This window comes from Gopherus flavomarginatus, chromosome 18 (genome assembly GCF_025201925.1).
Source record: "Gopherus flavomarginatus isolate rGopFla2 chromosome 18, rGopFla2.mat.asm, whole genome shotgun sequence".
In the NCBI taxonomy this organism is placed as follows: domain Eukaryota; kingdom Metazoa; phylum Chordata; order Testudines; family Testudinidae; genus Gopherus; species Gopherus flavomarginatus.
This window is the reverse complement of record NC_066634.1, coordinates 7,108,128-7,179,326: the sequence shown is the minus strand read 5'-3', so window position 1 is coordinate 7,179,326 and position 71,199 is coordinate 7,108,128. Positions and strand designations below refer to the sequence as shown.

General features: G+C 49.7%; 1 protein-coding gene across 1 annotated transcript; it reads left to right on the top strand.

The window, feature by feature from the left end:
• The first annotated feature begins 33,147 nt into the window (after positions 1-33,147).
• LOC127036940 (epididymal sperm-binding protein 1-like) lies at positions 33,148-56,380 on the top strand. Its single transcript, XM_050928226.1, has 9 exons — positions 33,148-33,214; positions 34,522-34,668; positions 35,245-35,403; positions 35,824-35,979; positions 38,063-38,227; positions 38,648-38,812; positions 40,294-40,458; positions 41,635-41,788; positions 56,253-56,380. The coding sequence occupies exons 1-8, from the start codon at positions 33,148-33,150 to the stop codon at positions 41,781-41,783; spliced, it is 1,173 nt and encodes a 390-aa protein (XP_050784183.1). The 3' UTR covers positions 41,784-41,788; positions 56,253-56,380.
• The last annotated feature ends 14,819 nt before the right edge of the window (positions 56,381-71,199 follow it).

The following is a 71,199-nucleotide window of genomic DNA, read 5'->3' as shown; positions in this document are numbered from 1 at the left end:
TTCATAGGTCATGTTCTGCAGACCTTTAATCATTCTTGTTGCTCTTCTGTGGACCCTCTCCAATTTTTCCATAAGCTAATAGTTCTAAGTCTACAACAGTAAACTATTTATTCAAATGAAAAGTTTTCTTTGGGGATTAGGGAAGTATTGTTTTCTTCAACTCCGAGATGGCAAAGAGATATGTTTTAGTTCTGCAACAAACCACGCTGAATTCCATTCATCAAAGCATTAATCTACAGAATACTTTTTCCCCACTGTCCTTCCATCCATCAAAATAAACCCTGATATTTACCCAGAAAAAAATGATTAATAGTTTTTGTACCGATTTTCACCTGTTTATGTTGTGGTGGTAATAAACACTGATAAAGTCCCAGGAAAAAATTGAATGAAATAAAAAAATGGAAAACAAAGGGCAGGAACCATACACTGTGATGAGTTCATTGTCATGGACACTTTCCTCCTGAGCACCAGCCGCCAGCCAGCCTGTTTGCTTGGTGGAAAGTAAATATACTCAGGCAATCATGACACTAGGGTATGTGAACTTTCCTAGTTAGTGCTTGTGTTCTTCCTGTGTTTGCTATGGAATGGTGCCATCTGCACCAGGAACCTGAATTCTGTCTGGGAGTCTGTAAAAGGGGCGTGATCCTGGAACGAATTAAAGTTATGTTTCTGATATCTGTGTTAAAGTTCCAGAACTGATACCTCAAGGCTTGGGATTGGGAATACCTTGCTGTATTGTCTCCTCATTGTTCTAAAATTACATATAAACTTTAAACGTGTCTTTAATTGGAGTCCTTATATAGTTTTTCTTTCTTTTTATAACAATTAGATAAGGTGCTTCTGTCACCTAATTCCTAAATTATCTGCAAAAAATCTACAGCAGTGGCAGGAAACATACAGGCCACACACGGTCCGTCAGTGCAAGCCATTGATGGGCTCCCCGACAGTTTGTTTACATTTGCAAGGCCACCCCCAGCTCCCATTGGCCAGGAATGGTGAACTGCAGCCACTGGGATCTGCGGGCAGCAGTGCAAATGTAAACAAACGGTCTGGCGGCCAGCCAGAGGCTTGCCCTGACAGGCCACAGGTTGCCCACCACTGCCCTAGTGTCTTCAGATGCCTAAGTAGTCCCTGGAATCATGGTTAAAGTTTCCTCCCCCTCCCCCTCAAAATCTGAAATGGTGCCCTGGTGAGCCAGAGGGCTGTGGGCTCTGGCAGGATGCAGCCCCCACTGTGTGACAGCAGGAATCCCACCTTGAGCTGCGTGCCGAGCGTCAGGCACCACAAGCCACAGCAGCAGCGCAGACATAAGGATGGCAATACACCATGCACCAGGCCACCCTTACGTCTGCGCTGCTGCTGACTGTGGCGTTGCCTTCAGAGCTGGGCGCCCGGCCAGCACCCACCAGTATCAGGCCACCCTGCCAGTGCTTAATTTGCACCTGGGCTTAGCTCTGGCAGCTCTTTCAATACAAATTAAACACTGGGGGAGGCAAGATGGCCCAGAGGTGATGGCAGGGCAGCGAGCCCAGGGAGCCTGTGGGGGCCAGGAGTGATGGGTGGGGGCACCAAAATACAAGTTCATCCAGGGAGACATTTTTCCTGAGGCCGGCCCTGCACAGCCCCTGCTATCTCAGCTCTGTTCCCCCCACACCTCAGCTGTTACAATGTCTCTCAGACCCGTTAAATACCCTTCCTGCTGACTCAGCCCTGGTCTCCCCCCCATCACAGCCTGCTTCCTGAACTCCACCGGTGCGCCTCAATCCCGACCCGCAGCCCCCCTCCACTGCTTTTCCCAGCCCTTGGTGGCAGGAACCGGATGTTGTGATGAAATCATTGTCACGTATGCTTTCCTCCTAAGTGCCAGCTGCCAGCCACCAGTTCCCTGGAACCTGTTTGCTTGGTGGAAAGTAAATATATTCAGTGGGTCATGAACCGTGGACGTGCTCCTAGGCAGTGCTCATGTTCCTCAGAATGACCCTGTTTGCCATGGAACGGTGCCAATCACACCAGGGACCCGAATTCTGGTGATGAGTCTGTGAAAGAAACATGATCCAGGAAGGAGTCACTCCTGGGGTTTCATGGAGTCACAGGCCCAGTGCTCTGGAACTGCTGTGCTGGAAGCCAGACAGGACTCTGGGGTAGCATGAATCCCCTCTGAGCAGTCGCCAGGGCAAGAAGCCTTGCAGGCTATGGTCTTCCTGGGTCTGATCTCAGAGCATTCAGCTCTCCTGTTCTCACCATGCACTTCCCACAGCAGGTCCACCTGGATGGGACCTTTGAGTGAGCCAAAGGGGCCCTGCACCCGGACTCCGCAGTCAGTCATGACTCCCAGCCAGGGTATAACACATATTTAGGTTTAGTAGTTGACAAGAACACAGCATAGAACAGAGCTTGCTAGCACAGAAAGCAGGAACTTTCAGCAAAGTCCTTCATGGGGGACTCTGGAGGAGTGACCTGAACTCTCCCCCTCCGAGTCTCAAACAGGAGACTGACCAGTTCCAGCGACCTGACCTCCGACACCCCTGTTGCTCCTCCTCCTGGTCTTTGTCTTGCTTCCTGGGCAAAGACATACCTGGTCACATTCCCCTCCTGGGTCTCAGGTTATGAAGGGTACCATCCATTGCCTACGTGAAGGCAGCTGGATCCACCTCACCTGCCCCCGAGGGTCTCAACGAAAGTCACACACCTTTATCCCTCCACCTAGGTGTTGGTGTAATACACTGGGAAACTGAAGCACACACAGTATTCACACACAAAAGTAAGACTCACATAGAACATAATAAGGAGTGAAAAAACCCACTTTGTCAAATCTCTCTAGAGTTGCCAACCCTCCCAATTTGGCCAGGAAACTCCAGATATTGGGCTTGATCTCCTGGAGGCTACTGAAGCCAATCTGGGAGATTTTAGGCTCCTAAGAGTTTGATGGTGCAGCAGGGCTAACTGCCCTGACTCCACGCAGCTCCCAGAAGAGACTGTCACATCCCTGCGGCCCCTAGGCAGGGGTGTGGCCAGGGGGTCTCCACGCTCTGCCCCCACCCCGAGCACAGACTCCGCAGCTCCCATTGGCCAGGAACAGGAAACTGCGGTGTGACATTACTAACATAACCTGTGACCATATAGATCATTGCTGTAACCACCGTTATATATTTGCAGCAAATATTGTACAAAGATTGTCATGTAAGGTCTCTATGGAAAGGTTATGATTTGCTGGGTATGATTATGCTGTCTGTATGTGTGTATCATTTTTGTAGTTGAAGCTTTGAATATTGGCTATGTACTTGTATCTCATTGTGTTTTGATTCTAAGTAGCCTCGGTGAAGCATTTGATCAGCTTCTTGAGAAAAGATTATTCTCAGTAAGTGCCCAGTCAAGAAACATTTAACTGACAATGGGTTTTGGGAGACACCAATCCACATCTGAGCTTTCCTGGGAACGTTCAAAGTAACATGTAAACAATGGCATCCGCCTGCAAACTGAGTCATGCATGGACATGTGACTTGTTCATGTGACTCCAAGCTCCATCTTGCTGCTGTGATTTTCCACAGTAAGAGCCAAGGGGTGTCCTTCCATGGGCAGAGGATATAAAAGGTCCTGGGAACCTCTCCTGCCTGTCTTCAATCCTGTTTCTTACTTCTGGAGGAACCTTGCTACAAACTGAAGCTCTAAACAAAGGACTGAAAGACCCATCCCAGCTGTGAATGTTTGTACTCCAGAGACTTGATTTGAATTTGCAATTTATTCCATCACTGCTACAAGCCTGAACCAAAAATTTTGCCATTACTGTATGTGATTGAGTCCATTTAACCAATTCTAGTTCTCATCTATATCTTTTTCCTTTTATGAATAAACCTTTAGATTCTAAAGGATTGGCAACAGCATGATTTGTGGGTAAGATCTAACTCGTATATTGACCTGGATCTGGGACTTGGTCCTTTGGGATCGAGAGAACCTTTTTCTTTTACTGGGGTATTGGTTTTCCTAACCATTCATCCCCGTAAAGAGTGGCACTGCTGGTGATACTGGGAAACTGGACTGTCTAAGGTAATTGCTTGTGTGACTTGTTGTTAGCCAGTGGGGTGAGATCAAAGTTTTCTCTGGCTGGCTGGTTTGGTTTGCCTTAGAGGTGAAGAAACCCCAGCCTTGGGCTGGAACTGCCTGGCTCTAAACAATTTGTCCTGAACTGATACTCTCAGAAGTGTCCTGCCAACGGCAGCATTGCTACAGTGGCGTAGTCGTGCTAGGATCCACAGAACCAGGTCAATTAAGCTTTGGATCAAAACCCCATGCTATCCAAATTTGAATTTTGGTAGTGGGAGTTTGGTTGGTTAAAGAGCAGTTGCAATGGGTGAGCAAAGAGCATACGAGGGCATTGACAAAAAAGCCCTGGAAGTTGTGTGTTCAGAAGAGAAGATAAGCTTTAAAAAGAAAGCTACAAATCAAGAACTGAGAGATTTATTAATGGCCAGTGCTCAGAAGGGAGGAGCAAAGCCCTTACCTGATACTGCAGATGCTGCACAAGCAATTAGAATGCAAAAGGCAGCAAATAAACTGCAATGTGGGCATGAACAAAAACTAGCCGACATTTGAGTGCTGGAAAAGCAAAAGAATGCTGAGTAGAACGAGAAGCTGCGGAGAGAGACAGAGACTAATAAAGAAGGAGGCTGATGAGAGAGAGGAAAGGGCTCGTAGGGCACATGGAGCTGCTGGCCGCTGAGGGGAGGGTTCACCAACTTCAGCTCCAAGTATTGGAAGAGCAGAGAAAGTCATCGCCACCTGGTACTCTGCTTCCCCGCCATAACGAAAGAAACTAGGAAAGGATCTGTCCCACTTACAAAGATACTGAAGACATAGAGGAGTTTTTATTTATCTTCAAACATCTATGCACTCTGCATGGGATCCCTGATGAGCAGTGAATGCCTGTCCTTCTGACCAAATTGACTGCAAAAACCAGGGAAGTATTTAATGAATTGAGGGACCAAGTCTTAGATTATGTACTGTTTAGAAATTCTGTGTTAAGGCAATTCAAGGCCACTCCTGACTCTTACAGGGTTAAGTTTAGGATGTCTAGCGATGGTACTTTTGTAGAATGTGCTCATAAACTGATGGGTTTTGTAAAAAAGTGGGTTGTGGGAGCAAAGGTACTTGGGAGTTTTGAAAAACTGCTGGGTTTAATAACTTTGGAACAGTTCTTAGACATTGTGCCTGACCACGTGAGAGCAGCTGTGTGTGATAGGGAGCCTGAGTCAGTCCTGCAGGCTGCAGAGATTGCAGATGCACATACCCAAAATAGGGCTCAAGATGGGTATAGACCCCAAGGGAAAATTAATCACCATTTTCCCCAGTTTAAGAGGCGAGAAGGATTTAAAAGTGGGACCAGCCCCACTTCTGTGAGAAAAGCTCCTGGGGGCCCGGAACAGAAAAACTCCTACTCCACGGGAAAACAAGTGGTGTGTCATTTGTGTGGTACCCCTGGGCACATCAGACCAGAGTTTCCAAATGTAAACAATAAATCCCCAAACCCAGTAAATGCTAATCCTGTTATTCTAAACTCACAGGCAAGTCCAGGGCCAGTGCAAGGATATTTTGCGCCCTAGGCGAAACTTCCATCTTGCGCCCCCCCCCCCAAAATCACATACATTACACACAATACACAGTCACAGAGTAACATGTTATAATTTAGAATTTATGTTTCCGCGCTTTAAGTTTAGCAAATTTAGAAACAGGTTCCTCCAAGTCAATGCTGTGAGCAATGTCATGTTCTAGTGACAAGGTAGATAGCTCAACAAGTCTTTGTTGCAACATTGATGTTCGCATGTATATTTTTATCAACTTGAGCTTCGAGAAGCTTCGCTCACCACTGGCCACAGAAACTGGGAGAGTCAAGAGGATGCGAAGAGCAATAACTGTGTTAGGGACACTATCTGTCAGCTGGGGGTCAGGGCTGTGGGGGGGATGGGGTGAGGGGGTTTCCAGCTCAGAGGGACTGGGCTCGGAGCTGGGGGTCAGGGCTGTGGGGGGGATGGGGTGAGGGGGTTTCCAGATCGGAGGGACTGGGCTCGGAGCTGGGGGTCAGGGCTGTGGGGGGATGGGGTCAGGGGGGTACCTGAGGGCACTGGGGAAGCTCAGCTCTGCAGGCTGCTGTTCTCTCCAGCCATCCAAGCACAAGGGGAGCAGCAGCAGGGACCAACCAAGGACCAAGGGGGCAGGAGCACAGGCACCTGAGGCCAAGCTGTGGGGAAGCACTTGCTTACCTTGCCCAATGCATGAGTATTGGGGTCCTCTTTCTTCCTCCACTCCACCAGACCACCGCTGAGGCTCTTTTCTTCTCCATGCCCTTTGCTGGGGCTGAGGTGGAGGCTGAGCCAGGGGGCAGCCCCTCCTTTCCTCCAGAAGCCCTGGTGTCACGCGGCCCTCGCAGGGCTCCTGCCACGTGCCCTAAGCAGAGCTGTGCAGCTCTGCCCAGCCGCCGGCGCCCCCACTGGCAACGAGAAAAATGGCATAGGCTGGAGCCTCTGCTCTGGGAGGGAGAGGGATTCTGAGCCTCTGCCTGCTGCCCAGGGATTCCCCTGGGTCAGCACGCCGCGGGCAGCCCGAACCTCTGGGCTGCTGCGGCGGCACCCTGACCCAGGGGGGGCCCTGGGCTACCGGCTGCCGCGGCGGCGCCCTGACCTGGGGGACCCCCTGGGCTCCCGGCTGCCGCAGCGGCGCGCTGTCCCTGGGGACACCCTGGGCTGCCGGCTGCTGCGGCAGCGCCCTGACCCAGGGGACACCCTGGGCTCTGTCCCAGCAGCAGCAGCTGCTCAACCATTTAAAAAAAATTGGGGGGCGCTGCTTTTTGGTGCCTCCAAATCTTGGCGCACTAGGCAACCGCCTAGTCCGCCTAAATAGTTGCACCGGCCCTGCGCAAGCCCCACAAAGCCCAGCACTGGTGCCCTCTGTGCAAATGCTGTTTCTGTTGTCTCTGGAGAACTTGACCTTAAAACTCATATTAAAGCTAAATATGGGGAAAATAATACAGAGTTTATTAGCAGTGCAGCAGTGAATGGAGTAAGGTGTATGGCATGGATGGACACTGCAGCAGATATTACTTTGGTTAAAGCAAGTCTTGTCAGAGAGGAAGATTATTTGCCAGGTGAAAATGTAACTGTTGTAGCCTTAGCTGAGTATTTTGTTAGAGTGCCTTTGGCTAAAATCCACCTTAAAGAGAAGGGATTTGAGGGCACCATGTTTGTGGGACTGAAAAACAGTCCCTAACGATCTTATGATTGGAAATGATATGAAAACTTTGTTCAGTCAAGTTAACATAAACCAGGCACAGGGGAGGATTAATCCTGAGCCTGTGTCTTTGGAGGGTTTCTCCAAAAGTTTGTCTTTGGTGAATAGCTGTTTGGCTGTGAATGAAGTTTCTGAATGTCTATCTAATGTCTCAAAGGTAAATCTGGAATTAGATCAAGCAAAGGGAGAAGAGAACAAGAAAAGTTTGTATGAACCTAGGCAGCCATGTGAGCTGATGGCTTTATCTAGTCAGCAGTTTGAGACGGCAAGGATAGTGGAAGACGAGTGTTCCTATACCTTACCTGGGCTCAAGTTGCAGTGGGGGAGGTTTAGGTTGGATATTAGGAAAAAGTTTTTTCACTACGAGGATGGTGAAGCACTGGAATGGGTTACCTAGGGAGGTGGTGGAATCTCCTTCCTGGCTGGGATGATTTAGTTGGGAATTGGTCCTGTTTTGAGCAGGAAGTTGGACTAGATGACCTCCTGAGGTCCCTACCAACCCTGATATTCTATGAACTGAGATCCCAAGGTGTGTGTCTGTTAAAGGGGAAGATTTCTTCAGCTCTACTTTGGAGCAGACAGAATGTGCCTTTCAGCCTGTGATGGTTGAGAGTAGTGTAGTTGTCTCAGAGTTGGTTCTAGATTCAACTAAAGCCCCAGGAAGGGAATGGTCGTAAATTTGTGTCTTCTAGGGAGAATGGCACTGCAATTAGGTTGCATCCAGTTAGTGTCATGGAGAAATCCCAGAGACCGGACAATTCTGGTGCTTGTATTTTGCCTGTTGCTAATGTGTGGGTGGAAAAGGGTGTAGGAACTCTGTCTGATCAGGGTGATACCCTAGCCAGAGCACAAGGAGAACATAAAGGTGATTTGATTATGTTACCTACTAACAGTTTGGAAACTTGTAGCAAGAAGGAAAAGATTCTTAAGCTTGTGTGTGGCAAAGGAAAGGAGAATGCTCAGGGCTGGCGCTACCATTTAGGCAGCCTAGGCAATCCCTAGGGCACCAGAAGAATTGGTGGGCGCTGTTTTGCCGGAGGGGGTGGCAGGTGGCTCCGGTGGAGCTGCCGCAGTCGTGCCTGCGGACAATCAGCTGCTCACGCGGCTCCGGTGGACAGCCCACAAGTATCACTGCAGCAGCTCCACTGGAGCCACGGAGCACCGGACCCTCCACAGGCACCACTGCGGCGGCTCCAGCGGAGCCGTGGGACCAGCGCATGGGGCGGCAAAATTGCCATCCACCTAGGGCACTCAAACCCCTAGCGCCGGTCCTGAGAATGTTTCTAACCTTTTGACTGAAATCTAGCAGTTTGCCTGAAAGGGAATTGTGTAGAAATCCACCTGATGAGCCCAAAGTCATCCTGAATGTAAGTGAGGCCCATAAAAAGTCTGTTGTTACTCAGGGAAGCGTTCCTTTAGAGCAAGCCCTAGGTGAAGAGGGCAAGGGCAGAATTTGTGTAAGGGGTGAATTGTTGCTTAGAGAAGCTCCCAGAGAAAGGAATCCTCATGGTAATCTGTGCAAGCAGTTTGCTGTAGCTGAAGAGTGTGGAAGGGATTTAATCAAGGAAGTTTCAGTTCCTAACAGCCAGAAATTTTCTGTTGTGAATGGATCCACTGACTTTCCTTTTGAGAGATCCAGTGTGGATAGAAGGTCTCAGATGGAGTAAAAGCGGTTAAGAAAATTGAACAGCCCTATAACCAAGTGGCTGGACTTGACCAGTTTGTTGGGAAGACAATGTTGAGAGAGGAATGGTTCTGTAAGTGAACAGTCTGTGGGTATGGCTACACTCAAAACTTCAAAGCGCTGCCAAAGAAGGGCTGCCGCGGCGGCGCTTTGAAGTGTGAGTGTAGTCGCAGGCCAGCGCTGGGAGAGAGCTCTCCCAGCGCTGCACGTACTCCACATCCTCATGGGGTTTAGCTGCGGCACTGTTTACACTGGTGCTTTACAGCGCTGTATCCTGCAGCACTCAGGGGGTGTTTTTTTCACACCCCTGAGCGAGAAAGTTGCAGTGCTGTAAAGTGCCAGTGTAGCCAAGGCCTGTGTCTCTGGATCAGAGGGAAGACTGGGTAGCTGAGTCTGTAGAGCAGAACAACTGTGCAGTTAATCTCTGGAGAATGCAGGGGATGGCAGGTAAACCTCATCTCTAGACACTTTGGATATGACTTGTAGTCTCTCAGTGGACTTAACATCTGATTCCATGTGGAAGCAGAGGTTGGTAAGGGAAAGACAACAGAACTTTGAGACTAGCTTGCTAGTAAAAATGGATGGTATCTCTTTAAGACAAAGCCCAGCCTTGGAATTGGTAGCAGTTAAAACTAAAAACTGGTAAAAAGGCTCCTGTCTGCGGAAGAAATTCTTGTTAACAGCTGTTAGCAAAGAGAGCACACCCAATCAGCAAGTGAATTCTCTTAAGCCAGAGAAGTCAGGGTTTGATCCTTCAGGACAAGGAGGAAAGAGAGAAGTTAATTTTGCAAAGGGAAGCCACAGGGTAACCCTAAAAGGCCCAACCCCTATGGTTTTGAACCAAAGGTGTGGCATGACAAACATGATGGTAGATGGATACTTGCAATGGATTTGTTGTAATTGCTAATGGTAATTTTTGCAACTAATGTGTTACTATTACCAAGAACTGTAAAAATGTACAATGTGCCTAATCGTCTGGGAAAAACCCTTGAACATGTTAAAAGAAATACATGAAAACACACTTTATGTTAAAGGGTCTTGTTATACTGATGTTTCACAGTTAATGCCTGTAAACAGTATTGAAACTTTTCACAGGGGAAAAGACATTCCAGACCTAATGTGCTGTATGGAAAGGGAAACTGAGGCACACAACCAGATTACTTTCACAGCTAAATGCCAATATTCCTATGCTATGGACAACATTATTATCTACATTGTCTTGATATTAATTGGATTCCAAACATTTGCCGGAGCTTGTATGGAAAAAATAGCAATGTTCTTTACCTCTTGGCAAAATCACGAGACATACAGGAACCATGCTGCAAGAGCAGATCCAGTCCACCATTGTTCTAACCAAGTCTTACCTTGAGATGTTATTGAACACGACTTTGATAAACCATTTCTGTTATATGGCTTCTAACCCAATACTAACTGGAGCTCTTAGGGTGCAGTCAGTGATCTCTGTGTCATCCCTTCCTGCATCAATTTTGTGTTGTGGGTTTGAGGTTACTGACATAACCTGTGACCATTGTGACGGACTCAGACCAGAGGGATATAACAAAGGAGTCCTATTGGGTACTGGGAAGTGGGTAGGTGGAAGCCTGCCTGTGATGCAGTAGGGACTGTCTCTGTGGGGAATGGGAGAGCAGGGGAGGACTTTAGGGGATGGACGATGCCAGGGCCTGTAACCTGAGCTAGGTAAGGGAGGGGAAAGGTCAACACCTTTGCCCGGAAAGGGGACAAAGGAAGGGAGTGGCAGGAAGGAAGCAGTTTTAAGTTTGGGCTTGGGGCTGTGTGGGTGGAATTCAGGGTATCCTAGCTAGGATACAAGCACCCTGGAAGCCCAGAAGGACTCGGTGGAGGGGTCCTGACTGTGCCTGCAAGCTCTGCTGTAACCTGTGTTCCTGTTGTCCAGTAAACCTTCTGTTTTACTGGCTGGCTGAGAGTCACTGTGGGTCCCAGGAAGAGGGGTGCAGGGCCGGACTTCCCCACACTCCGTAACAACTGGTGGTAGCGGTGGGATATACTGCACCCCGTGGACGGTGCTTCCTGCAGTAAGTGACTGGGGAGCAGTAAAACGAAGGGGTGGTTAACCCCTGGGAGTGTGTGCCCAGTGAGAAGCTCTTTGCAGTAACAGGGTCCCCCGGGGGATTGCAGCAAGCGGTCCCAGGGGCGAAGGAGTCTGCAGCTCGACCCTGGCAGAGAGGTGGTGACCTCAAGAAGGGCTGGTGCACTAGGGGTCCCCCTGGAAACCGTGGGGAGCGGCGAGCACCCCGGCCTGTGAGTGGCCAGCAGGAAGATGTATGCCAAGCGGCGCAAGTGTGACCTGGTGGAGCTGTGCAAGCAGAGGGGGCTGCACCCAGGGACACTCAGCAAGGACCAGCTGATTGCCCAGCTGGAGGAGGGAGACTGCATGAATGAACGGAGCCCTGTCTCTGAGGGAAGCAGCAGGGCAGATGCAGCGCAGGTACCAGTGTCTGTCCCCGCTGGGAGTGGTCAGCCGGCAGATGAGGGCTTCCCGAGACCCCCCCTTCCCCCCCTTCCTAGGCCTAGGGGAAGGGCAGGGAGGAGCCCAGTGTATACCGAGGGCACCGTGACACCCCCGGCCAGCAGGGAATCCTCCCGGCGAAGCTCACCCCCCAGCAAGGGATCCTCCCGGCAAAGCTTGGCATCCGTGGAGCGGATGCGGCTGGAATATGAAAGGGAGAAGCTCAAGTTAAAGAGGCAAAAGCTGGAGAAGAAGGCAAAATAGCGTAAACATGAGGAGAGCCAGCGTAAACATGAGCTGGAGGAAAAGAAGAAACAGAGTAAACATGAGGAGAGCCAGCGCCAGCGTGAGTGGGAGGAGAAGGAGAAACAGCGTAAACATGAGCTGGACCTGGCCCAGCTGAGGAGAAGTGAGGCCCCGACTGCAGTGAGTGAGGGGGGACCCAAGCCTACAAAGAGCTTTGATAAGCACTTGCTGCCCCGGCGTAAGGAGGGGGAGGACATAGATACCTTCCTGACGGCCTTTGAGAATGCCTGCGAGCTGCACAGGGTTGACCCTGCAGACAGGATCGCAGTTCTCACCCCCTTACTGGACTCCACAGCCGTGGAGGTGTACAGCCGACTGAAAGGGGCGGAGGCAGGGGACTACGAACTGTTCAAACAGGCCCTGCTCCGCGAGTTTGGGCTGACTCCTGAGATGTACCGGAAAAAGTTCCGGAGCCAGCGAAAAACCCGTGAGGTCACATGCCTACAACTGGTCAACTAGGCGCAGGGGTATGCCCGCAAGTGGACAGCTGGGGCCCAAACTAAAGAGGACTTGCTTGACCTATTCATACTGGAGCACCTGTACGAGCAGTGCCCGTCCGACTTGAGGCTGTGGTTGATGGACCAGAAGCCGGAGAACCCACAGCACGCAGGCCAGCTGGCCGACCAATTTGTGGACAGTCGGGCAGGGGATGGCAGGAAGGAGTCTCGAAGAAGCAAGCCTGCCTCAACGCAGAGAGAGAGTCATCATGGGACCTCCCAAAGGGGGCCTATGGAAACCCCCCAAAAGGTGAACATCCAGCGTCAGGTCCCTCCGACCCACTCAAGGGGACTCACAAGACATGGGCTGCTATCGCTGTGGCCAACGAGGTCACATACGGGCCCAGTGCCCCAAGCTCAGGGACAGACCAAGCAGACCCAACCCGCAGAGGGTTGATTGGGTACAAACCCAATCGGAGGAGGGGCTACATTCCCAGGAAAGGGGGGCTGGCAACATACCACCTGTGGATGCTCCAGGCTCCGGGTTTTTGGTTTACCGGGTGGGCGCGGGGCTGCCCCTCTGGAAGGAGTGCATTGTTTCCCTGGAGGTAGATAGAAGGAAGGTCACTGGGTACTGGGACACGGGCGCAGAGGTGACGCTGGCCCGGCCCGAGGTGGCGGCCTCAGATCGGATGGTGCCCGACACCTACCTGACCCTGATGGGCGTGGGCGGGACCCAATTCAAGGTGCCCGTGGCAAGGGTACACCTGAAATGAGGGGCCAAGGAGGGCCCCAAGGATGTGGGGGTACACTGATATTTGCCCACTGACGTGTTAATGGGAGGGGACCTCGAGGACTGGCCTAGTAACACCGAGAGTGCCCTGGTCGTGACTCGTAGTCAGAGTTGGCAAGGGGCACTGCACCCCGACAATGGGGAAGGTACTCGACCCGAGGTGCAGGACCCTAACCCAGGGAGCGGGGAACGCCCAGGGGCACGGTTCAGAGAGGCTGCGGCCTCAGACCCAGCCAGCAAGAGAGAGCCGGTCCCCATCCCTGTCCCAGCTGCTGAGTTCCAGGCCGAGTTGCAGAAAGATCCCTCCTTGCTGAAGCACAGGGACCGGGCTGACCTTAGTGCGGTACAGACCATGAGGAGAGGTTGCAAGGAGAGGTTCCTGTGGGAGAAGGGGTTCCTGTACCGAGAATGGGCTCCCCCAGGGGAAGTAGAGTCATGGGGGATCAGGAGGCAGCTGGTGGTTCCCCAAAAGTTTCGTCACAAGCTGCTGTACCTGGCCCATGACATCCCTCTCGCAGGGCACCAGGAAATCCGACGCACTAGGCAGAGGCTGCTACAGAACTTTTACTGGCCTGGGGTCTTTACCCATGTCCGACAGTACTGCCAATCCTGTGACCCCTGCCAGAGGGTGGGGAAGGCCTGGGACAAGGGGAAAGCGGCTTTGAGGCCTTTACCCATCATAGAAGAACCTTTCCAGAAGGTGGCCATGGACATACTGGGACCCCTCAGCAAGATGACCCGGTCAGGGAAGAAATACATCCTGGTGGTGGTGGATTTTGCCACTCGCTACCCCGAGGCGGTGGCCTTGTCCTCTATCAAAGCAGACACAGTGGCAGATGCGCTGCTGACAATTTTCAGCCGGGTGGGGTTCCCCAAGGAGGTCTTAATGGACCAGGGGTCCAACTTCATGTCGGCCCTGCTCCGGTCCTTATGGCAGAAATGTGGGGTCCAGCACAACTGGGCCTCAGCGTATCACCCCCAGTCCAACGAGCTGGTAGAAAGGTTCAACAGGACGCTGAAAATGATGCTAAAAACATTTATGAACCAGCACCCACAGGATTGGGACAAGTACTTACCTCACCTGCTGTTTGCGTACAGGGAGATACCCCAGGAATCTACCGGGTTTTCACCTTTCAAACTGTTGTATGGAAGGCGGGTAAGGGGGCCCCTAGACCTGATGAGGGACGAATGGGAGGGGAAGGCCACTCCCGAGGGAGAGTCAGTGGTGCAGTATGTCCTGACCTTCCGGGAAAGACTGGCCGAGCTCATGGGCCTGGCCAGGGAAAATCTGGCCCAAGCTCAGAGGAGGCAGAAGGTCTGGTATGACCGCACGGCACGGGCCCATGTCTTCGCCACCGGGGATCAGGTGATGGTTCTCATCCCCGTGAGGAGAAACAACCTCCAGGCCGCCTGGGAAGGGCCCTTCAAGGTTATCAAGCAACTAAATGAGGTAAACTATGTGGTGGAGCTGTCAAACCGGGCACATCACCGTCGGGTGTACCATGTGAACATGATGAAACCATACTATGACAGGGGGAATGTGGTGTTGGCCGTGTGTGGACATTGGGAGGGGCAGGAAGATGACCCCTTAGTAGATCTATTCCCTGGGACAAAAGCTGGTTCCCCCCTGGAGGCGATTCCCCTCTCTGATCAGCTGACCCCGGGCCAGCACACTGAGATCAGGGGGGTGCTGCATCTGTACCGACAGCTGTTTTCCAACCAGCCTGGACGCACTAATTTAACTGTCCACCGGGTGGAGATCGGGTCACATCCCCCTATAAGATGCTCCCCTTTTCGGGTCACTGGTAAAACTGCCCAGGATCTTAAAAGAGAGGTCAGGGACATGCTGGCTTTGGGGGTGATCCAGCCGCCTTCCAGCCCTTGGGCCTCGCCAGTGGTGCTGGTCCCCAATCCGGTTCTGTGTGGACTATTGAAAGCTCAATGCCATCACCGTATCTGATGCCTACCCTATGCCCAGGCCTGACGAGCTCCTAGACAAGCTGGAAGGTGCTCGGTACCTCACCACTATGGATCTTACCAAAGGCTACTGGCAAGTGCCGCTGGACGCAGATGCCAGGCTAAAATCGGCCTTTATCACCCCTCTGGGGCTCTATAAGTTTCTGACCCTAACCTTCGGCCTCAAGGAAGCACCCCCCAGCACCTTCCAGCGCCTGGTGGATCAGCTACTGAGGGAAATGGAGAGTTTTGCCGTGGCGTATATTGACGACATCTGCGTCTTCAGCCAGACCTGGAAGGACCACATGTCCCAGGTTAAACAAGTCCTGGACCGACTCCGAAAGGCTGGGTTAACAGTAAAGGCTGAAAAGTGCAAGGTGGGGATGGCTGAAGTATCTTACCTGGGCCATCGGGTGGGGAGCGGCTGCCTGAAGCCGGAACCAGCCAAGGTGGAGGTAATCAGAGACTGGCCTGCTCCCCAAACCAAAAAGCAGGTACAGGCCTTTATTGGGATGGCGGGGTACTATCAAAGGTTCGTGCCCCACTTTAGTGCCATAGCCGGTCCCATCACTGAACTGTGCAAAAAGGGGAAGCCAGACAAGGTGATCTGGACTGAGCAGTGCCAGGAGGCTTTCCGGGCGCTGAAGGAGGCTCTGGTTAGCGGCCCAGTTCTGGCAAACCCAGATTTTGACAAACCCTTTATGGTGTTCACCGATGCCTCACACACGGGACTGGGGGCGGTGTTAATGCAGGAGGATGAAAAGGGGGAAAGACACCCCATCGTGTACCTGAGTAAGAAGCTGCTACCTCGGAAACAAAGCTACGCAGCCATCGAGAAGGAATGCCTGGCCATGGTGTGGGCCCTTAAGAAGCTAGAGCCATATCTCTTTGGGTGACACTTCACCGTGTACACCGACCGCTCTCCCTTGACCTGGCTGCACCAGATGAAAGGAGCCAACGCCAAGCTCCTGAGGTGGAGCCTGCTCCTGCAGGACTATGACATGGACGTGGTCCATGTGAAGGGAAGTGCCAACCTGACAGCGAATGCGTTGTCCTGGAGAGGGGGCCCTGAACTTCCCCAGGTCACTGGGCAGAGTGACCCCGCTCAGTTCAGTCTCGAAGGGAGGAGAGATGTGATGCAGTAGGGACTGTCTGTGTGGGGAGTGGGAGAGCAGGGGAGGACTTTAGGGGATGGACGATGCCAGGGCCTGTAACCTGAGCTAGGTAAGGGAGGGGAAAGGTCAACACCTTTGCCCGGGAAGGGCACAAAGGAAGGGAGTGGCAAGAGGGAAGAAGTTTGAGTTTGGGCTTGGGGCTGTGTGGGCGGAATTCAGGGTATCCTAGCTAGTATCCAAGCACCCTGGAAGCCCAGAAGGACTCGGTGGAGGGGTCCTGACTGTGCCTGCAAGCTCTGCTGTAACCTGTGTTCCTGTTGTCCAATAAACCTTCTGTTTTACTGGCTGGCTGAGAGTCACTGTGGGTCCCAGGAAGAGGGGTGCAGGGCCGAACTCCCTCACACTCCGTAACACTGCCCACAGCTAAAGGCCCCTCCCCCAGCCTGGGGAGGAGCTACTGAGCCCAGACCTCATTTAAAGTCGTGGGACGATGAAGGGAAACAATGGGACAGGTGTAGGGGTCAAAAGGCCATAACTAGGGAACTGGAAGGGAACACGGAGCAGAGAATGCCAGACAGCACTCACTGCTCCTCAAAAGCATCCAAGGAGTCAGCGGACGCCGACCAAAGGAACTCTGCCCAGATGTGTGAAGGGATGAAAGAACGAAAACAGGCCCCACAGTCGCAAGCCCCCCAAGCCAACCTCCTCTCCCTGGTGTTAGAAATGGCCATTTTGGCCATGGCTAGGAGGAGGTTGACAAGGTGGTCCCATGACTTTGTGGGGCCATGGTTGGGGTGAGCATATAGAAAAAGGAGCTGGGAAAAGTGCAGCCAGAACCTCAACAAGAGGTTCTGGAGGAGCCAGAAGAGGGGCTGCAACCTGGCACACTGCAGATAGACATGCGCCAGAGTCTCCCTCACACCGCAAAAAGGGCAGGCGTCGGGAAGAGGGGTGAACCGTGCCAGGTACACACTTGTGCTCACAGCTCCATGAAGGAGCTGCCAAGTAACGCCCCCGACAGGCCGTGGAACCAGAATGGAATACAAGCTGACCCACCGGGGCCTCCACCCTCTGCAGTTGGTAAAAGGCCCTGCCACTTAGTATCAGGGCGGGATGTTAGGGTGGGGAAATGAAAAGTGTGGAGCACGAGAATGTAAAGATGGTCCTGTGGTGCAGATCGGAAATGAACCGGCTGCAAAACCGGCTTGGGGTACAAAATGGTGAGGGCTATGGAGGCTCATGGGGTAGGGGCCCGATGAAGAGATCTGGAGGGCCCTGGGTAAGGGGTGGGCTGGGAATTCCCTCTCGCAGGACCCGCTCAAGGAAAAAATGAGAAATTGGCAATAAGGCTGCCTCCACCTCCCGAATACGCGCCGGGGGGTGCCAAGAGCAGAGAGCCCCATATGCCTACTGAGTGCATAGGGATCCACTCAGTCCCCTCGGTCATAGTCCAGGAGGTCTCTGAGCCTGGTAGCTTCCACCAGGACCAACCTCTGGTACACCGAGGGGGACTCCGCCACCTGCACACGAAGATGGGGATTGTGTAGCAGGAGCTCCACGACAAGATCTGCCCCCCAAGTAGCCGCCATGGACCTGGTCACAGAGACCAACTTCCAGGTCCAGAGGAGGTCCTGGTAGAAGACCGGCAGCTCAGAGAGGTCTCAGATGGAGATAAAAGAGCTGCCAGTCATATCAGAGCCCTCGAAGGCAGCAGAGAAAGGCATGCGCCAATGTGCTCCACGCCAAGCTACCTGCACCATAAAGGAGTCTCTGCAGGGTCTGGAGGCAAAAGACATGGACCTGCGTGCACAAGCACATCAGGCCCTGTCCCCTCTCCTCCAGAGGAAGATGCAAAGCCCCCACAGAGATCCCCGTACAGTCCTGGCCAAAAGAACTTCAGAATCAACTTCTGGAACCGGGCCAGGATCCCCAGAGCCAGGCTCAGGGTGTTGAGCTGGTGCCCAAGCATGGACGGACTAGCTGATTAAGCACCAGTGCCCACCTCCACAGCTGCTCAACCACCCTGCCTTCCAAGTCCTGCCAGTTCTCTGGTGCAGAAAGATGCGTGGCAGAAAGATAAATGCCAAGATAGAGCAGTGGACCCACACCCCACCGAGTCCGAGCTTGCCTCCCACCCAGCCCTGACCATCAGGCCAGAGCTTTTGACCCAGTTGACCTGGATGGAGGAGGCTGCCACGTACATAGCTTGGCAGGCCTCCACTAACACCAGGTCCCCCTGGTCCTGGACCACGAGGAGTACGGCATTGGCATACGCTGACAGGACCAGCTGCATCCCTGGCTCGTGCAGCACCAAGCCCGTCAGCCTCTTCCAGAGGTTAGGAAGGAAGGGCTCAATGGCCAGAGTGTACAGCTGACCAGACAGTGGGCAGCCTTGACACTCCCTCCCCAAAGCTGACTGGTTCGGTCAGGGTCCAGTTGAGTCTGACCAAGCACTCCGCGGAGGCATACAGCACCTAGAGAAAACCCACAAAACAGGGCCCAAAGCTGAATGCCCACAGAGTGCCCAGGAGATACCCGTGGTCTATTTGGTCGAACGCCTTCTCCTGATCCAGGGAAAGGAGGGCAAATGACAGACCATCCCTACATCCAAGCTTAAGGAGATTCCAGACCAAAAAAAGATTGTGAAAGATGGTATGGCCTGGGACAGTGTAGGTCTGGTCAGGATGGACCACGTCCACCAGCACGGACCCCAGTCGCAGCAAGATGGCCTTCACTATGACCTTATAGTCCATGCTGAGGAACAAGACAGGACGCCAATTCTGAAGGTCACGGGGGTCCCTCTGCTTTGGGAGCAAGGCGAGAACGACTCGCCTGCATGTCAGAGGGAGGACCCCACTCCCTAAGGACTTGGCCCAGAAGATGGCAAGGTCTGGGCCGAGGACATCCCAGAACATGCGGTAGAACTCCATGGTCAGCCCATCCATGCCCAGAGACTTATTAGTGGGCATGAGATGGAGGGCATCTGAGAGATCGGCCAGAGTGAGAGGCAACTCTAGCTGGTCCCGGTCGCCCACGCTGACCGCTGGGAGTCTGTCCCAGAGCACTCTACAAGCATCAGGATCAGTCTTATCTGAGGAGAAAAGGCTGGCGTAGAAGGCCCTGGCCCTCCCGTGCATCTCCTCTGGATCCGTGAGGGGGTGCCGTCCTCTGCCAGAAGGCAGGTGACATGCTTCTTAGTCCCCTCTTTTTCCTCCAGGGCATAGAAGAAGCAGGAGCTGCGGTCCATCTCCCGAAGGAGGGGGATGCGGGATTGAACAAAGGCACCCTGGGCCTGATGGTCCTTGAGGGCCCGGAGCTCTTCCCGCTTCTCCCAGCAAGCTCCACAGAGGGATGGATCCTCAGGGCTGGCAGCCAGACGCCTCTCCAGCTCCAAGACCTCCTGCTCCAACTGCTCTATTGCTGCATCCCTCCACCGGCTGGCGCCCCGGGTGTAGTCACAGCAGAAGAGCCGGGCACACACCTTCCCCACATCCCACCACCACTGTGCCAAGGAAAAGGCATGCTGCTGCCCTCGCCAGGCCAGCCAGAACTCCCGGAAGGACGCCACGAAGCCCACATCCTCCAGCAAGCTGTGATTAAAATGCCAATAGGCTGGCCCCGGCCTGTCCACACTGAGAGAGGCCGTCATGGTCACCAGATGGTCATCCAAGAATGGGGCCAGCCGTACCTGGAGGAGTGAGCCTGTCAAAAGTGACAGTGGGACAAGTAAATGTGGTCCAACTGGGAGTGGTGCGACTGATGGGCCTCAACCCGGACAAAGGTGAATGTCGAGATGTCATCTGCGTGGTGGTCGTGCCGGACGTCCACCAGGGAGCGAAGGTTGATGATCTTCTGGTGGACGTCCACGGCGGCTGGACACCACTCGGCCTCTGAGCGGTCCCATTCATCAAGAGTGGTATTAAAGTCTCTACCTAGGACCAGGCACTCACGAGGATCCAAGGAGCTGTGGAAGGCGGATGCCTGCTGAAAAAATCGCAGCAACTCCAGGCCTGATGTCGGGGCATAGACATTAACAGGATTGATCACCATCCCCTCCATGCGGACCCAGAGGTGCAGCAGGTGAGCTGGCACAGCCTCGGCAACCCCCAGCACCTTGGGCCATAGGGCAGGGAAGAACAGGGTAGCCACTCCAGCCATACAAGCTGTGAGGTGGCTGAAATAAACCCTGTTCTACCACACCAGCCACCAAAGCCAGTTGGCGGTTGGATCTGTACGGGTCTCCTGCAGGAAGACCACGCAGTACCCCTCCCCCTGAAGGGAGGAGAGCACCTGGCATCTGCGGAGACCCACCCTACAGCCCCAGGTGTTTAGTGCGGTAAAGATGGTGGGTGCCATAGGGAGGGCTGGGGGGGATCCTCGCTGGCAGGGACGCTCGCGGCCACCCTTGAGCCGTGCAGCAATCCATGACCGACCCCATAAGGAAGCAGTGGGTCTGCTGGTAGGCTGAAGCGCCCAGCCTCCCAGACCCTCTACCCTCCCCCAAAATGGTCCTCACTCACGGCCCGGGAGATTTCATGTCCCCTCAGAGCTGGAGAGTGAGCTGCACCTTGTTCCAAGACCCACAGGCATCCTGGAGAAACTCTTGCCGCTCATCTCACAACCTATCGGGGGGTGGGGTTGCTGGCCCCTGGCCTTGCTCCGGCGGGTCCCCTGTCAAAGCCCCATAGCCTACTGAGACAGGCAGGCATGAGGCCGACTCCCGGCGTGGTGCCCAATGTGCCGGCGCCACGCAGCCCACCTCAGACCCCGGCTCGGGGGGGGGCGGCAGAGAGAAAATAGAAGCCCCTAGGGAGTTGGGACAGAGGAGCACGAAGGCCACTCCCTAGGGGTCATCTTCCGGGAAGGGGGAAGAGACGGCCCCAGGGGCGGCAATAGCAGCATGGGAGGTGGAGTTGGGGAAGTGGGGTCGGCATCCGGGGCAGGGCAGGGGTCAGGAGTAGGTTCGGGGAGAGGTGCGGAAGTGGGATCATGGGCCCCGGCAGTCGAGCCACTTGGGGGTGGCACCTCTTGGCCAGGCTCAGGGGTCTGTGGAGTGGGAAGGGGGCCCTTGGCGATGCCAGGTTCGGGCTCCATGGTGGGTGTTTCAGCCACGGCATCATCAGATGGACAAGCAGCAGTGGGGCCCCCACCCGGGAAGGAGGTCGGCCGCCCCGCATCAGCAAGGGATACCCCTGATAACTCACATCCCAGCCGCGTAGCACTCGGCGGCTGTTAGCGGGGTGCCATCCGTGGACAGATCGGTGGAAGAGTCCAGGGATTCCTTGGAGGCAGGAACAGAAGCGGGGGGTAGGGGAAGGGAGCATGGAGAAAGGAGGGCTGGGATGAGGTCGCCCAGATTGAGGCTGTCATAAGCAGATTGTTAAGGGTTAATGTGTCTTGTACCTTTAAAGGGTTACAAGCAGGGAACTGGACACCTGACCAGAAGACCAATCAGAAGACAAGATACTTTTAAATTTGGGTGGAGGGAAACTTTTGTGTGTGTTCTTTGTGTGTTGTGTGTTCTTCTCTCGGAGGGTCTGAGAGAGACCAGACATTACTACAGGCTCTCTAAATTTCTTTTCATATAGTAAGTAAAAACAGGCGGTTTAGGCTTTTTGATTGTTTTTACTCTATTTGAAATTGTGGATCTGGCTGGTTAACTTTTATATGTGTAGGTGCTGGGAATATTTTGATTTGTATTGGTACTGGGGGGAAAGTCTCTTTCTGGTGTCTGTAAGCTATAGGACCCTGTAATATCTACATCTTGAAGTTACAGAGATAATTCTTTACTTTTTCCTTTCTTTTATTAAAAGATTTCTTTTTTTTTTTAGAGAACCTGATTGATTTTTTCTTCTTTGTTTCCCTTGTGTTATTCCAGGGGATTGGGATACTCACCAGGACGGGTGGGGGGGAGACGGGAGGGGGAGAGATAGAATCTCTCTTTGTTTTCCTTGAATCTGTTTGCCTCTTTGTGGAAGGGAAGGGAGATGCTTCTCTGTATGGTGATTTAGAGGTTAGATCAATATCTCTCAGGATAGCCCAGGGAGGGAAATTCTAAGAGGAGGAAAGGTGGGGGGAATGGTTTATTTCTCCTTGTTTTAAGAACCCAAGGGATCTGGGTTCTTGGGGTCCCCAGGGAAGGTTGGGGAGGTCAGAGTGCCCCAAAACATTATATTTTTGCGTGGTGGCAGTGCTATCAGACCTAAGCTGGTAATTAAGCTTAGAGGATTCAGGTGCTAGTATCTCATTTTCTGAACTCTAAGGTTCAGATCTGAGAAGGAATGCTATGATAGAGGCCCACTGGCAGAGGGTCATCCTCCCCCTGGGTTACTGGGGTCAGACCCAGGGTCTCGATTTCCTCGAAAATGGAGGGAAGATCACCACCCACCACCCTGGGAACCTCTTCACCAGTGCCCAAAGCGACGCTCACCTTGGGGCTAGCAGGGGCCTCAGGTGGCAAGGGGGCAGGAGGGGCTCTGTTGGAGGCCCCCTGGGGAAGGGACTCCGGAGGAGGGGCAGTGCTACCCTCCATTGCTGTCACGTCATCCCCTAGCTGGCTCCAGCGGATGGAATTCCCCTGGGGGCAAGGCAGAAGGCTCAGTGTCAGTGGCCTCCTTCCTGCTCTTTCAAGGGGCCTCCGCATCAGATGGGAGGAGTGGAGCTCGAGCCTTCCACTTGCCCCGCTTCGCCTGAACTTGGACTCAGCCCTCCATGGTATCATCGGGTGGCTGGTGAACAGGGGTCAGGCCGGGGGGCAGAGGCAGTGGCACGGGAACTCGGGGAGGTAGTGGTGGGGTGGCATGAGGGAGGGAAGACTCCCCCTGGGGCGGGCCCTTTCCCATGCCGGGAAGTAATCCTGGCACACCCTCCTCCATAGGCCCCGCCAAAGTGCATGCAGTGAAGGGGGGGGTTTCTCGTTTGTCTGCGCACGCTGGGGAGGTGCCCCTATGGCCCAAGTGGGAGCAGTTGTGGGCTGGGGAGGAGGAGAGGCGGTGCCAGGTAGCCAGAGGGACTGGTGATGGCGGGGCCAGTGCCCTGCTGAGGCTCGGGGGTCCTGGACGCTCCTCTGTGTTGGGCCAAGGGGCAGTCCCTCTGGACTTGCCCCATCACCCGGCAGAGATAGCACCCGGCCTCCCCCATAGAGTAATGCACCCAGTAGCGGGCCCCCTGGTAGGGGACCAGAAAGGACCTCTTGAGCGCCTCACCGTCACGTGTCAGCGACGACAGCTGAAGCTGCACTTGCTGGCGGAACGAGAGGACATGACGGAGGGTGGGGTCTTTGCAGCCCAGTGAGAGAGGACTGACTATGGAGAAAAGTTTCCCCAGGGTAGAGAGGCAAGGTAACAGAGCAGCATTAGGGAGGAACAGAGGGACAGAGGTCAAGATCAACCAGATGCCCAGGTCCTCCAGCGGCTCCAGGGGGACGAACATGCCCCCCACCGCCAGGCTCTTCGCCACCGCCTCCTGGGCGGCGGCCTCCAATGTGAGGAAGAAGACCTTTCCGTACATTTTGGAGGCCGCCACGATGGGGGGGAGGCCGTGGGCCCCACCACCCTTGACAACACCCGCACGTAGGTCTTCACGTGGGGCGTGGCGGGCACCAGGAGGCAACGGACGCCAAGGCGCCCCGGCTGCCAGAGATGGTAGCAGAGGCGGTGGCCGGAAGACAGGAGGAAGCAGAGGTGAAAGTAAGCCGGTACGGGTTGGTACGGAGGACAGGTAAGAAAAAGTGCAGTAGCTACCGGCAAGAAAATGGAGCATTCTCTCCCTTTCTGACTCCTCCTCCTGGCTCCAGCAAAATTGAGGGTCCGGGAGCCAGCTCCATGAATGTTCAGGGCCGGGTCTCCCCCCTGGCCCCACTTGCTGCCCCCTTGAGTGCACCCTGGCCCCCCTTTGCTGCCCCCATGCACCTCCCTGGGTCCCGGAGCAGAGCGTTTGTCTCTCCCCATAGCTCCATGCTGCCTGCCTGCATTAACTGCTGCCACAGGGTCCTAGTGCCCCCCTCCACAACTGCCAGGGCAGTCTGTCCTTCCCCCTTGGACCCTTTCATTTTCCAGTGGGACCCTCCACCTGTACAGCCACCCCCTGCCACAGTCACTGCTCTTGCCCCACGCTGGGCAAGGGGCAGCCCCAGTGAGGCTCCAGTGAGGGGCAGCAGTGGGGAGGAGGCGCACATGTGATGGGAGGACCCCCACTCCTGGCATGGCACCTACCACAGGGGAGGCGAGGGAGATTCCTGGACCTGAGAGGGGCCCTAGGAGTATGTGCAGTGATGGCGAGGGGGTGAGTGTGATGGCAGGGGGGAGAAGGGGGTCCCTACCCCAGACCTCGCTACTGCCAGCAGGAAGAGGGCTGGGGAGAGTCCTTCTCTCTGGCTCCAGTCCCAGAGCAGCCTGCCTGCACCCCAAACTCATCCCCAGCCGTGACCCACTCCAGAGCCCACACGTCCAGCCAGAGCCCTCATCCTCCCCACACTCCAACCCCCTGTCCTAGCCCTGAGCCTCTCCAACACCCCAAAACCCTCATCTCCAGTCCCAGCCAGAGCCCTTATCCTCCTGCACCCTAACCCTCTGCCTCAACCCTGAGTCCCTTCCCACACCCCAAACCCCTCATCCCCAGCCACATCCCAAATCCACCCACAGCCTCAACCCTGCTCCCCTTCCCTCCACCCCCTCTTATCCCCAAACTCCCTCCCAGAACCTGCACCCCCTCCCTCCACACTCCCTCCCATCCTCAAACTACCTCCCAGAGCCTGCACCCTGAACCCCTCCTGCACCCCAGTCCCCTGCCCCAGCCCAGGGCCCTTTAAATTGCTGCCAAAGCCCCACTGCTAGATCCATGAGGTAGTGGCTGCGGGGCTCGGGTGGTGATTTAAAGGGCTAGGGCTCCTGCTACCTGTACTACCCCAGGCCCTTTAATAGCCACCAGAGCCCTGCCACCGCTACCCCAGGGCTCCAGCAGCAGGGCTCCAGAGACGATTTAAAGGGCTCTGGAGGGTAGTGGCAGCAGGAGCTCTGGGCCCTGCTGCTGGAGCCCTGGGGCTCCATCTGCAATTTAAAGGACCCGGGGCTTTGCTGCAGTAGCAGCAGCAAGAGCCCTGAGCCCTTTAAATTGCCCCATTTAAATTGCCCCCAAACCCCAAGGCTCCCAGCCACCTCTGCAGCTGGAAGCTCAGGGGGTGATTTAAAGGGTTTGGGGCTCCCAGGAGCTGCTACCACAGCCCTAGCCCTGGGCCCTTTAAATCCTGATTTAAAGGGCCTGGGGATTTAAAGGCTCCGCCTCTTCCGGTGGAGGCCACACCCCTCCTCCGGATTCTGGAGTACCAGCAAGTCCTTTAAGTTACTTTCACCCCTGTGAGAAAGTGGCAGGTGCAGGAGTCGCTGCCACCTGGGCGTACACCCTGGGGGCAGAGAGAGGGGCACTCACAGAGCTGGTGGAGGGAGCAGCAGGGAGGGATGCCATGGCCAGTGGCAGGGCCACGGCAGAGGGGGCCACCCCTACCATGGAGGAATTTGCTGTTTTGGCGGAGCCCTTGCCCTTCTTTTTCCCTTGGCCTTTTCCTTCAGCTGCCCCCCCCCCGCCCCCAAATCGGAGGGGGCGAGGGACGTGGCAGTAGTGGAGACCACCCCTTTGCCACCACTGCCGGTGTCCCAATGGGGAGGAGGTAGCAAGTGGTTTGGCATCAGCGGTTGAGGTGAGAGCCACAGGGGGCCGGGGGGGAGTGGCAGTGGGGGCTGCCCAAGGGATCACACCAATCTTGTCCCCCACCATAGTGAGCAGGGAGGGAGGACAAACACTGAGGGAGAGGAGGGGAAATGGGAAACAGGTCAAGCACTCCTCCCCGCTAAGCTGTGGGCAGGGGAGGAGGGTGCTGGAGAGGGAGGACTGGATGGGCAGGGGGGCTATCAAAGACTTGGGGGGGAGGTCCAGTTACCAACACAAGATGGAATTCCAGCACCTTCAGATGCACTAGGGGCGGGTGGCTAGAATAGCATGAGAGGTGCGCAGTGAGACGGGGTCAACTAAAAAGGTAGGGGCACAAGTGCATGGGAGGGGGGCATGGGCACATGGAGCGAGGGGCTTATCAGGGCAGGGGGAATTCGGGGGGGGAGGAGACAATGAGGCTGGAAGTAGGACAGGGAAACCAAGGGGCTAAGTGCAGAAGCTGGGGTGGGGCAAGCAAACAAGCAAAACTGCTGAGGGAAAAGGGCGGGTCAGGCAAACTAAAGCCTGAAGCTGCTGAGGGGCTGGGGCAAAGGGCTGGAAGGGACAGGTAGTAAGGGGCAAAGCTGGGAGACTGCTGCAGGGAAGGGGTGGGGTGTCAGTCTAAGGCAGGGGGCATGTGTGCCCACGTACAGTTGTGTAAGCAGAGTCAGGATGAGTTCTACCCTGACATCTGGTGGTGAATTATGGCGAGTGTGGAAAACAATTTCAGGGGCTGATTGTGTTTGCATAGGCACACCCACCCCGCCTAGCATAGCCCACAGCAGCCTAAAATGGTTACTTTCACAGCTGTGGGATCCCCAATTTCTTTGTTATTGGGGCAGGAGGAATAAAGTGTTGTCACACTGACTATGTGAATAAGGACCTATGAAAGAGCTTTATGACAGAGAATCTCACCATCAGTGAAGCAGCAATCACTAGACAAGGGATATGAGTGCCAAAACTCAGTGAAGAGGGAGGGAATAGGTGTTTGTATCTGGTAGTGTGGGTTCTTTGTGTAAGCTAGAGACACTAATTGCATCTCTCTCTCTCTCCTGCTCCCCCTTCCCCACTGTTGAATATCAGAGCTGATTTTTGATTCTGTTAAGAATCTAGTTATAGGTTATAGTGCTGAACTCACTTTGGGCTAATGGTGCACCAGCATTGGGGCTCCTTTACTAAGAGCTGAAATCACTAAGGAGCTAAAACAGCAAAGAATCCTGTGGCACGTTATAGACTAACAGACATTTTGGAGCATGAGCTTTCGTGGGTGAATACCCACTTCATCAGCTAAAATTACTGAGCTGAGTGCTGTGCTAACTAGTGGGGGAGCCTGAAGCTGTATTGCAGAGCAGCTGGCAGAGTGGAGTGGTTTGTGGGGATAGTTAGAGTGCTCACAGAGTGAGTGGAGCGGAGCAGTTTGTGGGGATGGCTGATGGAGCAGAGCAGCTGGCAAAGCGGAGTGGAGCAGTTTGTGGAGGAGCAGAGTGGATTAGCTGGTAGAGCGGAGCAGTTCGTGGTGAAGGCAGAAGCAGAACCCCACGGAGAGGAAGGGCTGTCGGCCCCGGACCACATAAGGCCCCTTTCTACCCAAGTTGGAGGGGAAAACCCTGCAGATAGACTCTTGAACTCTGGGTCTGCACTGACCTGGGACAGAGACTGTTTTGGGACTGTGGGTGATTTTTGGGTTGCTGGACTCTAGGGACATTTGGAGTATTGGACTTTGGAGTCTTGGGGTGATTTTGGGGTTGCTGGACTCAAGAGCCCAGGGAAAAGGACTCGGCCAATTTCCTGGGGTGGGTCTTTGCTCCTGATTTGATCTATGAACTCTAGTTGAGGTGTTTTCCCAATTTAATGCTATGTTGTTTATTTCAGGTAATTAAACATTTTCTGCTACACTGAGACTCTGTGCTTGCGAGAGGGGAAATATTGCCTCTTTGAGGCTCTCAGGGGTGTGTGTAAGATTTTTCCAGGTCACTGGGTGGGGGCTCGAGCTGGTTTGCATTACGTTGTAGGGAAGGGACCCCTATGTATTGAACCCGGCCCTTGCTGTTATCAATTTGGCCTGGCAGAAGGGTTACACTTGCAGAGAGTCTTTGGGCTGGCTGCTGCTTCAGGCCCAAATGGTGGCAAAAGTGCATTGTAGACAAGGCAAGCAGCTGAGTCCCAGAGACTGGAGCTGAGGCAGATGGTAAGCAACCAGTGGGGGAGGGTGGAGAGGGCAGCAGTGGAGAGGGGGGAAGGAGGGACACAGATGAACCAGGGGCAGGGTCCATGCCACACCTCCAGTGTCCCCACAAACACAGTCAAGATCTCTGCCACAAGAGCACAGTTGGAAAATGACTCAGTCGTGGAAGGCCCCCTCCATGATTGTCTGCAGAGTCCCTGCGCGCTCCCCCAGCAGCAAACGATCCTCTTCTTCTCTACCTCAAGGCTCCAGCAGCTCCCAGGCAGCAAGCACAGCAGCAGTGGCTCCAGCATCTCCAGCAGGCAGTCTGGTGGCCAGGCAGGCAGGATCAACTTCTCCCTGTCCCAGTATGGGCTTCATCACGTTGACATGGAGAGGTTTCTGACAGGGATTGACTTCTGTGGAGTGAAAGTGCAGAATCACTCTTTGGTTTCCCTTATAGATTATTCAGTTCAGACGCTGTTTCTTGCACATTGGTTTTAGCAAGCGACAACGGCTGGGAAAAGGAATTGTCATGGCGCAAATTGTAGGATAAATTGCCTGCTCATGAAGTCAGTGATTGTCACATGCAATGTTATCTGAAATGGCGAGATCTAGAGGGAAGACTTGCCCAAGGATCTGATATAAACTCACAGCTAGACAAGGAAATAGAAGCTAAAGCAAAATACTGGAGGGATTTGCTTAACCAAATTCAGTCAATTACTTTGTTCCTAGGTGAGACAGTGTGACGTTCCCCTCTGGTGTTGTCTGGACCAGTGATGTGCTAGGTCACTCCAGTCCTTGACTCTGGGAGCCAGCCTTCCCCTGCTCTGCTGTGAGAACCTCCACTCCTGGGGTGTTCATGCACAGCCTCTGGCATATAAGCTGCTCCTTGGATTGTACAACCGAATGACACTAGCCAATATCTCCAGTCCCAGACACAACCCTAGGAACCTCCATCTTGCGGTGTCCAGTTATGCCCGCTGGATGCTGCAAGCTTATATAAGTTCATCAATTCAACAAAGAAATTGCTATGTACCAGCATTGTTGTCCCAAGGAAGGTCTCTGACATGCTTCAAGCCAAATGCACTACTTCAGATAGAATAAATAAATTTATTAACTATAAAGATAGATTTTAAGTGATTATAAGTCAATGCATAACAAGTCAGAGTGGTTACCAACAGAAATAAAATATAAGCACAGTCTGAACTCTCAACCCTATTAGACTGGGCAGCAACTAGATTAAGCAGTTTTTCTCACCCCACTTCATATTGCAGTCCTTAATATACAGGTTTGTTCTTTAAACCTGGGCCAGACTCCTGTGCTGGAGTTTTATCTTCTTCTCAGTGTCTTGGTTGCTTGCAGCATAGGTGGGGGCAGGAGAAGGGCCCAGTACATATCCTCTCTGTCTGTTTTATACCCTCAGTCCATGTGCTTGGAGAACACTAGTCCAGGAATGTCTGGGGGGCATTGCTGAGTCTCTCCTAGCAAAGTTGAGCAATTCCCCTGGTGTGGCCTCATGCAGGTGAGTCATTGCACTGTAGCTCCCTTGCTGGACAATGGCTGTTTGACACCCTGCCTGGGAGTTGGCTACTTTCCTTGCTGTTGCCTCGGGGGAGCTAATATCTGGCTGATTCCCCAACTTACAGCATGTTTAAGTGACAACCATACAACACAATTCTCATAACTTCATATGCATCAATGATACACACATATGGATAGAGAAATGACTTTCAGCAGATCATAATCTTTCCCCTGATACCTTGCAAGGCGTGTCTTATATGTAAGATCACGATTACATGAAAATGAGGAATATGGGGGTTACAGTACCCTCCCCCAAGGTATAGAATGTCACAGGGAGGACTTGCTTTCAGGGGAACTTCAAATACAATTGGAGACTGCCATCATGGTAATTTTCTTGGAATTGTTGAATTGCTTGCCAAATACGATCCAGTTCTTCAGGATCACGTAAGTAAAGTGAGGCAATCTCAAGATAATGGAAAATGATTTCAAGGTCATTATCTTTCTGCAAACAGTCAGAATGAGTTTATCCAGGCAGGCAGCACAAAAGTAGTTCAAGTAATATTATCAGAAAGATGACATTCTAAATATTTTGCTGTGCTTGTTGATGCTACCCCTGATTCTTCTCATGGAGCACACTACAATCATCCTGATACATTTTACACGACTATACAGGTTTTGCTATCAAAGAATGATTTCTGGAGTTTGTTGACTGCAACAAAAAAACTGGACAAGATATTGCTATCCTGATTATAACTGTACTGGAAAAAACAAAATATCACATTGCTAGACTGCAAGGGTCAGGGGTATGACAGTGGTTTGAATATGGCTGGCAAATATAATGGTGCTCAAGCCGTTATTACTTAAATTAATCCTCTTGCTAAATTTTCTAATTGTGGAGCTCATAGCTTAAATTTGTGTGGCTCAAATGCAGCAGAGTGCTGTGATGAGTGTAATCACATTTTTTGGGATTGTACAAAAACTAAAAAAATTTTGCTTACAGCCCTAAATAGTGGGAGATATTGCAAACAAAGATTGGATGTTCATCGCATAATCTGTCTCAGACTAGATGGTCAGCTCATGTGGAAAGTGTTAAACCAATTGCAAAACATTTGCCACTAATAAAACATTCGCTTATCGAGTGCAAGGAACTAAATCTGTCTTCTGAGTGCAAAACATAGCTAAAGGTAATTCAGTGCTACATACAGTCATTTAAATGTACTTTGACGGCAACAATATGACTCAAAATATTGGTTGCCATAGATCAATGCAATAAGATTCTTCAATCAAGAGAGGCAAACTCTTGAGGTGGAAGTACAAAACATTGACAACTTGACTGAGGAGCTTAAAGAGTTACGTGGTAAGTGGAAAACTCTTTTATCGGAAGCCAAGCGTGCGGCCAAAGCCATGTTAACAGACCTGCCAACCAAAACTAAAATCCCTGAGAAATGCACAAAAAAGAGAAAACTGTTTCACGATGAAACACCAGAAGTCCAACTGGGAGAAGAGAATGAAGAGAGAGATTTTAAAGTGAATGTTTTTTACAAGCTTGTTGACTGTGTAATCAGGGGGTTGACACAGTGGTTTGTCATAGCCAGAGATATCAATAATATTTCAGCTTTCTGTTGTCATATTTGGAATTCACTGATACTTCAGATTGAAAACTTGTGTTCTGCTTTTTGCAGAGACTATGACAACGATGTATGCACGGACATCATTGATGAAGTGAAACACACACAGGCAATTTATAAGGCAAACTGTGGAAGTGCACCTCTCAAACCACTAGAGCTGTTAAATAAAATTCATGAGCTTAAGTTGGAAAGTCTTTTTCCTAATGTCACCAGAGTTCTGCAGATATTCTGCACCATAGCTGTCACTGTTTCTGAAGCTGAAAGATCTTTTAGCAAAATGAAACAAATCAAAGATGTACAAAGATCAATAATCAGACAAGAAAGACTTAATGGTCTTGCTCTTCTTGCTATTGAGCAAGATCTTCTCAGGTCATTGCATTTTGAAGATATAATCAATGCAAAAAAATCCCAAAGAGTTGCATTTTACCCCCTCCTTCCACATTCAGATATTATGATTTTTTAAAATCTTTTTAAATACTTTGTTTATTATTGTATATTTTAACTTTGTTGTTCATATTCAATTAAATCTTGCATATCAGTTTTTTTCTTGTCTTTAGATTAAACACCTAATTGTGACTTATGTGTAATTAGCCGACTTGATACTTTAGATGTTTTCTTACTTTGTGCTTATTTAAATGTTTTATATATTATTTAATTTCATAGAATCATAAGAAATAAGGATTGGAAGAGACCTCAGGAGGTATCTAATCCAACACCCTGCTCAAAGCAGGACCAACCCCAACTAAATCATCCCAGCCAGGGCTTTATCAAGCCAGGCCTTAAAAACCAGGAAGGAAGGAGATTCCACCATCTCCCTAGGAAACCCATTCCTAGTGAAATAGTTTTTCCTAATATCCAATCAAGACCTCCCCCACTGCAACTTGAGACTTTTGCTTCTTATTCTGTCATCTGCCACCACTGAACAGCTGAGCTCCATTCTCTTTGGAACCCCCCTGAAGTCTGCTATCAAATCCCCCCTCTCTCTTCTCTTCTGCAGACTAAATAACTCAAGTCCCCTCAGCCTCTCCTTATAAGACATGTGCCCCAGCCCTCTGCTGGACTCTCTCCAATTTCATTCCATAATGTATTCATTTAATTTAAATATATAATTAAAAATAACAAATTCCACATCTTATATTTATGCTCACAATTTGTTTAATACTGGTGCTCTAACCGGGAAAAAAAAAAGTTAACTACATCAAGCAATGCCACAACTTATGTATAGTGGGTTCTAATGTGCTATCAATAGGATAAAAAGTCGTGTCATAAACCTCAGCCATCCCTTTCCAGGGGGTCCATGGACTGTTCTGCCCTGGGGCCCAGAATTGCTGTCAGAATGGCACAGCAGAACCCCGCTGAGCCGAGGACAGGCCAGAGCTGCTGGAGCCACCTGCTGACCAAGGCACTGAGGAGTTGCTGGGACTGCCACTGGCCACCTACCCTGAGGAAATGGAGGACCCCTATGGATCCAGATACACCCCAAGGGGAGGGAAGGAAGTGGCTCAGGGGCAGCTGACCCCAGTCTGGCCAGGTTGCTGGGGTGGCAATCTCCCCTCTCGTGGCAATCTTGTGGTCGGATCTTCTGTCCAAAACCTCCCAGAAGCTGGTGTCAGTTCATGTTTCTGTGGTTGGCTGATGTCATTATTCCCCCTTACATTCTTCCAGTTCCCCAAAACTTATTGGTTACCTAAATTTATCTATGCCAAAGGCCTCAAGCCTCATGCTAGCTGCTGAAGCCAATGTCTTATAGGAGCCAAGCCTGTCTATATACTGCTGAATATAATCAAGCCGAGGTAAGCTGGACCCCTGGACTACAACAGTCATGACCAAGGAGTGAGGTGTGTAGGATGTTCCTAAGCCAGCAGGGTGGGGCAGGTTATGGCACCCAGGGAGCTCAGGTTTCAGGAAACAGAGGGTTCATGATATGCCATGGGCGTGGCTGGGTGGTGAGGTGGCAAGCCATCTGTCGAGCAGGAAATATTCTGGGGTGCAGCCAAGGGGAGGAGCCCCAAAGGGAGGCTGTATATATGGGGCTGGGGATTCAGGGCTGGGGCAGTGTGGACAGGACAATGGCTTCACCCACAGCCACGTGCGTACTGGCCTGGGCCCTGGCACTGCTCTGCGAGGGGACCCAGGGTAAGGGAGGCAGGGGCTGTCTCAGGTTGGTGTGTGTTGGTGTGTAGTGTGGTAGAGCGTGTGGCTGTGCAGCAGTGTGCTGTGTTGTGTAGTCAAGTACATGTTGTGGAGCAGTGTGTTGTAATGGAGTGCATGTTCTGAAGTGGTGTGTTGTGTAGTGGTGTAGAGTGCATGTTGTGGAGCAGTGTGTTGTTGTGTTGTGGATCAGTGTGTTGTGTAGTGTATTAGAGTGTGTGTTGTGTTGTAGTGCAGTAGAATGCATGTTGGGAAGTGGTGTGTTGTGTTGTGGATCAGTGTGTTCTTGTGCAATGGAGTGCATGTTGTGTTGTGTAGTAGAATGCATGTTGTGGAGCAGTAGTGTGGAGGAGTCTGTGTTGTGGAGCAGTGCATGGTGGGTGTAGTAGATTGTGTGGCTCTGTAGCAGAGTGTTGATGTGCAGTGTTGAACAGTGCACTGAGGAGCAGTCTGTTGTTGCGTAGCTGTGTGGTGTGAAGTGTAACAGACTACATTGTGAAGCAGCATGTTGTGCAATAGAGCCATATGGTGCTGTTCAAAACAACTGTTTTGTTGTGGAGTGTAGTATCTGTGTGTTGTGTTGTGGAGCAGGCTGTTGTGTTATGTAGTAGAGTGCATGTTGTGGAGCAATGTGTTGTGTAGTGTAATAGATTCTGTGTTGTGGAGCAGTGTGTTGTAGTGGAGTAGATGATGTGGCTCTGCAGCAGTGTGTTGGTGTGCAGTGCAGAAGAGTGTGTGCCGAGGAACAGTCTCTCGTTGTGTAGCTGTGTGGTGTAAAGTATAACAGACCATGTTGTGGAGCTGTATCATGCTGTTCAGGAGACTATTTTGTTGTGGAGTGTAATACACTGTGTGTTGTGTGTAGTTGACTAGTATCATGGCATGGGGGTTGTGGTGTAGTGGGTGCTGCGTGGCAGTGTGCATGTGTAGTGCAATATGTGCTAAGGGACATACTGTCATTGTGTAGAGTAGCACAGTGTGTTTTGTGAAGTGGTGTGAGACATACCAGCCTGGCAGGAGGTCGGAGATGGACAGCAGGAGTCCTGGCTCCCAGACCCGCCTCCCCTCACCACTGCCAGACCCTCTCCCCTCCATGAGCCAGAGAGAGAACCCAGGAGTCCTGGCTCTCAGCCCCCCTGCTCAAACCACGAGGTCCCCTTCCCTCCCTGAGCCGTGGTTAGAACCCAGGCATCCTGACCCCCAGCCCAGGACTCTCCCTGCTAAGCTTTGAGGGGCCCCCTGGTGGCTGTCGCCCCCCCTTTTTCTGATCGCTGCCCCTTGTTTATTACCAGGTGCGGGCCCTGCCCCCTGCGTCTTCCCCTTCACCTACAAGGGCAAGGTCTACACGGAATGCACAGCCGAGGACAGTGACCGGCTCTGGTGCGCCACCACTGCCAACTACGACCAGAACAAGGCCTTCAAGTTCTGCTCCGAGGAGGGTGAGCTCCCAAGGGTGGGAGAGGGACAGGACAGGGGGACAGCCAAGAGATGGGATGGGAGGGAAGCCAGGGGACAAGGATGGGATAGAGGCAGCCAGGGAATGGGATGGAGACAGAGGGTATCTGGGCATTGTTCAGGGACAGGGGGCAGCCCAGGGATGGAATGGGGATGGGGGGCAGCATTGGTCAGCCCAGAGAAGCATCATGTTCCCTGTTTGTGATCCCACAGTCCCGGAGCTGGCAGGTCTGACCCATGTCCAGGTGCTTGGCCACCGTCTTCCTGCCACCTGCCCCAGCGACATCTCCAGAGCTGGGCAGGGCAGAGCCACCCAGTTGGTCTGTCTGTCTAGCCCCATATACCCTCCTCTGTCTGTCTGTCTAGCCCAATAAACCCCCACCCATCTGTCTGTCTGTCTATGGGTCAGACACTTGCAGGGTGGCAGCAGAATCCCCATCTCTGGTGGGCCTTACCTCCCCCCCGGCTCCGTCCAGCCTGAGGTGAGGGGTCTGCACCCATCTGTGCTGCCCCCAGAGCACTCCACCCCCTGACGGGTCCCTATCTGTGTCTCCTCCCAGCCTACGATGGGAACTCGAGCGGTCAGCCCTGCTTCTTCCCCTTCGTGTATAAGAAAAGCAGCTTCCGTGCCTGCACCAGGTTGCAGAGCCACCTACCCTGGTGCGCCACCACAGCAGACTACGACACGGACCAGCGCTGGAGCTACTGTTCTGACACAAGTATGGTGCCTTCCTGGCCAGGGGGCATGGGCAGGGGACACGGACACACCCAATGTCCCCCCATGCATCCATCCCTGCTGGTGCCCTTCACTCCTGACCCGCAGCCCCTGCTAGCCCAGTCCTGGACTCACCCCCAGCTCTGCCAGTGCCCCTCACTCCCGACCCGCAGCCCCTGCTAGCCCAGCCTTGGGCTCATGCCCCACACAGCTCTGCCAGTGCCCCATAACCCAGTCCCCCATTCTCTGCACTACCCTGGGATGGTTGGGGAGAAGTGGCCAGACTGCTGTGGGGCTCGGGGAGGTGAGGGGCTTTATTTACCCGGAAACGGGCTCAACTTGTGGTGATTCTGATTACCCAGCATGCTGTCTGTCTTTTCTGTCTCCCACATCCCATCTCTCTCCCCCTCCCCACCTCTCCCAGTGCTTGGTGGGAACTCAGAGGAGCCCTGTATGTTCCCATTCAGCTACAAAGGCAAATGGTACACAGCTTGTACCATGGTTGACAGCAAGCGGCCCTGGTGTGCCACCACGAAGAACTACGAAGTGGACCGTAAATGGAGGTACTGCGGCACGGCAGGTACGTGGGGCCAGGAGAGGCTTAAGGGGTGGGTTTGCTTTGCAGCTGGTATGTACACAGACTATGGGGGCCATAGCCCAATGGAAAGAGCCCAGGAGAGAGAATCAGTATACATGGGTTCTATTCCTCGTTTTGCCTCAGTGTCTAGGTAGCATCCAGCATGACGGGGCCCGATCTTGATGACTGTGTGTCTGGGCAATGCTTTATTCTACTCTGGGAGTTTTTAGTGTCTCCATTACTGTGGTATCTGAACGGTCAAACAAAGTGAGTGGACATGAAGCATTCATTTGTACATAAGTCCTGTAGGAGCAAGGAACATCTCAGTGTCCATATTGAACCAGACAAAATTTTGCCCAGTGCTGCCAATCGACACCTTGGATCTTTTTCCTAGCCTAGAAATATTTTTGAGAATTCAGCATTTTTCCCTTCTGTGATAGGAGAGGAAAAAATGAAACCTCGAAAATATTCATGAACTGAAGAGCCAAACTCTCTTTCAGTTCGGCTCAGTTAAAAAGTTTCATTTTGAAACTTTCTGTTTCCATTTCAACCTCTTTTTTCTTTTTTTTTACTCTAGTTAGCTTAAATTTCTGTAACCCTTCTGCCAGTCAGAGCTGGCAGCAACCAGGGCCAGGTTCAGTATCTAGAGGTTCCTTTTCAACAATACAACACAGAACTGGCTCAAGCCCCCACTCAGTGACCTGGGACAATTACATGCCACCCCCTGGGCGCCTCTAAGAGGCAAAACTTCCCCTCTCACAAGCACAGAGTCTGAGTGGAGGAAAGAAACTTTTAATAAAAGGAGGGAAATAACCCTATGTTAATTGGAGAAAACGCCACAGACAGGGTTCATAAACATAAACCATGAGCAAAAGACCCACCCCAAGTAAGTTTAGCAGTGTCCTTTTCCCCTGAGGGTCTTAAGTCCAGCAACCAGAAGTTCCTTTAACGTGCCCATCCCTTCTCTGTACCCTACTCACAGTTGTTATCCTTGGCCAGTGCAGACCTAGAGTTCAGAAGCTCATCTGCAGAGTTCACCTCCCACCCTGGGTGGAGAGAGGGTGGATATGGAGGCACCTTACTTGTCCACTGCTCAGACACTCACTCTCCGCCCCTCTCTGTGGTGTGCTCTGCACCTCTCCACCAGCTGCCCACTTGATGTTTTCAGGGTCCACCACTTAACATAGCTCTCATTGATTTGCAGTTGTTAGTGGGGGAGCCTCACTACTGGGACACATGGGTCTGTCACTTGCAGTAGAGATACTGTCCCAAAGCAGGTCTAATACTTCAGCCTAGGTATCAGTGATTTCAGCTTTGCAGCATGTAACAAGACTCTCAATTGAGTTTAAATTAACTCTGTTATTACACAGTGTAGAAAAAAAGAGTCAAGGAGTAACTGGGGCCCTTAACCACAGCCCACACCAGCCCCACACAAATATCTATCCCCACTCTCACTTAGTTCACTGGGCTTTGGCACCCATGTCCCCTGCCTGGTGAGTGCCATTGAGTTGAGGGTGAGTCTCTCCATTGGGGTATGCCAGGTACAGTTCTGCTGCCCTCGGTTCAAACAAAGATAACAATGCTTTATTACTCCTGCCCCAATAACAAGGAGCCTGGAGATCCCACACCAGCCAAAAGTGACCATTTAGGCCAGCAATCCCATCTTGCTGAGCTCCTAGGCAGAGTGGGTGTGTCCATGCAAGTGACATCAGCTCCTGAAGTCTTTTTCCATAGCTCACCACTAGATGTCAGGGTAGAGCTCATTCAGATTCTGCTTATATTTCAAAACAAAAAGGTGCTCCCAACCAGGAACTGAGATTTTTTTTTTTCCATTTCAAACATGTCGAAACGTTTCCACGCTTTTTCCCCATCTACATTTTTTTCAAGTGGGGAAATGCATCAAAACCAGCAACATTCATTAAAAGGCCCAAACACTTTCTATTCCCATGAATTGGCATTTTTTCCACTTAAAATAATCGTTTTGTTGGGAAAATTCGCACCCAGTTCTCCCAGCAAATTGCCTGCCCTGCATCCTGCCTTCTGCCCTGTTTTTAACCCTTTCCTCCCTTGCCTCTTTCTCCACCAGCGGCAGGGGGAAATTCAGACAGCTCCCCTTGCGTCTTCCCTTTCATCTATAAGGGCAAGACCTACCACAACTGTACGGCAGTCGATGACAAGATGGGACGGCCCTGGTGTGCTACAACTCCCAATTACGACAAAGACCATCTCTGGCGCTTCTGCTTGAGCAAGGGTGAGTCCTGGTCGCTACCAGAGCGCTCCGTGTCAGCACAGAGGGAAAGGGTTTGTGGAGAACGTGCCGGTACGTGGAGCTCTAGCACAGTTAGAGTTGTCACCCAGTCTTGCAGGCCAAATGAGCTCGCTGGAGGGGCTGCGTGCTACAAATGGCTTCCCTTGTGCAGCCAGATTGCCTGGCACCTCCTTTATACGCGGCCATCAGAGACGGGATGCCAGACTAGATGGGCCCAGGGTGATCCCATGCTCCTAGGCACAACGCCATTCACTCACTGTAAAAAATTATCTTTGGCTTTCGCCCCAGCAGTGAGATGAGACACCCCTACCCCGGCTTTTCTTTTTTGCTAAGGAATGGCCATGACGGTCGCTCTCTTTGGCATTCCTGCTGTTCACTCTGATTTACTCGTTGCCTTTGCAGCCTATGGGGGGAACTCAAATGGCCAGCGCTGCATATTTCCTTTTGTCTACAAAACTGAGCTATATCACAGCTGCACAAACGCTGGAGACAAGATGGGAAATTTCTGGTGTGCCACAACCCAGAACTACAACCAGGATAAGCTGTGGAGCTACTGTCCAGATATCAGTAATGTATCCAGTCTCTCCATATAGTCCCGCTGTCACAGATGTGACTCTGGCTTTTCTCATACAGCTGAGCAAATAACTAATTTGTGGTTTGCTGGTGATTCTGAAAAATCGGGATGGGGGGAGGAGCTTGTCATGGATTGCCATGAAAACGAAATTTTTGAAATTGTCATTGAATCAAAAAATCGGAGGCGGGGGGGGAAATCATTTCAGGTAGATCATGAAAGTTCATTTTTTTTAAAAATTGTCATTGCATTGCAAAGTCAGAAAAATGGTTTAGAGTGTGGTACTAAAAAGAAATTTCTGAAATTTTCAGTGAGTCAAAAAAATAGAGAAACATTTGTCTCGGGTTGTCCAGAAAATGAAATATTTCACAGTTTTTAATTAATTAAAAAAACTAGGACAATGTGTTTTGGGAGGATCCCAGAAACAAGCTTGTTCAAAATTTTCTGTCATTTGTAAGATCAAGGAAAAAAACATTTTGGGTGGATCCTGGAACTGAAATTTTCTTTGATACTTTTCATGAATTAAAAAATCAGGAAACAAAATTGTTTTGGGTGGATCCCAAAAATGATTTGTTTTAAATTTTCATTGAACTGAAAATTAAGGGAAAAAAATCCCTTTGGGTTGAATGAAACATTTCATTTCAATTTTGAGCATTTTTTAAACTTTCTAAATTTTGGTTTTAATAAAATAGGAGATTTTGAAAGCAGAAGTTGTTTCAAATTGAAGAATTGACTTTTTCTGAATTTTTGGTCATTTTTCTGACATGAACAATCCCACAAAACTGACACAAATTCACAACACATTTTAGCTTCACTGAATCTGTACTTTTCGCCAAAAAAACTTCATCTGAAAAATTTCATCCACCTCTGTTTACCGAGTTGTCCAGGGGCCTCCAGACCTCCTGTATGATCTCATCATATCTCTGCTGTGCCCCTGAGCCAATGAGGAGTTGTGAAACTTTGATACCAATGGGAGTTGGGCAGTGGGAGTCTATCTGATTGGTGGGTGGGATAGTGGATTACAACACGCCCCTCCCAGCAGCTAAATGAGCCTCTAAGAATTCCTTCAGGAAAGATTCAAGGCCAGGGCCTAGGAGCAGCCATAGAATCAGATCCAGAACCGATAGAGTCAGTGGGTTTTGGGAAGCCAGGTCCTGCTGGCCCTCCTGGAAGATGCTTTGGCCATGATGATGTCTTCAAATCCACATTGGACACCTTTCTAGAAGATACTTGAGTAAAACCCAAGTTATTGGGTTTAACACAGAGAGAACCAGGGGAAATTCACTGGCCTGTGTTTTACAGATCAGACTAGATGATCACAATGGTCCCTTCTGGCCTTGGGATCTATGAAAGCCTGCCTGAGATTTCTTGGCTGTTGGTGATGGTGGCCGGGTCGTAGTGGGATGCGGGAACCGTTATACCATAGGCAGGTGGGCGTGTTAGTGGTGTCTATAACCATCTCCCTTTGCCTCCCTAGTCCTGGGTGGGAACGCAGTAGGAAAGGGCTGTGCTTTCCCCTTCATCTATAAGAAGAAAGAGTACTACACCTGCACCAGCGACGGGGAGAGCTCAGGAAAAGTGTGGTGCAGCACCACCAGGAATTACGACACGGACAAGAAGTGGACATACTGCTCCAAGCCAGGTAGGACAGGGGATGGAGGAAGCTGAGCCTTGAGGTTAAGGTGTTTGGCTTACCGAGGTCTGGTTCAATTCATGGCTCTGTCATAGACTCCTTGGGTGATTCACTTAAGAGCAGGTTGGTTGGTTTTTTGGTCCCCACCCCCAGTCCCTTAGGAAAAGCTGAGCAAGCTGAAGTTCATGGGTAGCAGCTGTTCAGCAGTTCTTAAAACCATCCCCCAAATCGCCCTAGAGCTGTGGAGCTCCTTCTACTGGCTGTTTAGATTGGCAGCACTTTGAGACAGGAACTGTCAGTCTCTGTCTGTCTGCGCAGCGCCTCGCACAACCCTGATCTTGCAGAGTCGCCAAGAGGGGGTGGCAAGTGGGGCAATTTGCCTGAGGCCCCGGGCCCCACAGGGGCCCCCAAGAGAATATAATATTCTATAGTATTGCAACTTTTTTTAATGGATAGGGCCCCCAAAATTACTTTGCTCCAGGCCCCCCGAATCCTCTGGGTGGCTCTGTGATCTTGGTGATTTTGTGTCTGGGCAGCTCCCGGCGTGATGGGGCCCCAGTCTCAGTGACTCTGTGTCTGAGCCGTGCCCAGTGCGAAGGGGCCCTGATCTCAGTGACTCTGTGTCTGGGCGGCACTCAGTGCCCCAATCTCAGCAACTGTTTACCAGGGCAGTGCCCAGCAGAAGGGATCCCAGATATCACGCTAGTATCTAGAGGCCTTGACTAATGCATGTAAAAACCACAGAGGATGTAACCCGAAAACACATCTGAGGTGTGGCTGTGTCTAATCACCCGTGCATGTATAAACTGGCTAAACAGACTTCCCACGGACGCACAAACCACCTAACACATTTCACATATGTAACCACCACCAACAGAGACATTTTTTGCCTTTCCCTTTGGCATCTTTGGCTCGTTAGCCCCATGTTGCAGAATTGGGTAAACTGAGGCATGGAGCTGGGCTGTGCCTTGCTAAAGGTCACCCAGCAGAGCCAAGCATAGCACCCAAGTCTCTCGTTGCTCTGCCTGGCACCCTGTCACAGGGCTGCGCACTCTCCCGTAGCCCTAAGCTGCATGGGGAACTAACAAAGTGTTTGCTTCCAGTCTGATGTCGCCTGCATTTGCTATGTGCCACCTGTGATTCTGGCCATGGTACTCACCTGCTGTTGGTGTGTTTGGTCTGCAGACTATGACAAGCCCTGTGTCTTCCCCTTCATCTACAAGAAGTTTAAATTCCTCACCTGCACCAACCTGGCAGAGGCCAAGGGGAAGTTCTGGTGTTCCACCACAGACAACTATGACCTGGACCATAAGTGGAGCTACTGCTCTGTCTGAGACAGGTAGGACAGGACAAAGGGATGGTCTCTGTTTATAGCATCCCCATCTGGACCAGGGGTGTGCGTGATGGGTTCAGTCACAAGTCACAGATGAGATTGTTACCTGATGTGCTGAAATTACCTCTGAGCCCATTTTCCACTGCCAGCATGCGACTTCCAGAACTCTGCCTTGTTAAGCCAAACATGCTAGATGCTGCAACAAAGACTTAGGGTCTGGGCCACATCTGCAAAGCTGAAGACTTAACTGAAAACAGATCAGCAGGTACTTGTCTCCAGCACCCAGTCACCCAATTCCCAATGGGGATCCAAACCCCAAATAAATCCATTTTATTCTGTATAAAGCTTATACAGGGTAAATTCATAAATTGTTCGCCCTCTATATCACTGGTAGAGAGATATGCACTGCTGTTTGCTCTCCCAGGTATTAATCACTTACTCTGGGTTTAATAATGAACAAAAATGATTTTATTAAGTATAAAAAGTAGGATTTAGGTGGTTTCAAGTAATAGACAGAACAATGTAAGTCACCAAGCAAGGGCTTTAAACTAGGTTTGACGGGGACAGGTGAGCAAAGCCCACAGGTAAGTGGGGAACAAGACCTGGGAGATGGGTTGGAAACAGGAGGGAGCACGGGCTATAATGGCAGAGAGAAAGGAGGGTCAGGGCAAAGCTGGGAGGCAAGATCAAACCAGTATCTTAGATGCCTATATACAAATGCAAGAAGTATGGGTAATAAGCAGGAAGAACTGGAAGTGCTAATAAATAAATACAACTATGACATTGTTGGCATTACTGAAACTTGGTGGGATAATACACACGACTGGAATGTTGGTGTGGATGGGTATAGTTTGCTCAGGAAGGATAGACAGGGGAAAAAGGGAGGAGGTGTTGCCTTATATATTAAAAATGTACACACTTGGACTGAGGTGGAGATGGACATAGGAGATGGGAGTGTTGAGAGTCTTTGGGTTAGGCTAAAAGGGGTAAAAAACACGGGTGATGTCGTGCTGGGAGTCTACTACAGGCCACCTAATCAGGTGGAAGAGGTGGATGAGGCTTTTTTCAAACAACTAACAAAATCATCCAAAGCCCAAGATTTGGTGGTGATGAGGGACTTCAACTATCCAGATATATGTTGGGAAAATAACACCGCGAGGCACAGACTATCCAATAAGTTTCTGGACTCTATTGCAGACAACTTTTTATTTCAGAAAGTTGAAAAAGCTACTGGGGGGAAGCTGTTCTAGACTTCATTTTAACAAATAGGGAAGAACTTGTTGAGAACTTGAAAGTAGAAGGAAGCTTGGGTGAAAGTGATCATGAAATAATAGAGTTTGCAATTCTAAGGAAGGGTAGAAGGGAGTACAGCAAAACAGAGACAATGGATTTCAGGAAGGCGGATTTTGGTAAGCTCAGAGAGCTGATAGGTAAGGTCCCATGGGAATCAAGACTGAGGGGAAAAACAACTGAGGAGAGTTGGCAGTTTTTCAAAGGGATGCTATTAAGGGCCCAAAAGCAAGCTATTCCGATGGTTAGGAAAGATAGAAAATGTGGCAAAAGACCACCTTGGCTTAACCACGAGATCTTGTGTGACCTACAAAATAAAAAGGCGTTGTATACAAAATGGAAACTAGGTCAGATCACAAAGGATGAATATAGGCAAATAACACAGGAATGCAGAGGCAAGATTAGAAAGGCAAAGGCACAAAATGAGCTCAAGCTAGCTATGGGAATAAAGGGAAACAAGAAGACTTTTTATCAATACATTAGAAGCAAGAGGAAGACCAAGGACAGGGTAGGCCCACTGCTCAGTGAGGAGGGGGAAACAGTAACGGGAGACTTGCAAATGGCAGAGATGCTTAATGACTCCTTTGTTTCGGTCTTCACTGAGAAGTCTGAAGGAATGTCTAATATAGTGAATGCTAACGGGAAGAGGGTAGGTTTAGAAGATAAAATAAAAAAAGAGCAAGTAAAAAATCACTTAGAAAAGTTAGATGCCTGCAAGTCACCAGGGCCTGATGAAATGCATCCTAGAATACTCAAGGAGTTAATAGAGGAGGTATCTGAGCCTCTAGCTATTATCTTTGGGAAATCATGGGAGACAGGGGAGATTCCAGAAGACTGGAAGGGGGCAAATATAGTGCCCATCTATAAAAAGGGAAATAAAAACAACCTAGGAAACTACAGACCAGTTAGTTTAACTTCTGTGCCAGGGAAGATAATGGAGCAGGTAATTAAAGAAATCATCTGCAAACACTTGGAAGGTGGTAAGGTGATAGGGAATAGCCAGCATGGATTTGTAAAGAACAAATCGTGTCAAACTAATCTGTTAGCATTCTTTGATAGGATAACAAGCCTTGTGGATAAGGGAGAAGCGGTGGATGTGATATACCTAGACTTTAGTAAGGCATTTGATACGGTCTCGCATGATATTCTTATAGATAAACTAGGAAAGTACAATTTAGATGGGGCTACTATAAGGTGGGTGCATAACTGGCTGGATAACCGTACTCAGAGGGTAATTATTAATGGCTCCCAATCCTGCTGGAAAGGTATAACAAGTGGGGTTCCGCAGGGGTCTGTTTTGGGACCGGCTCTGTTCAATATCTTCATCAACGATTTAGATGTTGGCATAGAAAGTACGCTTATTAAGTTTGCGGACGATACCAAACTGGGAGGGATTGCAACTGCTTTGGAGGACAGGGTCAAAATTCAAAATGATCTGGACAAATTGGAGAAATGGTCTGTGGTGAACAGGATGAAGTTCAATAAAGATAAATGCAAAGTGCTCCACTTAGGAAGGAACAATCAGTTTCACACATACAGAATGGGAGGAGACTGCCTAGGAAGGAGTATGGCAGAAAGAGATCTAGGGGTCATAGTGGACCACAAGCTTAATATGAGTCAACAGTGTGATACTGTTGCAAAAAAAGCAAATGTGACTCTGGGATGCATTAACAGGTGTGTTGTAAACAAGACACGAGAAGTCATTCTTCCGCTTTACTCTGCGCTGGTTAGGCCTCAACTGGAGTATTGTGTCCAGTTCTGGGCATCACATTTCAAGAAAGATGTGGAGAAATTGGAGAGGGTCCAGAGAAGAGCAACAAGAATGATTAAAGGTCTTGAGAACATGACCTATGAAGGAAGGCTGAAGGAATTGGGTTTGTTTAGTTTGGAAAAGAGAAGACTGAGAGGGGACATGATAGCAGTTTTCAGGTATCTAAAAGGGTGTCATCAGGAGGAGGGAGAAAACTTATTCACCTTAGCCTCCAATGATAGAACACGAAGCAATGGGCTTAAACTGCAGCAAGGCAGATTTAGGTTGGACATTAGGAAAAAGTTCCTAACTGTCAGGGTAGTTAAACACTGGAATAGATTGCCTAGGGAAGTTGTGGAATCTCCATCTCTGGAGATATTCAAGAGTAGGTTAGATAAATGCCTATTAGGGATGGTCTAGACAGTATTTGGTCCTGCCATGAGGGCAGGGGACTGGACTCGATGACCTCTCGAGGTCCCTTCCAGTCCTAGAGTCTATAAAGCAAAAACACACAAGACTAAGCCTAATACATTAAGAAACTGATTACAGGTAAATCTTACCCTCAGAGATGTTCCAATAAGCTTCTTTCACAGACTAGACTCCTTCCTAGTCTGGGCCCCAATCCTGTCCCCTGGTACAGTCCTTGTTAGTTCCAGCAGACATCTCGGGTGGTAAGCAGGGGGTTTCGTATGCCTGGCAGCCTCTTTTGTCCTCCTCCACCTCCTTTTATAGCTTTGGCACAAGGCAGGAATCTTTTGTCTCTCTGGGTCCCCACTCCTCCTTCTAAATGGGAAAGTACCAGATTGAAGATGGATTTTATTATCAGGTGACATAGTCACATGTCACTGTAAGACCCCTAGTCTCCATTCCCCATGGGCTGGCCCACAGGTACACAGGAAGGCTTTCAAGTAACTAAGGTCATTTACAATTCATTGTTTCTGGAGCACCCTTAATGGCCTCCACTTAATAAGTTTACATCAGTGATACAAGTTTATATCTTATTCTCCTAACTCCAGCTATAGAAATAATACATGCAAACAAATAGGATGAACACACTTAGTAGATGACAAGGTTTCTAATGACGCCATACAAAGGGTATTTAGCATAAAGCATATTCCAGTTATGTCATATTCATAAGCATATTTCCATAAAGCATGTGGAGCGCCATGTCACACCCAGGGCCGGCTTTAGGCCTATTCGCCCGATTCCTGGAAATCAGGCCCCGCGCCTAAGAGGGCCCCACGCTTTAGGCACCTTTTAAATTTTTTTACTTACCCTGGCTGCGGTCTGCTCCGGGATCTTCCATGGCTCCTCTCCCCTGACCAAAGCGCCGGCGGGAGCACGGCTGCCCCACAGCCTGGCTTTCCCAGCTGGAGCTCTGACCAGAGCGCCGCAAACCCCGTGGCCCCACTCTCCTGGCTGGAGCTCTGGCCAGAGCGCGACAAGCCCCGTGGCCCCGCTTTCCTGGCTGGAGCTCTGGCCGGAGCGCGACAAGCCCCACGGCCCCGCTCTCTCAGCTGGAGCTCTGGCCGGAGCGCAACAAGCCCCACGGCCCCGCTCTCCTGGCTGGAGCACCTGCCGGAGCGCAACAAGCCCCAGGACCCTGTTCTCCTGGCTGGAGCTCCGGCCGGAGCGCGACAAGTCCCGCGGCCCCGGCTGGAGCTCCGGCCGGAGCGCAACAAGCCCCGTGCCCCCGGCTGGAGCTCCAGGCCCTTTAAATAGCCCCCAGAGCCCTGGGGTAGCAGGGGGCTCTGGGGGCTATTTAAAGGGCCAGGGCTTCAGCTGCCCCTGCCACCCCGGTCCTTTAAATAGCCGCCGGAGCCCCGTCGCCCCCATGCATTCCCCAGGGCTCCCTCGGCTATTTAAAAGGTCCGGGGTAGGGTAGAAGCAGGGGAGTCCCGGGCCCTTTAAATAGCCCCCAGAGCCCTGGGATAGCGGGGGGCTCGGGGGCTTTTTAAAGGGCCGGGGCTCCAGCTGTCTCTGCTGCACCCCCTGCCCTGCCGCACCAGCCCCGCCCCCCGCTGCCTGCAACCAGCTCTGCACCCCCTGCCCACAGCCAGCCCCTACCAAACCCCCTGCCTTGTCTCCAGCCAACCCCTGCCACACACCCCTGCCCGCACCAGCCCTGCACTGCCTGCCCTGCCCTGTCTCCAGCCAACCCCTGCTGCACCCCCCTGCCTGAAGCCAGCTAATCCCATACTCCTGTCTCCAGCCCTGCCAACTCCTGCTGCACCCCCCTGTGGCCCTGCCTGAAGCCAGATCGCCCCACACTCCCCTGTCTCCAGCCAGCCCCACACCCCTTGCCCTGCCTGCAGCCAGACCCTACCTCCAGTCAGCCCCTGCCCTGCCTCGAACCAGCCCCATGTCCACTGCTGCCTTGCAGTTCCCAGGCCAGTAACCTGCACACCTGCTTCAATGAGGGGTTCAGGAAGCAGCGGGAATCCACTCATGTGCACACCCCCAGGGAGTGGCGGGGACCCACACATGTGAAACGGCAGTCATTAATAACCAATCAACAGCATATATGATGCAATGTACATAATATACAATTTTATTATTTATATAGTTATGGAAAGTAAATAATATATGGAAGAAATGGATGGCTTTTTTTTACACTTTTTTCTTTTTAAGTCATCCCTGCCAGGGCCCCTCCGAAAGTGTTTGAATTGGGCCCCGCACTTCCTAAAGCTGGCCCTGGTCACAGAGAGATCCTCCTTCTTTTGTCTGTTTACACTGAGAACTCTTCCAGGCAGGGACTGTCTGCAGCACCCAGTGCAAGGGACCCCTGATCTCAGTGACTCTGTGTCTGGCAGCGCACAGCACAACAGGGCCCCAATCTGGTGACTCTGTGTCCATTCATCTATCACCATGTGCATCCATCTATTCTTCCCCATACACACCCATCCATACATTCCCATACGCATCCATCCACCCACTCATACATCCCTATCCACAGTCACCCATCCAACCATTCCCATACACATCCACCAAGTACCTAACTGTGGCCTGGTCTACAGTAGCGGGGCGGTGTCTATGTAAGATACGCAACTTCAGGTATGGGACTGCTGTAGCTGAAGTCAACGTATCTTATTCCGACTTACCTCCCGTCCTCACGGCGCAGGATCGACATCCGCAGTTCCTCTGTCAACTCCGCTACTGCCGCTCGCTACGGTGGAGTTCCAGAGTTGACGGGGAGCGCATTTGGTGATCAATATATCACATCTAGATGAGATGCAATATATTGATCCCTGATAAATCGATCACGTACCCTATGGAATCATTATTCTATGGAAACAGTATTCTTGTCAGCAAGTTAAAGAAGTATGGGCTGGATGATTGGACTATAAGGTGGATAGAAAGCTGGCTAGATTGTTGGGCTCAACGGGTAGTGATCAATGACTCCATGTCTAGTTGGCAGCCGGTTTCAAGGCTTGGTCCTGGGGCTGGTTTTGTTCAATATCTTCATTAATGATCTGGAGGATGGCGTGGACTGCACTCACAGCAAGTTTGCAGATGACACTAAACTTGGAGGAGTGGTAGATACAGTGGAGGGTAAGGATCAGATACAGAGGGACCTAGACAAATTAGAGGACTGGGACAAAAGAAATCTGATGAGGTTCAACAAGGACAAGTGCAGAGTCCTGCACTTAGGATGGAAGAATCTCATTCACTGTTACAGACTATGGACCTAATGGCTAGGAAGCAGTTCTGCAGAAAAGGACCTAGGGGTTACAGTGGATGAGAAGCTGAATATGAGTCAACAGTGTGTCCTTGTTGCCAAGAAGGCTAACGGCATTTTGGGCTGTATAAGTAGGGGCATTGCCAGCAGATCGAGGGATGTGATCATTCCCCTCTATTCGATATTGGTGAGGCCTCATCTGGAGTACTGTGCCCAGTTTTGGGTCCCACACTACAAGAAGGATGTCGAAAAATTGGAATGAGTCCCGCAGAGGGCAACAAAAATGATTAGGGGGCTGGAGAACATGACTTCTGAGGAGAGGCTGAGGGAACTGGGATTGTTTAGTCTGCGGAAGAGAAGAATGAGGGGGGATTTGATAGCTACTTTCAACTACCTGAAAGGGGGTTCCAAAGAGGATGGATCTAGGCTGTTCTCAGTGGTACCTGATGACAGAACAAGGAGTAATGGTCTCAAGTTGCAGTGGGGGAGGTTTAGGTTGGATATTAGGAAAAACTTTTTCACTAGGAATGTGGTGAAGCACTGGAATGGGTTCCCTAGGGAGGAGGTGGAATCTCCTTCCCTAGAGGTTTTTAAGGTCAGGTTTGACAAAGCCCGGGCTAGGATGATTTAGTTGGGAATTGGTCCTGCTTTGAGCAGGGGGTTGGACTGGATGATCTCCTGAGGTCCCTTCCAACCAGGGCCGGCTTTAGGCTGATTTGGCTGATTCCTCTGAATTGGGCCCCGCACCTGAGAGGGCCCCCCGCCGGCAGTGTCTCTCCTGGAAGCAAAGCTCTACGTCTCTGGGAAGCAACAGCTGTTGTTGCTAGGCAACGAGAGACGCTGGCTGGCAGAGGGCTGAGACAGAGGCAGCCGCGTGGGTGTTGCAGGTCAGGAGGGGGGAGAAGGCACAAGGCACATGTTCTTTGCAGCCTTCCTTCCCCTCCCCTCCCCCCAACACTCACCTGGAGGAGATGCCGAGGGGGCTTCTGGTCCCATGGGAGACAGGGATCTCTACAGTGGACCTCAGTCACCTGAGCAGCTGCTGGGTTTCCAACGGTGAGTGTTTGACCCTGTGATTCCCCCTAGGTTTCTAATATTGGGTTGGTTTTGTGGTTTTCGGTGGTGTTGCTGTTTCAGGGTGAGTTTGTGCCTGCCTGTATCTGTTTTGAAACTAAAGTTGGGAACATGTAATCCAGGAAAAAAGCCCCGAGCCGGTACTTAGTGCTGTGAATTCCAGGTGAGAGAGAGAAGGAGGTTTGGAGGAGGAAATCAAATATATCAAGAGGGGAGAATGCAAAAGGTCTGCAACATTGCACGCTGAGACTTTTATCTCTTCCCCCCGCAGAAGGGGAAACTGAGGCACGGAGTGATCTGATTCCCCTTTCCAAATTATTTTGCAAAGGAAGGGGACTAGGGCTCCTGTCCAAACCAGTTCCCTTCCCATCAACTCTGCTTTCCCTGCTGCAAGACCGCTGTAGGGGTTGAATATTTCCATTAAACTCTGGCCCCTTCATTTGCCCTGCAACAATAAAATAGACCGGCTTTGAGGGGGGAATAGCCCCCCCCAAAGCTGTGTGGATATTAAGGTTTTTGGAGGGGAGCATGATAATATTTCAGATCAATCAAATGCCCAGCTCAGCTTTCTAGCCATCCAGCAGCTCTAGGGCAGGGAAGGAAGGTGCTATTAGTGCAAAGTGGTTGCAAAACAGGGGTGAATTTAGCGGGGCGGTGAAGGGGTCCGGTTGAAATCCTGCCCGATGCAGCCACACAGAATCACTGCCCGCGCTGGGAGAGGCCAGGAGTGGAAGCAGGTGGCCTGGGGGTGGGGAGACATTTGCCCTCAGTCCTGGGCTCTGGGATGGACTAGGCTGGGTGGCAGCAAAGAATCCTGTGGCACCTTATAGACTAACAGATATTTTGGAGCATGAGTTTTCGTGGGTAAATACTCACTTCGTCGGATGCATGTAGTGGAAATTTCCACTACATGCATCCGACAAAGTGGGTATTCACCCATGAAAGCTCATGCTCCAAAATGTCCGTTAGTCTATAAGGTGCCACAGGATTCTTTGCTGCTTTTGCAGATCCAGACTAACATGGCTACCCCTCTGATACTAGGCTGGGTGGTGGGTTCAGTCTAGTCTTCCAGCTCTTGCTGGGGTTTGTGGTTTTCATCTGGCTTCACGGAAAAGAACAAACAAGCCCAGTAGAAAAGGGGGGTGAGAGAGGAGGGAAAGGGTATGTAAGGGGTTTAAGTGACCCATCAGCGAAAGAGTAAAACCAGAGTTTGACTGGGTTTCCCCCTAGCCACCACTCCTGCAAACACTGGAGAAAGGGCAGTTCCATTCCCCACCGAGGCTATGGTGAGGGATAGCAGGGGAGGAAGGAAGCCACATGGCAGTCCCTTCTCCCCAGCACCCTCCTCCAGCCCCCAAACTGTGTCCCAAAGCCTGCACCCACCCCTCTGCGCTCCCTCCCAGAGCCTGCACCCCTCCACCCTTCCTGCACTCGACCCCGTGCCTCAGCCCGGAGCCTGCACCCAGCACCCAAACTCTGTCCCACTCAGCCCTGGGCAAAGCTCTCCTTCGTCTGGCTCCCAGCCCCTCTCCAAGGGTTGCAGCTGTCTGGAGGTGCTGCCTTCCACACCTTCCTCATTCACACCTCATTCATTCAATAGGACAATTGATTACAAAGTGGAGGGAAGATCTTATTCTGCTTCTAGCAAAAAGACATTTTTCTTTTACCTTAATTACACTACCTTAGGGGCCCACTATAACATATTACCAAGGTTCAATACAAAGTCATGTAAAAGTTATACAAAAATGCATAATGCAGAGATTTATCTACAACTGCATTGATTGACTGCTGTGTGCAGTAATATAGTGACCCCTGGGTCTTTGAATGAGGCTATATATTCGGGGGCGGACACAGCGGCAAGTCCGAGGCAAGGGGAGGGGCAAGCGGTGAGTGGGCAAAGAGACGAGCAGTGAGCCAGCAGGGGTTCTAGGGGCAGGCATGGGAGTTTCTGGCAGGGGAGGGAGAAGGTGAAAGGAGGCGAATGGTGGGTGGGAGACTGACTAGGAAGGACGCAGCAAGTCAGCGGGGGATTAGGGGGTGAAGAAGGGTGTGATGGTGGGGCCGAGCGGGGAGCGGGCGGGTCCTATTTTACTGCTGTGATCTGGTCATCCTGTGTGTGTCAGGCTTCAGAGTAGCAGCCATGTTAGTCTGTATCTGCAAAAAGAAAAGGAGTAATTGTGGCACCTTAGAGACTAACAAATTTATTTCAGCATAAGCTTTCGTGGGCTACAGCCCACTTCATCGGATGCATAGAATGGAATACATTCTGTGTGTTCCATTCTATGCATCCGAAGAAGTGGGCTGTAGCCCACGAAAGCTTATGCTGAAATAAATTTGTTAGTCTCTAAGGTGCCACAATTACTCCTGTTCTTTTTGCCTATGTGTGCTGTTTCTCCTCCCCACCCCCCTAAACCTTCCTCTTTGGCCCACACCTGTTTCGATGGGGTGGCGCTGAGGAAGGAGGGTTTGTTTCCACGGGGCCGGGCAGCGGGAGGGGGCAATTTTATATAAATAAGGAAATATTTTATAAATTTTAATAAAATAAACATTGAAGAAAATCAGTTATACAACTATCAAAACATACCTTATTTTCCTAATATGAAAGTGAAAATCTATAATTAATATTCTTTTAGAATGTGGTGACTTCTATCAATGTGGGCAAGAGATCAAGAGATATTGGTAGAAAGTACCCAAGTGGGAGTAAGAAAAGAGCCATATACAAGGCAAAGGCAATTGAAAGACAGAAGCAAAAGGGTGCTTTAAGCAAGTATTTTAGCAGACCTGATTCTACTATTGAGCCAGAAGAGCTCAGTGAAGAAGCAGATAGGGTTGAAAATTCTCCAGTACAATATATGACACAGACAGAGAAAGACAGCAGTGACGAAGAATTTGAAGAGCCAAATCAGTCTGAGGCCTGGTCCACATTACGCTGTTAAACCGATTTTAACAGAGTTAAATCGATTTAACGCTGCACCCGTCCACACTACACTGCTCTTTATATCGATTTAAAGGGCACTTTAAATCGATTTCTGTACTCCTACAAAACAAGAGGAGTAACGCTAAAATCGATATTACTATATCGGCTTAGGGTTAGTGTGGACGCAAATCAACGTTATTGGCCTCATTATTTTACAGTAGCTACCCACAGTGCACCGCTCCAGAAATCGACGCTAGCCTCCGACCATGGACGCACACCACCGAATTAATGTGCCTAGTGTGGACACGCACAATCGACTTTATAATATCTGTTTTATAAAATTGGTTTAAGCTAATTCGAATTTATCCTGTAGTGTAGACATAGCCTGAAGAAGACACTCAAGACAGTTACGATGAAGAGAAGACTACAAAAAGGATTGTAACTGACGCTGAAGGTACTGAGGGTCAAGAATGCTTTTATGATAATAAAGATGTGAGTGGTTTAGATCCAGAGCAGAAAGGCCACTCCAACTCTGCTGACCAGATAGAAATATCTGATGATCCTGCAACTTGGCCAGAATCCATTAGCCAGGGTATCAGGGAGTATTTAGTAAAACAAGAGCCACCTAAAATTATTGTAGAAGATTTCCCTAAAAATAAGATTGGGAAACACTTTTCAAAGTTTCACTGCAAAAGGAAATTTTCAAATGGTGAAATTGTACCTCATCCATGGGTGATATACTCAGTGTCAGCCGACAAGATCTTTTGTTATTACTGTAAGATTTTGTGCAATAATGTGACAAGTTTATTAGCATCTAATGGTTTTAATGACTGGTCTAATATTCATACAAGATTGGCTGAGCACATAAACTCAAAAGGACATTTACAAGCTATGCTTAGTTGCTGCAACCTTCAGCAAAGGTTATCTGCTGAAAAAATCATTGACTCAATACAACAAAAACTTATTGACCAAGAAGCAAAACACTGGTATCAAGTTTTTGAGAGACTAGTTGCTGTCGTTCAGTTGCTAGCAGAACGAAACTTATCATTTCGTGGGTCTGATGAATGGCTGGGAACATCATTTTCTTGGAGTTATTGAATTACTCTGAAAGTTTGACCCAGTGATGCAGGAACATTTACGAAGAATCAAGAACAAAGAAATACATGACCATTATTTAGGAAAAAACATTCAAAATGAATTAGTATTGTAGGGAATGCTGTTAAACATGAAATAATAGCTCGAATTAAGGCTGCTAAATATTTTACTATTATACTCAACTGCACTTCTGACATTAGTCACCAAGAACAAATGTCATTGACAATTAGATATGTGGCTGATGGTGTATCACCAAATATTCCAGCAGGAGTATATGAACATTTCATTAAGTTCATAGTAGTAGAAAGCAGCACAGGTGAATATTTGTACAATACCCTTTTAAGTGAACTCAAAGACCTGGGATTGGACGTTGCAAATATCCGTGGGCAGGGCTATGACAACTGTGCAAATATAAAGGGACACATCAGGTGTACAAGCACGACTTTTGCAAACAAACCCAAGAGCTTTTTTTACACCATGTGCATGTCACAACTATAATCTCATTTTGGGAGACATGGCCAAAACATGTCCAGATGCGATGAGTTTCTTTGGAGTCTTGCAGCATATTTACGTCCTTTTTTCTGCATCTACTAAAAGATGGACAATTTTTAGAAAACATGTTGCTGGCCTTTCGGTAAAGATTCTGTGCAAAACACGATGGGAATGTAGAATGCAAAGCGTCAAAGCTCTGCGGTACCAAGCAGGGGAGTTTTATGATGCACTCGTAGAGGTAGCAGAAACAACTGATGATACTCAAGCAAAAAATGAAGCTGAATCGCTGGCTATTCAAATAAAGGATTGTAAGTTTTTGGTTTCACTAGTTTTCTGGCATGATTTACTTTTTCAAGTGAATTTTGTGAGCAAAGAGCTGCAGAGTGATACAATGGATATTTCTGCAGGAATTTCTTCATTTGAAAAGCTTTGTAACTGGTTAAAAACGTACAGAGAGAAGAGTTTTCAAGAAGTGTTAACTGGTGCCAATGACCTTGCCAAAGATCTAGATGTGACTCCAGTATTCCAGACTAAACGTTTGCGCAAACGAAAAAAACAATTTGAGTACGAGTCTGCAGATGAGCCTTTTTTTGATCCAAAAGAAGCTTACAGAGTGCAATGCTTCGATGAAGTGTTAGACAAAGCTTTACAGTCACTTGAACCAAGGTTTGAACAGTTACAAAAGCATGAGAGTTTATTTGGATTTTTATGCAAATTCAAAAATCTTCCCAAGAACACCATATGAAAATCTGCTGCAGATCTGGAACTTGCATTGACAGATGTGAAACTAGTGCAGGAAAACAAACAAGTTTCAACTGTAAAATCAAATGACATAAATGGCTACAAGCTTTGTGAAGAACTGGAAGCACTAAAGCCAATTATTTCGTCTGATTGTAGAACCCCCCTAAAAATCCTTCAATTTCTTGGATGTAATAACCGATCAATGGCATTCCCAAATTTATTTAGAGCAATTCAAATCTTCCTGACTATTCTGGTAACTATAGCCTCAGGAGAGAGGAGTTTCTCAAAGCTAAATCTAATTAAAACATATCTGCGATCAACAGTGCAGGAAGACCGATTAAACAATTTGGCAATCATATCAATTGAATGTGAAGTAATGAAGAGCTTAGAGTTAGGCAATATACTGAAAGATTTTGTCAAACAAAAAGCAAGGAAGATAAAGTTTTTAAAACATATAGGTGAGTTGTACAATAAAGTTCCTCTTAATGAACTTGATATTTATAATATATGATGTAATATATGTATATATAATTGTTATTATTTATATGGTCATGGAAAGTGAATAATACATGGAAGAAATGAAAGGTGTTTTTTTTACGTGTTTTTTTTTTTTAGTCATCCCTGGAGGGTCGCCGTCGAAACTGTTCAAATTGGGCCCTGCACTTCCTAAAGCTGGCCTTGCTTCCAACCTTGGTATTCTATGATTCTATGATTCTATATAGGGCTGGAAGAGACCTGAAGCGCCCAGCCCCATGCCACCCCATGCTGAGGCAGGACCAAATATATCTAAAACATCTCTGACAGGTGTTTGTCCAACCTCCAATGACAGGGATGCCACAACCTCCCCTAGGTAACCTGCTCCAGAGCCAAATTATCCGTAGAGCTAGCAAGTTTTTCCTAGTATCTAACCTAAATATCCCTAGCTGCAAACTCAGCTAATTCCTCCTTGCCTGTCCCTCAGTGGCCGTGGAGAATAATTGTTCTCCATCCTCTTTCTAGCAACCTTTTCCATATTTGAAGATTGTTATCAGGTTCCCCCCTCAGCCTTCTCCTCTCAAGACTCAACCTGCCCAAGTTTTTCAACCTCCCCTCCTAGGTCAGGTTTTCTAAACCTGTGATCATTTTAGTTGCTCTTCTCTGGACTCTCTGCAAATTGCCCATATCTTTCTTAAAGTGCAGTACCCGAAACTGGACACTGTCCTCCAGCTGAGACCTCACCAATGATACCTACAGCAGGACAATGACCTCCCATGTCTGACATACGATGCTCCCATTAATACACCTCAGAATGTTATTTGCCTTTTTCAAAGCCTCACCATGATGTTGACTCATATTCAATTTATGATCCACCCTAACCCCTAGGTCCTTTTCTGCCATCCTGCTGCCTAGCTAGTGAAGTGGTACTGAAGGTCTGTACTTCTGTCCTTTTCAGGTGACAGCTCCAGAGCTGGGAGGAGACAATGATGACATTCGATATTAAATGAAAGGAATGAGCCCCACTCTGGACATCTCTGCTTTTCCAACAGAGATCGCTTCTGATCAACAGATGACAGTGGCATAATCACCCTGTAATCCAAATCCAAATGTGCTCATTTGTCTAGCTGATTTTAGTAAATTCAAATAAAGCATCTTTTGAAATAAGATCTGCAATTTCTGTATCCGGGCAAAAGGCAATAAATGACCTGTCCGTTTCCCTGGGGTGAGGATGACAGCGCAATGGCTTTTGCTTCTGATGCATATTGGGCATTTCCAAATGAACATGGCTTTTTGGAAGGGTTATAAATCCTCATGCTTCAGGGTTGAAGACGATCACTCTTAGTGGTCAGTATGAGTTGCACTCCATATGATTTTATGAAAATATGCTAATGAGTGTGAATATAACGTAACTGGAATATGCGTCATGAAAAACATCTCTTGTAAGTGTGAGCAGAGTCAGGATGAGCTCTACCCTGACATCTGGTGGTGAATTATGGTGAGTGCTGAACAGAATTTGCATAGGCACACCCACCATGCCTAGCATAGCCCACGGCAGCCTAAAATGGTTACTTTGACAGCTGTGAGATCTCCAATTGCTTTGTTATTGGGGCAGGAGGAATAAAGTATTGTCACCCTGATTACATGAATGAGGAACTATGAAACTGCTTTATGACAGAGAGTTTCACCATCAATTAAGTAGCACTCGCTAGACAAGGGACATGGGTGTCAAAACCTAGTGAATTGAGAGAGGCTGGGGGTAAGTGTGGACGCACGCACGCACGCACGCACGCACGCACGCACGCACGCACGCACGCACGCACGCACGCACGCACGCACGCACGCACGCACGCACGCACTCCCTTCCCTTCCCTTCCCTTCCCTTCCCTTCCCTTCCCCCTGGTTGAGTAGCAGAGCTAATTTGGATTCTAGTAGGAACTTAGCTAGAGGCTGTTGAGCTGAATTCACTTTGGACCAATGGTGTTCCAGCACTGGGGTTCCCTACTGCAAGCTGAGATCACTGAGTGCTGTGTTAACTAGTGGGGGAGTCTGAAGATACATTGCTAAGTGACTGGCAGAGCAGTCTGCAGAACGGTTGGAGTGGTGAGTGCAGTAGAGAGGAGCTGAGCCATTTGTGGGGACAGCTGGAGTAGTTCATGGGACGGCTGGTGGAGCGGAGCGGAGTGGAGCAGAGCTGTTCCTGGTGAAGGCTGCAGCAGATCTCCACGGAGAGGTGGGGCAGTCAGCCTTGGCCCATGTAAGATGCCCCTTTACTCCCTGTGTGCCCCCCATTTCCACCCAAGCTAGGGGTGTAAAAACTCTGCAGATGAACTTTTGAACTCTGAGGTGGCACTGACAAGGGACAGACGTTTGGGATTGTTGAACTTTGGGATGATTTGGACTTAAGACCCTGAGGAGGAAAGTACATTGCTAAACGTACTTGGAGGTGGGTTTTTTTGCTTATGGTTTGTTATAATCCTGTTTGTGGTGTTTCTCCAACGTAATGCCACATTGTTTCCCTCCTTTATTAAAAGGATTTTGCTACACTCGGACTCATGCTTGCGAGTGGAGAAGTAATGCCTCCTGGAGGCACCTGGGGGGTGGTATGTAATTGTCCCAGGTCACTGGAGGTGGGGGGCTTAAGCTGGTTTTGCATTGTGTTATTGAAATGGAACCCCTGGATACTGAACCCGGCCCTTTTGGCTGCCAACTCAGAGGGGCAGAAGGGTTACATAAGGTAAAATTACAAAGCTTATAATCAACTGAGTGTGGTCATCCTATTTGTATGAATATATCACTCTTGTATCTGAAACTAGAAGTATGAAATATAACTCTGAGGTTCTACTGTAATTATGCAAAGTGTGGGTGTCATAAACAAATAAGTAAGAGTTAATAGAACAGGAGTACTTCATATCTCTTTTGCCTGTAAAGGGTTAACAAGATCAGTGAGCCTGGCTGTCACCTGACCAGAGGACCAATCAGGGGACAGGATACTTTCAAATCTTGAGGGAGGGAAGTTTTTGTGTGTGCTGTTAGTGTGTGTTTGATGTTCTCTCTGGGTTCTGAGAGTGACCAGACATGCAACCAGGTTTCTCTCCAATCTGCCTGATACAGGTTCTTATAGATTCAAAATAGTAAGTACTAGGTGATAAGGCGAGTTAGGCTTATGTTTGTTTTCTTTATTTGCAAATGTGTATTTGGCTCGGAGGAGTTCAAATGTGTATTTGGCTGGAAGAAGTTCAAATTTGTATTTTGCTGAAATGATTTTAATTTGTACTTGTATACTTAGGCTGAGAGAGTATTCCCAGTGTCCATAGCTAAAAAACCCTGTACCTCTTCCATTTTAAATTTACAAAGATAATTTTTACTGTTTTTTCTTTCTTTAATTAAAAGCTTTTCTTGTTTAAGAACCTGATTTTTTTTTCTGGTGTGAGACCCCAGGGGATGGGGTCTGGATTCACCAGGGAATTGGTGAGGAGAAAGAAGGGAAGGGGGAGAGAAAGGTTAATTTTCTCTCTGTGTTAGGATTACTTTCTCTCTCAGGGAGAGTCTGGGAGGGGGCGAGAGAAGGAGGGGGGAAGGTGAATTTTCCTCTCTGTTTTAAGATTCAAGGAGTTTGAATCACAGTGATCTTCCAGGGTAACCCAGGGAGGGGAAGCCTGGAAGAGGCAACGGTGAGGGAAAGGGTTTACTTTCCTTGTGTTAAGATCCAGAGGGACTGGGTCTTGGCGGTCCCCGGGCCAGGTTTTGGGGGGATCAGAGTGTACCAGGCACTGGAATTCCTGGTTGGTGGCAGCGCTACAAGTACTGAGCTGGTAATTGAGCTTAGAGGAATTCATGCTGGTACCCCATCTTTTGGATGCTAAGGTTCAGAGTGGGGGATTACACCATGACTGTGGGCCATTAACGGTGGTTTGGAATCTTGATGGCTCCCTTTAACCAGGACAATTGGTTGTAAATGACTCTGTTTACTTGCAAGCCTTCCTGTGAGACAGGCTGGGAAAAATGAAGGCTTGGGGTCTCACGGAACATGTGACCATGTCACCTGGTACTGGAATCCATCTTGAACCTGGTGCTTTTCCTTTTAGAAGTGGGGGGAGGTCCCAGAGAGACAAAAGATTTCTGCCTGGTGCCAAAGCTATAAAAGGGGGTGGATCAGGATAAAGGAGGCAGCAGTCATGAGAAATCCCCTAGATACCACCTGAGCTGGAACAAGGACTGTACCAGGGGAAAGGATTGGGCCCAGACTAGACAGGAGTCTATTCTGTGAAAGAAGCTTATTGGAACATCTTTGAGGGTGAGATTTCATCTGTAATCAATTTCTTACTGAATTAGGCTTAGACTTGAGCATTTTTGTTTTGTTTTGCTTGGTAACTTATTTTGTTCTGTCTATTATTACTTGAAACCACCTAAATGAGTATAAGCTTTATACAGAGTAAAATGGATTTATTTGGGGTTTGGATCCCATAGGGAACTGATTATCTGGCTGCTAGAGACAGGAGCACTTTCTAAGCTATTTTCAGTTAAGTCTGCATGGTTCATATCTGGGTTTGTGTTTGCAGCAGGCTAGCATGTCTGGCTCAACAAGACAGGGTGCTGAAGTCCCAAGCTGGCAGCGAAAACAGGCTCAGAGGTAGTTTCAGCACATCAAGTGGCAGTCCCAAGGGGGTTTCTGTGACCCAAGCTGTCACAGTCAGGAAGGGAACATCCTGGGAGACAGATTATCCCACATTTCTCCAGTGCTTTCTCTGAAGCTTGTCATACTTCCATTGCCGGAGATATTGAACTAGACAGATCTCGGGTCTGGCCTGGCCTGACCAGTTTTATGTTTATGGTCAACACGTTGGAGGGAAATGACCCAAAATACCCAGTGGAAATGGTTTTGTGTTCTTTATGAGGTCAGATGAAGTCCTGGCTCCATTGACATCAATGGCAAAGCTCTGGTCAAGTTTTCACTTCTTATTTCTAACGTGACAATAACACACAATCCGAGTTTTCAGCATCGCTCAGGTCCTGTCATGAAATCTTTAGGTCCCTTAACTGATCATTTCCGTGCCTGCGAATGGCAAGGGGCCAGATCCCCGGCTGGTCTCAGTGGGTGCGGGTCAGTATTTAAATAATGGAGTGATGCCGACTTGATTGCAGTAATGGAACAGCACCCACTGTCACCCGCTGGGGGCCTGCCCCATTGACTCCAATGGAGCAATGGCTGATTCACACCCGCTGGGGGCCTGCCCCATTGACTCCAATGGAGTGATGGCTGATTCACACCCGCTGGGTGCCTGCCCCATTGACTCCAATGGAGCGATGGCTGATTCACACCAGCTGGGGACCTGCCCCATTGACTCCAATGGAGCGGTGGCTGATTCACACCCGCTGGGGGCCTGCTCCATTGACTCCAATGGAGCGATGGCTGATTCACACCAGCTGGGGGGCCTGCCCCATTGACTCCAATGGAGCGATGGCTGAATCACACCCGCTGGGGGCCTGCCCCATTGACTCCAATGGAGCGATGGCTGATTCACACCCACTGGGGGCCTGCCCCATTGACTCCAATGGAGCGATGGCTGATTCACACCCGCTGGGGGCCTGCCCCATTGACTCCAATGGAGCGATGGCTGATTCACACCCGCTGGGGGCCTGCCCCATTGACTCCAATGGAGCGATGGCTGATTCACACCAGCTGGGGGCCTGCCCCATTGACTCCAATGGAGCGATGGCTGATTCACACCCGCTGGGGGCCTGCCCCATTGACTCCAATGGAGCGATGGCTGATTCACACCAACTGGGGGGCCTGCCCCATTGACTCCAATGGAGTGATGGCTGATTCACACCAGCTGGGGGGCCTGCCCCATTGACTCCAATGGAGTGATGGCTGATTCACACCAGCTGGGGGCCTGCCCCATTGACTCCAATGGAGCGATGGCTGATTCACACCCGCTGGGGGCCTGCCCCATTGACTCCAATGGAGCGATGGCTGATTCACACCCGCTGGGGGCCTGCCCCATTGACTCCAATGGAGCGATGGCTGATTCACACCAGCTGGGGGGCCTGCCCCATCTACTCCAATGGAGCGATGGCTGATTCACACCACCTGGGGGGCCTGCCCCATTGACTCCAGTGGAGTGATGTCTTATTCACAGCAGCTGGGGTGCCTGCCCCCTTGACTCCAATGGAGCGATGGCTGATTCACACCCGCTGGGGGGCCTGCCCCCTTGACTCCAATGGAGCGATGGCTGATTCACACCCGCTGGGGGCCTGCCCCATTGACTCCAATGGAGTGGTGGCTGATTCACACCCGCTGGGGGCCTGCCCCATTGACTCCAATGGAGCGATGGCTGATTCACACCAGCTGAGGGGCCTGCCCCATTGACTCCAATGGAGCGATGGCTGATTCACACCCGCTGGGGGCCTGCCCCATTGACTCCAATGGAGCGATGGCTGATTCACACCCGCTAGGGGCCTGCCCCATTGACTCCAATGGAGCGATGGCTGATTCACACCAGCTGGGGGGCCTGCCCCATTGACTCCAATGGAGTGATGTCTGATTCACAGCAGCTGGGATGCCTGCCCCATTGACTCCAGTGGAGCGATGGCTGATTGACACCAGCTGGGGATCTGGCCCTATGGACTCCAGTGCAGCTGCAGCTGGTTTAAGTCCAAATGTTCACAGATCTCATATATTCGAAGGCCAGAAGGGGCCATTGTGATCATCTAGTCCGACCTCCTGTATAACACAGGCCAAAGAACTTCCCTGGGACAATTCCTGTCTGAGCTAGAGCAGATCTTTTAGAAAAACATTCAGGTTTGATATAAAAATCCCCAGTGATGGGGAATCCACCGTGACCCGTGATAAATCATTCCAATGGTTAATTACCCTTCCTGGTAAATAATGTGAGCCTTATTTCCAGTCTGAATTCATTTAATTCAACTTCCGGCCATTGGATCTTGTTAGAGCTTTGCCGGCTAGAGTGGCGAGTCCATTGTTTAATATTTGTTCCTCGGGTAGGTACTGATCCTTCCTCCTCCACCTCCTCTGAGTTAAAGTAAACAAACTCAGCTCCTGGAGTCCAAGTTTTCCAACCCTTTCACCATGCTCTTCTCTGAGCCCTTTCCAACTTCTCTGTGTCCTTCTTTGAATGGTGGCCACCAGGAGTGAACATGGGATCCCAGCAGTGGTTGCCCCAGGGCCAAATGCAGAGGGCATGTAACTGGTCTGCTCCTCCTTGAGATTCCCATGTTTACATGTCCCAGGATCACATTAGCCCGGTAGTTATTCTCAGCAGTCAGCATGGTGGTCTTGGCCCAAGGTGGAGTGGGGAATACTCCAGGAAGGGCCTTGAAAATGAAGACCACGTAAGTCTGATGTGCTAGAGAAGGGGCAGCCAGTGGAGGGATTCAAAATTGAAAGAGAGGGGTGATCTCTTTTTTTGAATTGGCATCCTGGGTGCTGAAAATCAGGGCTGAGATGTCTGGAGGTGGTCACGAAAACACCAGCCAAACTCAGAGGCCACATCTGGCTGCGCTGATGCCAGGCCCAATGTAGAGTCTAGAAGCAGACTCACAACTCCTTCCCCAGAGGGGAAGACGTGCACCTCAGCTGCCTCGTTAATGGTGGGTAACCAAAGCAAATTCCACTGGGGCTTGTTAAAAAGGAAGCACGAAGTGGCTCAGCTGGGCATGGATGATGGTCATGCCCAGGGGATTGTGAGGAGACGCAGGCAGCAGATAGACAACAATGAAACTAATTGGGAAAAAAGTGTAGGGTGGCTGAGAATGAGGTGAAGGTGGTTTGATTTGTTTTCGGGTGATGCTGCAATATCCCGGTCAGTGTGGGAGTTGGGTGGCACCGTGTCACAGAGGGGTCAGGGCTGGAGTGAGACCACATTCCACCAGGGCTTTTTGGCAGTAAAAATTTCCATCGGTGCCTATGTTTCTGCCTTCAGGACTGCAATCTGCAGCCCCCCACGCCAGGAGGCCTGTCCCCAAGAGATGTTCACAGTCTTGCGGGGCCCAATATGCAAAGGCCGCCCACTGACTCGGCAATCTCGGGCAAGTTCGTGCAAGGAAGAGTTCCTGTAAAGCTCTCCCACAGTGCAACAAGCTGCAGGGCATTTGGGGAAGGGCTTGCAATGCCTCATGGGACCAAGACATTGTTGCAGGGGGAAATGGGAACATGGCTTCCAGGGGAGTTCTCCAACCTCTGGGCTCATAGTTATGAGAGGGCCGCTGCTCACCGAAACACCAGAGGTACTGAGCTCCAGAGGAAGCTCCTGGTTGTGGATTCCAAGCAGAAAAGGGCACCTCCCTGCTCACTGGACTTAGGCCCCTCCCTCTGAGAGAAGGGTGGGGGCTTAGCACACGCCCCCTTTGATCAGCAGCTCCCATTGGCCAGCTTAGGCAGCTCCCCACCTAGTGTGCTGGCTCTGGCCGCTCTTATTCTCCGGCGCCTTTCTCCCTGCATTCGTTGTGCAGCCACCTAGGCATAGTGCTTGGGCTTTGTGAATCGCAGTGCGTTCCTGTGATCTTCCGGGGCCCACAGCGTAGGTCCTGCAATGCTCAGCACTGCAACAGTTAAATCCCTCTGTACATCCAGGCCCATAGTGCCTAGCCCTTAATCCAGCCCTGGATATGGGCCTCGAGTGCCTGCAGAATCGGAGTCTATAAAGTAAGAGGGGACTATGGTGATCATCTACTCTGACCTTCTGTGTGACACAGGCTTTAAATCTTCCCTGTATTAACTCCCATTTGACTGAGAGCAGAACTTTTGGAAAAACAGCCTGTTAAGCTTTACAAATGACTAGCAATAGAGAATTTCCCCGCCCAGCTCTTGGTAAATTGTTCTGATGGTTAATTACCCTCGCTGTTAATAATTTCACCTTATTGTCAGTCTGAATTTGTCTAGCTTCAATTTCCAGCCACTGGATTGTATTAGACCTTTCTCCACTGGAATGAAGAGATAATTTCTGTTTCCCTGTTGGCTCCACAAGCCTATGAACAAGTCACCATTTAACCTTCTCCTTGTTAAACTGAATAGACAGAGTTCCTTGGTTGCATCACTCTGAGGCAGGTTTTATAACCTTTCAATCATTCTCGTGGCTCTTCTCTGACTCCTCCCCAATGTATCAACATCCTTCTTCAGTGTGGGCACCAGAACTGGACACAGGATCCCAGCAGCAGTTGCCCCAGTGCCAAAGGCAGAGGTAAAATAACCTCTCTGCTCCTACTCGAGATTCCCTGATTTGCTCATCCCAGGATCACATTAGCCCTTTTTGCCCACAGCATCGCACTGGGAGCTCATGTTCAGCTGATTATCCACCATGACCCTCAAATGTTTCTCAGAGACACTACTTCTCAGGAGAGAGTCCACCAGCCTGTAGGTACTGCCAGCTTTCTTTGTTCCTAAATGGACGACTTTGGCCATATTAAAATGTGTATTGTTCACTTGCACCCAGTTTGCCAACTGATCCAGGTCACCCTGTACCAATGACCTGTCCTCTTCATCATTTACCAGTCCCCCAATCGCTGTGTCATCTGCAAACTTCGTCAGTGATGATGATTTTATGTTTTCCCACAGCTTGCTGATAAAACTGTTAAGTAGCACAGGGCCAACAACTGATTCCTGCGGGACCTCACTGGAAACAACCCTGCTTGAGGATGTTTCCCCATTTACAATCATATTTTGAGACCTGTCAGTTAGCCAGTTTTTAACGCATGTAATGTGTGCATTCATGAAAACAAGGACCAATTAACTTCGGAACATCTCAGAGATGCTATCAAAGAACCTGCAGATAAACATGTAGGCAAGAAGTTAAAGCCCCTGAAAATAGATGAAATCATTGCACTGCTAGATGAAAGAAGGAAAATAAAAGCACACAGATCGACCACAGAAAACAAATACCAAAGACTAGCTAAAATGATGAATAATAAATGCAGATCAGCAAAGTCTTAATGGCTGAATGAGAAATGCAAATAATTTGAAAAACTGGATAAAGAAAATAAACAAAGTGAGATGCATCAAAAGGTTTGATTAGAGAAGGAAGGTGATCAATACGACCCTTATGGACAAAAAGGAACCATATCTGACAGGCCCTAAAGACAAAAAAGAGAGATGGTGAGAATATAGGAATGAATTATATGGTGATGATAGACCTGAAAAACTTCAACTAGAGATCAATCAAATAAGTGCCTGTCAACAATGGATGAAGACAATAGGGTACCAATAAAAAGACTTCTGAATGGAAAAGCAGTAGGTTCTGATGGAAAACCAGCTGATTTAAAGCAAAGGGGCTGAAGGCTCCAAAAGCCTCTCAGTGTTGATGAAGAACATGTTTGAGACAGCAGACTTGCCAGAGGATTTTACAACTTCAATGTGTATTTAAATCTCAGAAAAGAACAACGCTATGGACTGTAACAACTACAGAACAAGCAGCCTAGTATCTCAGATAGTTTTGTAAGTTCTTCAGAACCAAGTACACGGAAACACTGATCAGGAATAAACAAACAACAAGATGATTTTGAATGTGGAAAAGGCACCATAAAAACCATTGTGAAACTATGATGGACATATTAGAAAGATTGGTTGAAAAGGTGAAAACAATGTACTTGTGTTTCATTGACTTCCAAAAAGCATTTGACAGAAGCTACCATTACAAACTGATAAATATGTTCATAGAATCATAATGATAGAATATTAGGGTTGGAAGGGACCTCAGGAGATCATCTAGTCCAACCTCCTGCTCAAAGCAGGACCAATCCCCCACTAAATCATCCCAGCCAGGGTTTTGTCAAGCCTGACCTTAAAAGCTTCTAAGGAAGGAGATTCCACCACCACCCTAAGTAACCCATTCCAGTGCTTCACCACCCTCCTAGTGAAAAAGTTTTTCCTAACATCCAACCTAAACCTCCCCCACTGCAACTTGAAACCATTACTCCTTGTTCTCTCATCTGGTACCACTGAGAACAGTCTAGAATCAACCTCTTTGGAACCCCCTTTCAGTTAGTTGAAAGCAGCGATCAAATCTCCCCTCATTCTTCTCTTCTGCAGACTAAACAATCCCAGTTCCCTCAGCCTCTCCTCATAAGTCATGTGCTCCAGCCCCCTAATCATTTCTGTGCTCTCCGCTGGACTCGTTCCAATTTTTCCACATCCTTCTTGTAGTGTGGGGCCCAAAACTGGACACAGTACTCCAGATGAGGCCTCACCAGTGTCGAATAGAGGGGAATGATCACGTCCCTCGATCTGCTGGCAATGCTCCTAGTAATACAGCCTCAAATGCCGTTAGCCTTCTTGACAACAAGGCCACACTATTGACTCATATCCAGCTTCTTGTGCACTGTAACCCTTAGGTCCTTTTCTGCAGAACTGTTGCCTAGCCACTTGGTCCCTAATCTGTAGCATTGCATGGGATTCTTCCGTCCTAAGTGCAGAATTCTGAACTTTTCCGTATTGAACCTCATCAGATTTCTTTTGGCCCAATCGTCTAATTTGTCTAGGTCCCTCTGTATCCTATCCCTACCCTCCAACATATCTATCACTCCTCCCAGTTTAGTGTCATCTGCAAAGTTGCTGAGGGAGCAATCCACGCCATCCTCCAGATCATTAATGAAGATATTGAACAAAACAGGGCCCAGGAACAACCCTTCGTGTACTCTGCTTGATACCAGCTGCCAACTAGACATGGAGCCATTGATCACTACCCATTGAGCCCGATGATCTAGCCAGCTTTCTATCTTCCTTATAGTCCATTCATCCAGCCCATACTACTTTAACTTGCTGGCAAGAATACTGTGAAAGACCGTATCAAAAGCTTTGCTAAAGTCAAGGAATAACACATCCACTGCTTTCCCGTCATCCACAGAGCCAGTTATCTCCTCGTAGAAGGCAATTAGGTTAGTCAGGCATGACTTGCCCTTGGTGAATCCATGCTGACTGTTCCTAATCACTTTCCTCTCCTCAAAATGCTTCAAAGTTGATTCCTTGAGGACCTGCTCCATGACTTTTCCAGGGACTGAGGTGAGGCTGACTGGCCTGTAATTCCTTGGGTTCTCTTTCTTCCCTTTTTTAAAGATGGGCACTACAACAGCCTTTTCCCAGCTCTGTACTCATTGCTGATCAGGTAATGTCAGCCCAGGGCCTGGCCCATTGCCAGGAGTCAGACGTCCCTTCCCAGCTCCTGCAGGCATGTGCCAGTCAACAGGCACAACCAGGACCAACCCACTGGAGTCGTTGTCAGACACATCTGTGGTGGGGCTGCCAGGATGTGCCCTGCTTTGCATGTTTCCTGAGGGGGGACAGGGAATAGGGTGCATGGAAGTCCGTTCGTTCTGCCTGTCCTGGGCCATAAATCCATCCACACCAGGGAGAGAAGATCCTCCAGGGTTGAGCACCTTGTGTCTGAATAAGAACAGAAGAACATAAGAACGGCCGTTCTGGGTCAGACCAAAGATTCTTCTAGCCCAGTATCCTGTCTACTGACAATGGCCAGTGCCAGATGCCCCAGAGGGAGTGAGCCTAACAGGTAATGATCAAGTGATCTCTCGCCTGCCATCCATCTCCACCCTCTGACAAACAGAGTCTAGGGACACCAATCCTTACCCTATCCTGGCTAATAGCGATGAATGGACTTAACCTCCATGAATTTATCCAGTTCTCTTTTAAGCACTGTTATAGTCCTAGGGTATGTCTACACCACGGGATTATTCCGGTTTTACAGAAATCAATTTTTGGAAACAGATTGTATAAAGTTGAGTGCACATGGCCACACTAAGCACTTTAATCCAGGCCCACCGATTTAGTCCCATTAAGCTATTCAAGTTTGGCTTCTACCTTGGATGTGTTAATATCTACCTCCATATCCTCATTCCCATTTGTCGTCCTATCATTATCCCTAAGCTCCTCATTAAAGATTGAGGCAAAATATTAGTTTAGATATTGGGCCATGCCCAGATTATCCTTAACCTCCACTCTGTCCTCAGTGTTAAGTGGCCACACTTCTTCTTTCTTTGTTTTCTTCTTATTTATATGGCTATAGAACCTTTTACTATTGGTTTTAATTCCCTTTGCAAGGTCCAACTCTACAAGGCTTTTGACCTTTCTGACATTATCTCGACATGATCTGACCTCAGTAGGGTAGCTTTCCTTGCTAATCCCTCCCATCTTCCACTTTTTGTAGCTTTCTGCTTTTTCTTAATCACCTCTCTGAGATGCTTGCTCATCCACCTTGGTCTACAACTCCTGCCTATGAATTTTTTCCCCTTTCTTGGGATGCAGGCTTCTGATAGTTTCTGCAACATTGACTTGAAGTAATTTTAGGCCTCCTCTGCCTTTAGATCCACAAGTTTTTCAGTCCAATCCACTTCCTTAACTAATTTCCTTAATTTTTTTTAAATTAGCCCTTTTGAAATAAAAAAACTCTAGTCACAGATCTATTTTTGTTTATCCTTCGATTTAGTTTGAACTGAATTAGTTCATGATTGCTCAAACCAAGACTGTCCCCTACAACAATTTCTTCTATGAGGTCCTCACTACTCACCAAAACCAAATCTAAAATGGCATCCCATCTTGTTGGTTCAGCAACTACTTGGTGAAGGAATCCATCAGCTATCGCATCTAGGAAAATCTGAGCCCTATTATTATTATTAGAACTTGTCCTCCAGTCTATATCTGGGAAGTTAAAGTCTCCCATGATCACACAATTCCCATTAGTATTTACTTCTTTAAAAACATTAAAGAGGTCGCTATCCGTATCCAAATGAGATCCCGATGGTCTGTAGCACAACCCAAGCACTATCCCAGGGGAGGCTCTAGTAGCTTTCTTCCCCAATGTGATTTTTGACCAGACAGACTCTGTCTTATCCATTCCATCACTTCTTATTTCTTTACAGTTAACCTCATCACTGATATACAATGCTACTCCACCACTTTTGTCTTTATTTCTGTCTTTCCTAAACAGCACATACCCTTCAATACCTGTACTCCAGTCATGACTACTATTCCACCATGTTTCTGTTATCCCTGTAATATCCGGTTTCACTTCCTGCACCAGTAACTCTAATTCCTCCATTTCATTTTGTTACCTAGGCTCCTCACATTGGTGTACAAACATCTTAATTTTTGCTGTTTGGCTTCACTCACATTCTTTACCCAATTAGGTAATATTGGCGGTAAAATATCTGTGCCTATTAGATTGGTATGTACACTGCCCTTCTTCCTTATGTCCATTCTCCTGCCTACGGCTGTATCCTTTCTTACTTTGTTTTCTTCCCTCTCAAATAGAAAATCCAGCATGGAGATTACCTGGACATCTTCCAACCATCTCCCCTAAATTCCTAATTTAAAGCTCTCTTGATCAGTTGTGCCATCTTCCATCCTAAAAGTCTATTCCCCTCTTTATTCAGGCAAAGTCCATCCCCAGAGAACAGTCCTCTGTCCATGAATGCTTCCCAGTGACCGTACATCTCAAATCCTTCCTTATAGCACCTGAGTCATCTGTTGAGCATCATAATTTTGTCACACCTTTGTTGCCCTTCTCTAGGAACAGGCAGAATCCCACTGAAGATCACCTAAGCCTCAATTTCCTTAAGCGTCTTCCCCAGCCTGGCATAGTCTCCCTTGGTACATTCCAACGAGAATCTAGCCATATCATTTGTTCCCACAAGAAGAATAATCAATGGATTCTTTCCTGCTCCCGTTAGGATCCTCTTCAGCCTCAGGTCCCCATCCCATATCTTAGCACCTGGCAGACAGCACACCCTTCTGTTCTCTGTATCAGCTCTTGTTACAGACCTGTCTATTCTTCTCAGTAAGGAGTCCCCAATCACGTAGACTGCCTTTTCCTGGCGATGGTGTGATTTTCCATTCTATTCCCTGTTCCCTCGGGCTGCAAGTCCTCTCGATTTCTATTGTCCCTTGCAATCCTCTGCAAACCATCCTGTATCATCCTGGGGCTCATATTTGGTGTTATCTCCATTGACTCTTCCCCTCCTCCTGTAGGACTGTCTGCTCTTCTCTTCTTCCTTGCTCTCTCACCTTCAGCGACTACCTGCTGTGCCCCTTCTTCATTTTCCAACTCCATAAATCTGTTCCTGAGCTATGTTTCTCCTTCCCTAGCCCATCTTTTCCTCTGCCTGGCTCTCTTAATCACAAGCTTCCATTGTCCACTTTCCTCACCCAGCAGTCTCTCCCCAGAATTCACTGGTCCTGCTTCCATCTGCAAGTCTGAGCTTTTCCTTTCAGCCTCCTCATGTCTTTGCTCCATCATCCACTCGAACCCCATTCTAAACTCAACCAGAATTTCCACCTGCATCTCCAATCCTCAGATCTTTTCTTCTATCTTTCATGCAGATGAAACTCTTTTCAGGTACCCCCTCCAGAATCATGTACAAGCCGCAGCTTCCCCATCCAGTCATCTTCACTGTGTCTTCCACTGCTTGGGTCACTACCACCGCTGTCTCTGTATCTGTCATAGCCTTCTCACCTAAATCCTGTTAGTCAGGGAAACAGAAATCAAACCAAAACACTACCACCCACAGAAAAACAAACCCCCAACTAGCACCAAAACACTGCAAGAACACCACACTCCCTTCCCTAGCTTGTCTGTTCCTTTGCCTGGCTCTTAATCTTCCCCCAAAATTCCCCTTATAAACTCCCACTCAAACTCCTTGTCTACAGCTCTGTTTGCTGGCTCCTGTACAGTCCAGCATGAATGTGGCATGTGAATTCGCAGAGTCCTGTTCTCAGCTTGTGCCCAGGGGCAGGGAGTCAGTATTTTGTTTACAAACAGAGGCAGAGTGATGAAGATAAGAAAGGGCTGGTAATTCAATGAGTATCTGGAAGTGGTTAGACGAGCCTATAAAACAGGAATCCCTCTTCAGAGCAGAGGGAGAAGGGCGTGTTGAAGAGA

What these genes read in the sequence shown, in the direction of transcription:
- LOC127036940 (XM_050928226.1), top strand. Translation starts at nt 33,148, where the DNA reads ATGGCTTCACCCACAGCCACGTGCGTACTGGCCTGGGCCCTGGCACTG. An exon ending in CAAGTTCTGCTCCGAGGAGG is followed by an intron (nt 34,669 to 35,244) that starts GTGAGCTCCCAA and finishes GTCTCCTCCCAG; the next exon opens with CCTACGATGGGAACTCGAGC. An exon ending in GAGCTACTGTTCTGACACAA is followed by an intron (nt 35,404 to 35,823) that starts GTATGGTGCCTT and finishes CACCTCTCCCAG; the next exon opens with TGCTTGGTGGGAACTCAGAG.